This window comes from Ornithodoros turicata, chromosome 4 (genome assembly GCF_037126465.1).
Source record: "Ornithodoros turicata isolate Travis chromosome 4, ASM3712646v1, whole genome shotgun sequence".
Taxonomy (NCBI): domain Eukaryota; kingdom Metazoa; phylum Arthropoda; class Arachnida; order Ixodida; family Argasidae; genus Ornithodoros; species Ornithodoros turicata.
Window position 1 is genome coordinate 35,814,771 of NC_088204.1, and position 72,089 is coordinate 35,886,859.

General features: G+C 45.3%; 1 protein-coding gene and 1 long non-coding RNA gene across 4 annotated transcripts; both read left to right on the top strand.

Annotated features, from left to right (window-relative positions):
- The first annotated feature begins 15,629 nt into the window (after positions 1 to 15,629).
- LOC135391428 (uncharacterized) lies at positions 15,630 to 31,832 on the top strand. Of its 3 annotated transcripts, none has more exons than XM_064621682.1 (10): positions 15,631 to 16,023; positions 17,559 to 17,757; positions 17,858 to 17,998; positions 18,253 to 18,369; positions 18,469 to 18,537; positions 19,005 to 19,067; positions 19,886 to 19,951; positions 20,889 to 21,088; positions 29,715 to 29,886; positions 31,147 to 31,832. In XM_064621682.1, exons 2-9 carry the CDS (start codon positions 17,559 to 17,561, stop codon positions 29,826 to 29,828), a joined length of 969 nt encoding a protein of 322 aa, XP_064477752.1. In that variant the 5' UTR covers positions 15,631 to 16,023; the 3' UTR covers positions 29,829 to 29,886; positions 31,147 to 31,832. The 3 variants fall into 3 exon arrangements, with proteins under 3 accessions (XP_064477753.1, XP_064477752.1, XP_064477751.1); XM_064621681.1 differs by having other exon boundaries at positions 15,632 to 16,023; positions 18,253 to 18,381; XM_064621683.1 differs by lacking the exons at positions 29,715 to 29,886; positions 31,147 to 31,832 and adding an exon at positions 20,485 to 20,541 and having other exon boundaries at positions 15,630 to 16,023; positions 18,253 to 18,381; positions 20,889 to 20,961.
- LOC135391429 (uncharacterized) lies at positions 22,667 to 28,223 on the top strand. Its single transcript, XR_010421944.1, has 6 exons — positions 22,667 to 22,951; positions 23,811 to 23,909; positions 24,020 to 24,190; positions 24,357 to 24,486; positions 24,583 to 24,630; positions 28,017 to 28,223. It is a non-coding gene; the product is annotated as an uncharacterized LOC135391429 (long non-coding RNA).
- Positions 31,833 to 72,089: the final 40,257 nt, after the last annotated feature.

Below are 72,089 nucleotides of genomic sequence, written 5' to 3' on the forward strand. Positions count from 1 at the left end.
TCAATGTGTGCCTCAGCTGCAGTGAGCCGTGCAAGGTTACCACATCATATTGGTCCTAAATTTGCAGAGAGCCCCAATCTCGGACACAACCGTCATTTTTCTTTAATGCTCTCCCGATTCTACCTTGTCAGAGATTAATGTGGTTCTTCATGCATTGCATGGGCACTGCCTTTTTCTACTCATGCTTTCGGTTTCTTGTTCTGTTGAATAAACCTTCACTTGAGAGTTTGCAGCCATCATGCAGTCTACTGTGTTTTCCCTCATCTATATTGATGTGCTATAATGGTATAGCACATCAACATGCCAACAACCTACCAACAACAACCAAACAACCTTGCCTAGTCCTACTTTTGGATGGAAACTACACGATATGATAACATCCACATAATTAAATTTTAGTCGACAGAGATTTTCTGTTTTTGTACAACCTTCATTGTACATTCCTTTTGTCTCACTTTGCACGCCTGAAGAAAAGTTCTCATCTCCATCAAGATGACAGGTCATTGTTGGATCTGCAGCATTATTGTTCCTGTAATCTTTTCCCCAACAGAGAATACAAAGTGCACAAGTGGTAAAATATAACTAGCTTGTTCAATTCAAAAGGGAAAGACGAAACTGTTAATACTTCTCTTGTATATTTTGTTGCAGGTTTTATAACTCTATCAAGTACGTCAAAACATTAGAGGGCAGGAAGTCGTACTCTGTTTCCTATATCGCTGGACAATAAAAAAGAAATATATAGTTTGAGTTGCGACAAAATGTTGCATCTGCTCTTATATTATATTTCAATTAAATGTTACGAAGCGTTTGTCGTGTACACTGAAGCAAACTTCAATTTACAGGGCTGTCAAAAGTACTCTGCAGAAGTACATCTCAATTACAGTAACAGAGAACGTATGCAATAAATTATTTAGCCATTTTGGAGTACTGTTGCCCAAACCAATGCTGCACGGTAAACTTTAAACCCAGATCAAGGGTTGCAAATACTTGAAGACAGCCCTTCAGCCCTTCTTTACAAATGTTAGTTGGTGGCATGATAATGAATCAGTTACAAGTACTCCTTTTAGCAAAACAGACTTAATTAAGTGTTAAATCTCAATCTTGGTTCAAATATTAATTGGCATTCGGAAACCTGGTCAATAAGAAGTACATTAAAAGGTTATGAACACAGTTCACCTGAATGACACTGATAAGAATTATCTTATTTACTCATACAGGGTGTCCCACCGAAAAAGGGCCAGGGGCTAAAGAAAAACGGAGTGCTCTACACAAATGGAACCAACTGTACGTGCTTGGCAGTTGTGTGGTCTATTCAATTTTTTTTTTCATCGCCCCTTGTCAATTAATTAGCGGTAATTAATTTTCTAACTTTTTAATTATCGGTTTTAGCTCTCAGATGTCAATGAGGAAGTTGTAGTGCATGTCGAAAAAGACACAACTGAAGTGGTTCGAGGTCGCTATGGCTTGTGGTTTCGTTTTTTCCCGGGTTTAAAAGTTGGTTTCAGATGCCGGCTGACCGCAGATCACTGCCCACAATCCGGCACCTGCGCGCGACGCTTCCAGCGCCCTCCGGCGTACATTGACCTTGAGATTAGCGCTTGGAGACCATCCTTGGGCCACGTCACACAAGAGGAAGATATTTCACCCGTTTCACGGCACACCTATCAGAGTGCACTGCAATCGTCGCGCGCGGGTGCCGGATTATGGGCAGCGATTTGCGGTCCGCCCGGCATCTGAAACCAACTTTTAGACCCGGGAAAAAACGAAACCACAAGCCATAGCGACCTCGAACCACTTCAGTTGTGTCTTTTTCGACATGTACTACAACTTCCTCATTGACATCTGAGAGCTAAACGACGAAAGCAGAGACGAAAGCAGGTTCCCGGAGCTTCCTACGATCAACCAGTCCACAGATGGAGAGGGGGTAAGGTGGCGCCGTCTTCGCGACATAATTTTTTCTCGCGACTTCGCAGCCTTACTGATGCAGTTCCATTGGCATCACGGCCCTCATAGCTAGCACACATAAATTCTGAGCACTGTACTACACCTATACGGAGTGAAAATGGTGTCACTTTAAAGGGACGCTGAAAAAAAAAAGCCAAAGTCAGCAGATATGACAAAAAATGTACATTTTTAGCGCTCATAGCTCGCCGACGGCAGGTCAGATATCCGTAAATAAAGTATGCGCTTTTAACGCGCAATCTTTCCTCTATCGTTCAATATATAGAAAGCCATCATAACCTGTTCGTTGCCGGAAGAGATGTCAGTAAAGTTAGGTAAGAGCAAAAAATTGCCTATGTTTAGTATGGCATACCTCAGCCACTGCAATACATATTATAATAAATTTGTTGTTACTGAAAGGCCAACGTATCCCCTAAATCCAGTTGCAAAAATATGTTGCACTATTTCAGTAGGGTGAACGCAGCGAATTTTTCTCTGTGCCCAGGTTTCGCCGTTGCGGCCTCGCACTCCGACTCCACTTTCGAGCGGCACGCCGTAGCGCGTTTCAAATTGCACTTGCCTTCGGTCTTCCTGGTGTTGCATTGATTCCCGCTGCTGGCACTTGTTTGTGGACATGTCCACGTCGGCATTCTTAATTACGAGCAACCCTTTTATATGCCGTTGCGAGACCAACATCAATGGCGTCTCTCTATTATGCCGCAGCGACTGAGAGTGCAGTACTGACTGGAGTAGCTGAGTATAGCAACAACTCTTCTCAATACCGCACAAGGTGTTAATTTTTTAAAATAAATTCTGTACTGGGAAGCGCTACCAGTGGCTGATAGCTGGAGGTGGCGTCTTTATTAGAGCCGCACAAAGAAGTAACAAAAACTGTCAGCCTACATTGCATAGGTACCATGCCGTTCTGCGATGGAAATTATCGTGTCATCTGTTTGTGACATATATTAATAAAAAATAATGAGGGGCGCATTCTACCGACAAAGGTTCGCCTGGTCTGGCGTGGTGCAACCTTCCTCTTATTGACCGAATTCTGTGTAATTGACCAAACAATGTCGGGGCTCAGGGGATGCATATGCTACCTATGTAATGTAAGTTAATGCTTAACGTAAGTTAATATAATGTAAGTTAAGCTAATGACAGTTTTTTTGTTACTTCTTCTTCCGGCTGTAATAAAGACGGCACCCCCAGCAATGAGCCACGTAGTAGTGCTTCCCAGTACATATTTTTTTACGCACACGCTGTGCAGTATCGACAAAACTGTTTCAAAAGTTGTTGCTATCAGTCGCTGCGGCATTATAGACAGACGTCATCTGTTGGTCTCGCAACGGCATATGAAAGTTTTGCACATAAATAAGAATGCATTTGTCATATCTGCTGATTTTGGCATTTTTTCTTCAGCGTCCCTTTAAAGTGACACCGTTTTCACTCCGTACAGGCATCCTAGAGTGCCAGTACTTTACGTGTGCTAGCGATGAGGGCTGTGAATCGAATGAAATAGCATCAGTAAGGCTGCAAAGTCGCGAGAAAAAGTCACGTCGCGAAGACGGCGCCATCTTACTCCCTCTCCATCTGTGCACTGGTTGATCCTAGGGAGCTCCGGGAGCCTGCTTTCGTCTTCACTTGTGGTCGTTTCCAACATATATTTTTTTCACTGAAATCAAAAAATGTAATTGGCGGACCTTGGTCGATATAAAATGGAATTACCCCACAGGAAGTGCCCGCATCGTGGCGCCATAGTCGCTGCAAAATGGCGCTGCAGTGTGCACGGCAAAAATTCTGGTCTATAGTTGTCATGATGGTTCGATGGTGGCACAATTGATACACAGAGTTTAAGATCTACTACAGTTTGCGAATCAAACGTGGAAATACAAACTTCTTAATAATTGTGCATTCATTCTGTGAGTAAAATGTTCCAAACGCTCTCTGTAATAAGTGTGTTAACCATTGTCGATCCAAATTAATTACACATTCATTTTCACATTTATTAATTACATTTTAGGCACGTACTATTATTGTTGTCGGAAACAACTGCTAACGAATTTTTTGTGATTCTTCATAGAATAGTTACTAATCAGCTGCCAAATGGGGCATATCTCGTGGTACTTTTCCACCAATCCGGAGCGACCTCTCTATATCGGTCTCCAGGAATGGCATATGACCCACATGCGATGGATCCTAACCTTCGGTCCTGACATTGGTATGGAAGACTGTGTTTGAAATCCACGAGAGCACTTTGACATGGGCTTCCCAAGAGAGTGCCGCTGGCGCTTGGGCTAAAGTTTTAATCCAAACCTAAGGCGGTTTTATAAAAGGTCTTTAGTGATACTAAGATCGTTAAAACACCTAGTACAAGGGAAAGACGAAAACGGGGGACAACGAGACGACACTAGCACTGACAAGGGGTGAATGATTTCTGGGAACATTAACAATTTACGAATGTTCTACCGACCTGCCCGGATTTTAACCTTATCTTATGATATCTTCGGCTGGCAGTACCCCATTCCTTTAAGGCAGAGCGCTCCGAGCTGGAGGAAGAAGGAAGATGGAAGAAAGAAACTAACTGCCGAAGCTGTTGTCAGAGCACTCCGTGCTGATCAGTTGAAGATAGAGCGCTCTACAGTGATTGGTTGTTGCCAGTTCAAGATGCAATTAGTGATGGCCAGGGAATCTTGATCTTTGCTGATATCAGTAATTCTTCGGAGAAGAATGATATGGACTCTAATGGGGGGTGGAGACTTCAGTGCCGATTACACAGAAATTCATACCAGAAGTGAAACCCCTGCGAACACTCCTACAAGCAGTTTACCTGATGTATGAATGTGTTGCTCGCTTTGAAGCTTGATTCTTCCCAGGCGTAACAAATATGACTCATGTAATGATGCGGCCCATTCGCAGAAATCGTGTCACAAGCCCAAAAGGCGTTACACAGTGGCTAATACTCCCAAAGTTACGTTACTTTTTGGCTTTGCTTCCTCGGGTTCGCTGGCATGTTGTGGTATGACTATCTTATTGCCAGAGCTTTATTCATAGTAGACACAGGATGTATGAGGCCGGTTGGGGAGGGGGGGGGCGACGTCGATGTGTGTGTTGTTCTTCACCTCCTGTCGCCTTGCTTTAAGATTTATTCCTAGTGGTCGTTTATACACCTAGCAGGAATAGAAAAAGCATACTTTAAGTGTTTCTTCTTTCTTTTTTCAGGCCTACCAGACATACCAGTGCCGTCACCTGTGTGGTGAAGGTGGATACACTGTGGAAGAGGACGGAACGGAATGCATGGTGCGTTGTTCGGAGCGAGTGCCAATAGTTTTGTCAGATTTAATCAATTTAAAACGCACATATATACAATATATACAGCGCATGATTAATAACACACACTATATCCGTTAAACACGGCCTAGCTCGCATTAACTTACCTATCGTTCTGTTGCAGGTTGGTCGCTTTCAGAACTACACATTAGATTTTGGAGAAGTGGCCGAGAAACAGGTTGGTATGAGTGAGTCATATGCAATAATAAAAATGTGGTTATAGGACTGCGCAGTTTTCATTCGTTTACTTTGCCCTAAGCTATGAAGTTAAATACTAATTTCTAGATAGACAGGAAGAAGCACGTTAGTGCTGGTGTCTTTTTCTTTTTTTAAACTTATTCTGTGAACTTTTTTCCTGAAAACAGGTAGACACAGTTAGTTCTAAATAACACGGGTGTGTATTAGCCCCCTCATTAAGGGCCACCGCTCTATAAGGCTTAAATTCCAAGATTAGGAAATAATTATATGTTAAGAGGGCATACCAGTCGAGGGGCAACTCGGATTCACGATTTTCCCGATTCCAGATGGAGCCACGCTCGCCGTCCTTATCACGCCGTTCGCCTCCGACTCCGAAATAATCTCCATTGTGCACGGTCGAGGTTGCGAGTTTAAGGCGGCACGCTCCCCTGGGCTGTTTGTCGAGAGGTAAAGTGTCGGACTTTGATACAAAAGGTTCGCAGTTCGATTCGAGACATTCACGTCTTTTTGCTTGTCTCCTATTGCTATCTACTACTTTGTTACTTTTATTTTGTTGTGTCTATTGTTTACGCAAGTTACTGGCGTCTGTAATGACAGATTATGGAAGTTTTTAGTTATTCTTCGTATTGTTCTGCTTGTGCATACTTGCTATATGCCGACGCACAAATGTGATCGGATAGTATGAATGGTAATACATACAGAGATGGTATTATAAACGAAGGCTGGCAGCACTGAGTCTGAGCGCTAGTCGACTGCCAATTAAAGAAATCAGAAGAGGACCACGGAAGAGTTACTTCATATGCTACCAAAGCTCTCCTGCGATGTCGGTATCTCGGAGGCTCTCAACTGGATGTACATCCATTTCAGAGCGGCGGTACATTAAGCTATAAACAGCGCCTGCACACCGCGCTTACAATGCCGATCTGGAAAATCTAGTGCTCGAAACAGTATTTTATTCCTGCACTCGCCTACACGCAATTTACCTTGATAATATCTCTATTATTCATGCACAAATGACATTTTGGGATATATATTTTTTGCATGTAGGTATTACCAGATATCTGAATTTATTTTCAAGGCGTTGGTGCAAAATACTTTACAAAATTTGTGTCCCAAAATACACCGCTTATTATTACCCGGAAACTGCAGTAATATATTTTCGGACTCCTTTCCCCCGTGTTTTCCCTTCTTTGTCTTTCACATTACACGAGCCCCGAATAATGACGTCAGAGGGGAAACCCCCGTGGAAAGGAACCTTCCTTTTTTGTTTTGACTGATCCTCCTATTTAGTGACTCTAATCGTCCCCGTTTACCAAGCCGTACAAATAAAGGCGGATTGGGGGGGGGGGGAGGATAAAGGCTTCGGATTGTCACACACAAAACTAGCCAGGGTCGAACGGCGGGGCCCCGCAGCGGGAGTCGCGACATTTCCAAGAGAGGCTGTTTCTTTTTTTCCCCTGGACATCAAGAGGAACGATGCAACAAATAATAAAAGGACATAGAGTAAAAAAAAGTAATAACGGTCGCTTGACAACATAACATGTTGTGTCAGTGTAGGAAACAATGCAGTTCGACCTCATGTGAAAAAATAAATTTGTGCTTTTTCTTTTTTTTTTTTTTGAGAACTCTGAAGCGTAAATTAAATAATACATTGTTAAAATTTGTCCACGTTCGACGCGAATAAATCATTCAAAAATAGCATTTATTTGTCAAAATTTTTTGATTATTTGACAACTGACATCAATTATTATTTGACAAAGTGTTGGGGGACTAGGGGTGAAAGGCATGTATGGGGGGGGCATGTTTAGTCACTATCTGTCATTGAGGAAAAACTTATCAAGTTGTCGGATCGCCTTCTGGATGCGAAAAAGTGGATTAGGATGAGGAATGTGTTTATGGGCAAGCGAATTACACAGAGTGAAATATTCCTTAGGATAACAGCATTTAGAACTGAAGCTTATTTTTGTGTTTTATTCTTCTTTTTTGTTTCATAAACGCTCCAAGCGAACCAACAAAAAAATCGATCGGACGACCGCTGCCGTTTGAATCAAACGGCTTTCGACCAAACGACGTCAAATGTCCTGGAACAAAAAAACAAAAAAGAAAGAAAGATAATGTATGTCTGTGTTTGTGTATGTATGGTTTATGTATAAATGAACAAGATAAAATGCATGAACTTGGCGCGAAGGTCTCGGAGCACAAATTCCGCCTCATAACGCGCTGATTATTGCCCAGAAACTTCAGTACTATACTTTTAGACAATCCCTGGTTTTCACAAGGTACTTCACATTACACCAAACTTTTCGTTCAGCGTTGTGTCATTAGTTCAGCGGAGAATCTCCAGTCACCCGGGGGTTTTCCTTATCTTTGTCAGTAGGAGGTTTTGGGTCATCCCACGCGCAACCAGCAAGCAGTGTCGAAAGATGGAAAATCCAGGGAACCGGCAACGAAAAATTGGGTGTACCTCAAAATAAAGTTATCGAAATCCCCGTTGAAAAATGAACTACCGTAAATAAACGTTATCTTTCTATAAAATGCACAGTTGCGTGCGGGAAACTGCCAAAGCGCACTTTGACTAACCTGAACATGAAAATGCAAACACCGAACTTGTACTAACCTAATGCTGTTCCGTCGTGTCCGCCCTGCTAAGCATAAGTCGCTAAAATGTGGCTTTCGTTCGCTAAAATGACTTAGACAGACATCGAAATTTTGTGAATTTGTGTGGTAAATAGTGGTGTCGGATTTTTAAAGGTACTGTAAAGCAGCACCGATCAAATGTCATTTAGTGTGTCTATTCGATAGCCACCAGGACAAAAACTGCGCGGGACGAGAATTGGTTGCCGCTTCACTCCCCCTCCCCCATGGAAAAGAAAAAAACGTCGGAAGCCTGGGCGATAAGAACGGCGTGGAATGGGGCTCCAAGATACCGTTTTGGGAGGAACGAGAGCAGGAGTAGTTGCCGTTGCGACGCCTTGCGGATGGGTGGGGGTGTCAGGGCCCAGGTCACCTGGCAGGGTGAAAGTGGCCAGTGACGACGCGTCGACGTGGGCCGGTTTGAGACGGTCGAGAGATACTGTGTCCGGGTGGCCCTGGATGGACAGCTGGTACCACTTAGGGTGCCGTTCCAGGAGGAGGTAGGGGCCGTCGTAGTGTGGTTGCAACGCGCGTCGGACGTAGTCGCGCCGAACGAAACCGTGCGTTGACGTCGCAAGGTCCGGGGCGACGAACGTATTGCTTCGAAGATGACAGCGGGTCGGGGAGGGCCTCGTAGCATCTAGCGTCTGTGAGTGGGCGTAACATGTGGGCACAGGAAGAGATAAATCGCCTGTAGAAATTTATCATTCCCAGAAACTGGCGCAGCTGGCGGAACGACGCCGGTGTTAGAAAAATACGCAAAATCAACTTTGCAGTCGAGAAGTCGAATGCCTTCACTGCTGATGAAATGACCTAGAAATTCCAACGAGGACTTGCCAAACTCGCATTTCGCTGCATTGACAACGATTCCATATTCGGCCAAGCGAGTGAAAACGGTACGAATATGGGTTTCGTGCTCTTCGGGTGACGAGCTGGCAACAAGGATGTCGCCAAGGTACGCAAGCGCAAAGGGCAGTCCTCTCAACACCTGGTCGGCGAAGCGCTGAAACGTCTGGGCACCATAACGGAGACCAAAGGGCATTCGAACGTATTCGAACATGCCAAACGGAGTGACAACTGCCGTTTTCGGAATGTGAGAAGGCTCCACAGGAATTTGGTGGTACGCCTTTATCAGGTGAACTTTCGAAAACATGTTTGCCCCGTGCTGGTTGGAGGCAAAGTCGTGAATATGCGGAATTGGGTACCGGTCTGGGATGGTCACCTTGTTTAGCGCCCGGTAATCTCCACAGGGCCTCCAGTCGCCAGTCTTTTTCGGCACCATATGCAAAGCCCACGACCAATCGCTAGAGGAAGGCCGAACTATACCCAGCTGGAGCATGTGCTCGAATTCCCGTTTAGCAATAGCCAGCGCTCTGGTGCGAGACGACGAGGTCGAGAGTGCACGGGAGGTCCAGTGGTCTCGATGAAATGAGTCACAGTGTGGTTAACCTTAGTTTCAGTGTTGTACGGTCGCAGGAGAGATGGGAACCTCTGGAGAATGCTGTCGTATCGGTTGGAAGGACTCTTGCGGAGAGATGCGTGTGGGCACAGCTTGATGGCACGGAAGTCCGTTGACGCGGAGCTTGGTCTCAGTGTCCCACAACACGCTTCTGCATGTTTACTAGGAGACCAAAGTGGCTCAAGAAGTCCGCTCCGAGTATGGGGTACTGGAGGTCGGCAACTAAGAACACCCAAGCAAAAGTCCGCCGAAGCCCAAGGTTCAAGGTAAGCGAATGCTCGCCGAACGTCGCAATAGGCGTTGTATTCAAGTAGTATAGATCTAGACGGCATAATAACGGTGCCTGTATAAGAACGAGACGGCATAAGAACCGAGCGCTATAACGACATCCTTTTTCTAATCCAAGATGGCCGATTCTAAGCCAACACAATCCAGTTCTAAGCAACACAATCCATTTGTAATCCATCACAAGCCAAACCCACAGCTATCTGATTGGTCGCCATTAGCTCCGCCCACTTCACGTTGATTGGCCCACGCTAAGCCTACTTGTAGAGGACGATGGTCTTCCTCTACATGAGTCCTGACCGGCGATGATGGAATGTCCCAGCGGGCAGGTGTGCGTGGCCTCACGCTAGGACGGTGCCGGTAGAACTGCAGTGCCAGCGCCGTAGCACGTGGTAGCAGAGGCACGTCGTCATCGTCGTCCACGGGCCGCCACATCACTCCCCCCTCAGACGCGGAGCGGTGCATGCGGTTGAGGTTCGCGTCGATACCACGAAGAGAATGATGACGGCTCGTAGATGGTGGACGGCTGGGCGTACGGCTTGTGCTTGTGGCTGTTGATGCAGCAGCAGCGGGATGGCGGGAACAAGAGTACTGCAATCCTGGCGGGTTCCAGTGATGAGATGTGAATGCCGATTGGTTGAGTAGTTGGGTGCTTGAGTGGTTGCTGATTGTCTGCTGAGTGCGTTGAGCCCTTGTGGACTGCGCTGAGTGCTTGCTGAGAGATTGCTGCCGAGCGTTGATTGTTGCTGAGTGATTGAGTTGTTGAGTGTGCGACAGTACCGCGACCGGTACGACAGCGTGAACGCCGGTTGACGCCAGAGAAGTGTCGGGGAGGACCATCATGAAGCAGGTGGAGGCCAGAAAGTCAGCTTACTGTGGTCTCCCTGCGGGTCCCCGGTGGAACAGTGGTCCCGGTGCGCCTTGCCTGCTAGAGGGTGGTTCGCTGCTGGTTTGCCGAAAAATTTAGGATGTTGCATGGCCGAATTACGCCGAACATGGTGTTCGTTGTTTGGGCCACCAAATGTAGAGGACGATGGTCTTCCTCTACATGAGTCCTGACCGGCGATGATGGAATGTCCCAGCGGGCAGGTGGGCGTGGCCTCACGCTAGGACGGTGCCGGTAGAACTGCAGTGCCAGCGCCGTAGCGCGTGGCAGCAGAGGCACGTCGTCATCGTCGTCCACGGGCCGCCACATACTGATCGTCGATTGGTTGACCGTAGTTCCGCTCCTTTATGCTAATTAGTCGGCTCAGCTCCGCCCACTTCACGCTGATTGGCTCATGCTAAGCCTACTGAGCATTGATTGGTTTACCGTAGCTCCACCCCTTTATGCTAATTACTTGGCTCCTCCCCCACTTCACGTTGATTGGTCCACGCTAAGCCTACTGATCGCGTTGATTGGTTCACCATAGCTCAGCCCCTTTTATGTTAATTACTTGACTCCGCCCTGCTTCACGCTGAATGGTGCACGCCCGCCGCGCTAATTAACCGGCTCCGCTGATTGGTCCATTCTAAGCCTACTGATCACTCTCCCAGCCCTCTGACTGGCCGCCGCCGCCACCAATTGGCCCGTTCCAGGCCCACTGATTGGGGCCTGCTGAACATAGCCTTCATTAGCGCCCGCGAGACGGCAGCGGCCCCGCTGCGGCTTTATCTCAGATGTTCAAACTTACCTATGCCGATTGGCCCGGGCTAGCGGGTGGCCTACTGAACATAGCCTTTACCGGCGCCCGCCAGATGGTGCGCGGATCGCTCGGAGGTGGCTTCAGATGGTTCTAACCCAATGTCTCTATCTCAGATAGCTCTATGAGATCGAACAGACAGGGAAAAAAATACCTTTCAACGTTTATTGAGTACATGTTTCAGGAAAAGCATGGCGGTCTTGGAGAGGTTGATTCCTTTGATGCTGGGCATGGTTCCACAGAAGTGATGGATCTGTAGACGTCTCCGGGACAGCGGCTGAGAAAAATTTCGTCCTCCGTCAGCTGGCACTTCCGCGTGCACTGGATATCTCGTAGCTGTCGCCCACGACCAGCGAGTGAAGGCACGTACGCAACGATCCAGTAGCGTTCCTGTCCAGGTTAATGCCGGACCGCATAGGTACCACGTGCCACTCTCTGATGGCCAAGATGTCGCCGGGGCATTCGTGCGCATACGTGTGCGTATCCTTCTCGAGCTTGATGCTCGCCGTACAGTTGCCCGCGTCCAGCGCCAGCGCGCACGAGACGAGCGAGAAGAGAACGAGGTGCCACATCCTTCCAGTGACGCAGGTCAAATGATGCTACTCCTACATCCACTGCATTATCTGTGCGGCGGCGGGGGAAAGAACGCCAGGTGAAATCTCGCTATCTACGTCATCTACTCGAGCTTACCATATTCGCAGCTTCCGTACGGGTAGGAGTCTACGTCATTGTAGAGGTATCGTTTGTCGTCGTACGCCATCAGACTTCTTTTCACATTTCTGATGGTGTACAAGCACTGTTGCTTTCCCACTATTGACACCTGTTCGTGCGATACGCTAGCGTGCTTGAATAGGGTATCGCGGTACGTATCATGCATGAGGTGTTTGCACACAATGTTCTTTTTGACCCCTTTAGCTCTTGCAATCTGTTTTCCCCCGGCTAATTTGATGGAATACATTTTGGCTTTCAAGCATATTACTTCCTCAATGGGTACGCTACCCGTTTCACTTTTGAACGCGCCAAGTCTACCGCGATTCCTCTCGCTTTACAGTGGATGATCACGATCGAAGGAAGACAAGTCTAAATGGTCATCGGCGATCGCACGTAACTGATCTTCGTAGTCCTTGCAGAATAGGTTAGAATGGTTAAGTTACGCAGTTCTAAAATCGTGAAGCCAATCTGCAGGGGGAAATCGCATCGCACTTTTCTCTTGCGCATTTCGTACATGACACAATCGGGGGACAAAATTTCCATTCGCACGCATTCCACCTGACTCCCGAGGCGACTCGCCGTCTCCTCATCGAAGGCTGCTCGAATGTCTCGCATATTAAATTTATTTAGCAACGTACGCCCGAAGACCGCATTATTTGAGATTTTATAGAAATTTTTCTCGAACGTCGTGCTCAAGGCGACGCGTCTGCCAACATTGTCCTCAATGTAGGGACGCAGGAATGGTGCCTGACCAAATTTTAGAATTCGGTGAATTTTTGTCACCCGCATGCCCAATCTACAATAGAGCGCGAGCAGCGCGTAATGAACAACGTACTCGACCTTGTCCTTGCACGTGAGCAGCAGCTTTTTGCTGTTCGCGGGCTGATACATTAACTCTTCGAGGAGCCCTCGCTGGAATGGTGAGAGCCATTCCTTCAGAACGACCGCCTTATCGGGAGCCAGGGGGAAGTACCGCGTCAGCGCGTGGATAGATTTTGGATACTCCAAATCGCACACGTACACGTATCCCACGTCCGAATCCGTGGGGTGACGCATAAAATCCACGGAGCTAAAATCCTCGACCCATTCGAAATCACCGACGGGGAGGTGCTTTATCATACTGAATCCGTAAAGATGTTACAATCTATATACGATATGTACACCTCCTCTTTATCGGGATCATAGACACTGCACAGCGGGTTGTTAGCCCGTAAATGACGCCTGCTCGCCTGACAGAGTCCGCCTCTAACACCTGATTCGATGGTCCGGTACATGTCCTCGTCGATGATCAGCTCCAATTTTGCCCGCGTGTAATTTAGAGGGCATTGCCACGAACAGGATGCCAACGAAACACAATGAAGCAATTCCAATCCGCGCGCGTCGTAGCACAGGCGCCGGAAGTGCTGCATTACGTCAGCATGTAACAGGGCATCCGTTTTCAGGTACAATGCATTATAATCCCTCAGATTCGAGCATCCAAAACGTTCAAATACGTGCAGCGCGTACTGATAGTCTTCGTCGCTTATATCCTCCCCTGTCAGATCGTTTCAGAAGGCGGATTTTGCCGGCAGAGCCAATTCGTCGTAGACCGCGAACGAGCTAACGTGGCTGTACGGGAATACACCTTTACGAAGAAAAATTTCGTAGTCGTCTCCAAATACCTGCTTCAGGCATTGGAACGCCTCTGCGCCCCCCATGGATTTGACGGTTTCCACGAGCGCTCGCAGCGACGATTTAGGTACTGCATGGTATCTCTGAATAGGAATGTGCCAATTTCGAACGATCGGATTTTTTCCATGGAACTGGCCACGATGAAGGGAGCTCGCTTCCACTCGAGAAGGTGAAATTCCCGCAACAGTCCGGCCAAATCGTAGGCCAGATTGTGCACCATGATGGGCAGTTTTTCCCGCGTCGTGCACGCCATGTTACAGGGGTTGCACAGCGTCGCGATGTAATTTGTCTCACCGGCAGTACAACGCTTGGAATGGTCGTGGTGCCGGACACGGGGTAGATCTTGCGCGAACTCCCACCCGCAGTACGCGCAGTGTGTGGCAGCTCTGTGCCGCGCTCGTTGCTCATCATTCAGCACCATTTCCGCGGGGCAGGCGTTCAGGGCGATCATCTCGTCCCGCATTTCCATCAAAGCTCTGACGCACTGCCTCGTGGAATCTTCACCGTCGTGCGTCCTGATGCGCATCACCTTCGAGTCGTGGGTGCGCACGAGTACGGCACAGAAGCGAGGTGACGTGACGCTCCGAATTTTTTAGTTTTCACCGCGGAAATACATATTTGAACGTTTTGGACGTCGGTGGACACGAACCCACTGCCTTCCCGCTGATAATTTTCGACGCGCCCCGTGGACTCCTGAATCACGTCCATCAGCGTATTCGCGACGGCTCCGTCGCTGCGGACTTCGCGAGCAAACGCCATAAAGTGGGCTATGTGCGCGGTTATCTCCCCCCGAGTCTCCTTTACCATTAAAACATCGGAACAAATGCAAAACCTAAAGGGTATTCTTTGCGCTCTCAATATAGCGAGCATATCGTGAAAGTGACTCATTAAATATTGTCGCAAATCCTCTACTCCCTGATCGTGAACAGATGCCAATAGCATGAATCTTTTGACGATACCTCTAAATGTGGCGTCAGTCTGGAAGGAGGGCAGGAAGGATGTATCCACGTCGGGGTGCGATCGCATCACGTGAGCAGACAGTGTAGGAGGTGCGCCGTCCCGAGAATCGTCGTCCGATTCATCCTCGATATCGTGAGGATCAAAAAAGCAGAACACACACCGAGGCACTGAAAATAAACGCGGATCCGTAAGAAACGTGCAACAAGTAAAGGGAATAACTTACTTGTGAAGCGAGTGAAAGCTGACTGTTCCCCCACTGAGGCGATCGCGCGGCTTATAAATCAGCATCCACGCTACATGCGCCAACACGTCGGGGCTCGCTTGTTTCCACACGGTCGTAAATCATGTGTCACCTCGAGGATGAGGCCACGTTGGGGCCATCTGTTTAATATCAGAACGCGCGCTGCCGCAATGAGAACTCTATGGTGAGCTTTCACCGTCGAAGAAAATGTTGCGTCAAGGTAATGTAAATACGTCTTCTCTGAGAAATTGGGTCACCTTGGGGATGAGTCGGCTGCATCCCAATAAACCATAAACGTCCCATGGACATCCAAAACTGGTCCAAATATCCTCGTCCATCTTGGATGTCTATGAGATGTCCATTTGTCATCGCAAAAATAACCTCCATGAGCTGACGTCTCTTAGACGTACGCATGTGGCCGGCAAAAAGACATCCCTTTGTTGACGTCGCTTAGACATCTCCTTAAGGTAAATTTGATTCACATATAGGTCAGTCGTAATCCATTTAAACATAATTTATTTCCCTTCTACGAGGCGCTTTCAACATACGAAAGCATAACATTTTCGTTATTCGAAAGCGAGTGTTAAATGAGTATTCGGAACATGTATGCATTGAATCGTAGAGGAATTGTATTCAGTTATTAACAAAGCTTTTATGCAGTCAAAACTCGTTTCCCCAAAGTTACCCATCTCGGAAGCCGATCTCTTTGCGATCCCCCTGGTTCCTCCGCACATCTCCAAGTTCCAGCGAAACTACTGCTTGTGCTATCAAGTTAGCGGCACCGCCATCGACACGACTGTCATCATCATCCCCACCATCATCATTCGGCGCCTCGTTGAATTTTGCACGTTTTGCAGCGTCTCTTCCAGTGTTCGTTGCTTTTGTACGACGTACGGTGGGGAGCACTGTAGAAGGTAATTGTCATACATTTCCATGTTTTCCTTTCTGTTTCCTTCGTGATATAGGATTTAACGAAGGATGATGTTCTGCTGAGTTCGCTTGTCGCGTCTCGGTGCTCCGCGTTTCGCTGCAGTGTCGGTGCTATCCTAAAGCTTTCGTAGTGTGTATTGGTGCCTTGGCGGTTGCAAGTGGGACTAAAATGCCGAAAGTGAAGGACAAACGTTACGCTTATAATGGAATTCTCCAGGAAACCGAGGACCCTAACTGAATTAGACAGATGGAAAGCAACAGAATTCCGCTTGATGCTTCTCTACACTGGTCCAGCCGTTTTAAAATATTGTTTGGGTGCGAACGAGTATGCACATTTTCTAGCTTTTCACTGTGCTATGTATCTTCTAGCGAGCGAAACTCTGTGTCGAGAATACGCAGACTACTGCGATGCACTTCTTCGGTACTTTGTCTCCACTTTTGCGAGGCTCTACGGCGACCATCACGTGTCATATAATGTGCACTGCCTCATACATTTGGCACAAGATGTGAAAAATAAAGGTCCGGTAGACATGTTCAGCGCGTTCCCTTTCGAGAACAACATGCAGTTCCTGAAGCGCCAACTGCGAAAAAAGCAATGTCCCCTTGAGCAGCTATTCAACCGCCTGTCAGAAAGGGAACGCACATTAACATCTGTGAAGCCAAAGGAACAGGAACAGGTTTTCTTACAATCTCACTCAGGAGGCCCACTTGTGCCGGAATGTAGTGGACCTCAGTACAGGATGATGAAGACGCCTGGATTTATCCTGACCACCGAGGATGGGGACAACTGTTGCGAGATCGCTGGTGAAATCGTTTTAATTTCAAATTTTGCCACGTTACGCGCAACAAAAGATGTCTGTATCATTGGAAGAACATACTGCATACTCGATGATTTCTACACTCAACCGTTTCCATCTTCTAAAGTGGGAACCTACGTCGTGTCTCAGCTATCTGGCTTGAAACATTGGTCAATTGTAGGTGTAAGAAAGATGGTAAAACTTCCAGTTCGGGACAAGCACATCGTCATTCCATTGCTGCACCACAACCGTAAACCATAGAATGGGAGACAAGTGGGAAGTTTTCCTGTGGACTACGAACATAAAATTTAAGTTGCAATCTCGGAAAGTCATGCATGTGCTACATCACAATATGGTACGACGTTTTTTGCTTATTTTGATTCCGTGTTACCACTGCGAAGCAAATGTGACCATCAATGGCGACAAGATGTGAAGAGAGGTGACAACAAGAAGTGGGGGACAGTGGTGTTAGTAGACATCCTGTGATTAGTGGAAACTGTGCCAACACTCATATGCAAGGTTTAGAGAAAACGAGGGGAAAACGTGAAACAGCACGGCCGGTACAGGGATTCGAACCTACATCACCTCCTTGTTTCATAGTGGAAAGCAGTTACATGGTGCAATGTATGCATCATTTTGCTTAGTAGCTATCATATGCACATGTATAGATATGACGGCCACATTGTTGAGCGTTAGATGAGTCACGATTTTTTACTTCACAGATGTTCCTGATAGTAGAATTTCTGGAGGAAGAGCGATGTGGGACACATTCAGTTGAAATAGTTCCTGCCTCATGGGTCAAAGGTAGCGTCTGTAAATGGCCCAAAGTGCCATCCGATAAGGCACGAAAGCTCATCATGAAGTGCGCCCCTCCTACAGCGTCGTGGGACAGCTTTCACGTTGCCATAAAAGGCTCTTTTTGTGAGTTCGCTTTCTTTCGGGAAAGAATGATGCACTTGTTTAGGTTGCTTTCAAATAGTGCACTATGCATATGCACCTTGTCAATATATCTATTTTTTAGCAACGTATCAAGATGCAAACAGTAAGCTGAATGCTGCCCAGTACACCTCAGACATCAACTCCGCTTCCGATACAGGGTGTCAAAAGAGGAAGCCTGTCCCACTGCGGCATTTTGATGATTATGCGGAAGTCCCAGCCTTAGGTGAGAGGTTCATTTCTCAATATGCACTTGAAACAAGGGAACGATAGTTGAAGCATAATCCTGTTGCAAATATTAACTATTCTGTGTCTAATCTTAGCGCCTTTATTCCCTGGGCTTATTATATTACTACCAGACTGGACTGTGTACTCTTTCCCTTATCGCCAAGTGTCTATTGTGCACTTCAGCGCAACAGCACACTTTGCCATGTCTCATAAAGACAGGGCGTAGTAAGTATTTACAGTGCTCTGCTTCAGGTTCACAGACTAGAAGAAAAAGAAAGCGGATTGAGTCATTTGACTCGGACACTGATGTGGACGACGTAGACACTCTGCCAAGTCCGCCACCTTTCCCAACGCCATTCCCTGAGAGGGGTAATAATAACTGTGAGTGTCACAATTACGTAGTCTGTCAAAGGCACATTTTGCTACTGCATCTATATGGCACCTGTTAATTTAAGTTACAACTTTCAGTTGCGAGTCACCATACTTCACCCACCGGAAGTATAGTCCAGAGCGGCAGCGTTAACAGTGACCTCAATCGTATGCGATGTTTCATATCTTCAACATAAGTTAGCCCTAAATGTATTAATGTATACATCAAGTCGAGTGACCGATGAAGATAAGTTGTACATGACCTTGACACTTAAAACATCTAAATTGGGTTGTTTGCAAATCACATGAAGTTAAGAGCACTAAAAATCGCGAAAAATTGCAGCAAAATCATATTAAAGACACACACACACGGATGCTGGCGTGTCTGTGTTTTTGTTCTGTTTCGTCCAAGTTTGAGCACTCATAACCTAAGTATGACCTCGATAGTTGATGTTCTGGTTGTTAGATATTTTGACTATCTGTTTTGACCACTTACAAACCACGTTTTACCGTAATGATGGAAGAATCCTAAATAGTTATGTGACACTTCAAATCATTAGTGAGCACTGCATGAAATGGCCTTTTGTGTGCCAGCATTCACCAACTGTTTATGTTACAATTCCTGTCTTTCATAGACTGTGGCCAAGATGAACCTGAGACTCATGACAACAGTGGTCAAGCCTTCCAGGATATAAGAGGTACGAGATGTCCACAGTGAGACCCACGGTTGGGCATTACAAATAGTGTCTTTTCTACCTCTGTTTGCGGCTCCCAAACAAAAACCATTTCCACACCAGTTGTAGTGCACGTCATATCAATGCATTATTTATAGCGTGTTAAGCCACAAATGGCATGAAAATAGCAAAGTGTTAGTGGTGGACAAGGTAACTGTCCACCTGTTCTGTTCACTGCCAGCAAGCATGGAACAATGTTTTCCCATATTTTTGCATAAACAAGCAGAACATTTAACCAGAAATTGCAAGCGAGAAAGCGAGAAATATGTGACTTGTTATTTTGCTATTTCTATCCATGTTTTCTGTAATAATTGTCAGGCGAAGCATGGAGCAGTGGGCTAGCCTTAAGCAAACGATAAACATGCATACCAATAAGCTGGGATATGGATCAGATGGAGACTGATGGAGGTTCAACTGACACGTGCCTCAGCGCAGGCCCTGCATGCAAGCTCGTGGCTATTCATTTTTTTGCCCAATGCTTCATCATTTCTGTGGCACCAGTGCACTTCGCTTATCTCGACTGAACTGCACATTTGTTCAGCCTGAGTTTCGTCGCTTCAGTGTTTCTGATAATGAAAACTAATTTGGCATCTGCTGTTAATGTCTGCAGCATCATTTCTGTTATTAATATTTTGTAACTTTGAATATTATGGCCTTAGTTGGAAATGTGCCAATAAAATCCGAATCATCGGAATCATCATTGTCGTGTTTTGAATAACCGACTTTAGTTTCTTGTATAGTTCTTACTGAAGTATGCCTCTTTTTTTTTTTTTTGTGCTCAGTCGACCTCCTAGCAGGAGAGGGCAGCCTGCCGCAATCACGGAAACAGAAGGTTGTGCCACACGAAGGTACTTATGCATGATACATATGCTAAAATTTGTTTCCTGTTTAGCTTAAGTGCAAAAATTGCCACACCAGCTTGTATATTGTATTGTGAGCATCTAATACTTCTATTAAAACCACGGTGTCGACCCGAAGAGAGAACCGAAAAAAAAAAACGCTATTTCCTAAACGAACCATATACATATTACCACTGCAGTGCTGGAACTGAACCACATAAGAACCAAAAACTGAGACATGGTTACCGGTTTAAATAGAGTTTTGTCAAACACGGAGATATGTACAACAGCTGCGCTCCAACATGGCTATATAATTATTTGTGTTGGTTTTCAATAAATTTGAATGTTCAGCAACATGTAGTGGATAACAGTCAAACACAAAAGTCTCACTCCTTTCTGCTCTCATTTAACACATAATCTCTCTCTCTCTCTCTCCATACACACGACAACATTAATGAATAAGCATGCACTACAGTTTCGGTTTCTCGGGAGAGATGTCATCAGTAACTACACTACGTGCTACTGTAAGTAATCTTTTGCAGACTATAGTCAGTCATGGTGGACTTATACTGGGCTTGCATTCATGTAAGGCATGCCAGGTAATTCTATACTCCGTGTTGGTGCAATTTTTCAGAGCTGTGTGACATACCAATCGTTGCCAAGTCCCTCCTATATTAGGCATAAACGCAACTACTTGATCTTTAGCTTAAAGCTTCGGTCATCCAGAGTATGTGCAATTCTCTTTGGAAACACTTTAAGAAATTGAATCATCGAGCCTTTATCTACAAACGTCTGCGAACCTTAACTGAAGCAATGCAAGTTTTGGTTCGACACTCTGGTTAAAACTACAAGAGTATGATTTAAAAACATCACGTCTTGGGGTGATCACAATGTTGCACTGCCTCACTTTGTTACAAATATAATGGTGCTCTGCCTTGTCATACAGAGTTTCAACGGCAGGCTATGAGGCTGCTGCATATGATGCGCCTAACCCAGCTGCAACATGGTGAAGTACTGGAGGAGCTGTGTTCTCGACACACTCGCGTTCTTGAGCATTGTCCGTCCATGATTCAAGCACCTTTCACCACCACTGAAGACCTGGAGGCATTTGACAGCACCCTGAACGAAAGCAAGACAGCTCAACTGGTGAGCAATCTTTCTGGCATTACTGAAGTATATGCATAGTCAAGGTTAATAAGCTACATGCCTTCATGTCAATATGGAATTTGAACGTAGAGGATGCATAGTAGAACTATGCATATTGTACAGAAAACTTAAGGAAACTAAACAATGCTAAAGTAGTGCATTCTTTAAGTATTAACATTATCCCAGTATGAAATGGATAAGCACATTTTTATGCAAGACTGTATCCCACAACAAGCCTTCCATTTGGTGTACCTATGCGGTTGATAAAGCTGGTGCACATTACACTATCATTGAGGTAGTTCATTGGTACTCGTCTAATATCTTTGTTGCTCTACCCAAATGTAGATAGACGAACTATGTCCCTGTTGAAAAAACCAGTAAGATTTAAACTGGAAATGTTACTGGTCAGACCGGAAATGCCACTGGTCACACTGGAAATGCCACTGGTCAGACTGGAAAAGACTGGATATCGGACTGGCAATACTGGAAACCAGTTGATACTGGTCACTGGATACACCGGATTTTCACTGGATACACTGGAAACCAGTGTACACTGGTCACTGGCAGTACTGGATTTTCACTGGATACACTGGAAACCAGTGTACACTGGTCACTGGCAGTACTGGATTTTCACTGGATACACTGGTCATTGGCAGTACTGGAGTTTCACTGGATACTGACTGTACTGGATTTTAACGGGGTACACTGGAAACCAGTCTACCGCACTGGAGTTTCACTGGGACAAGTGAAACTGGCGCTAGATATACTATAATCCAGTGTACACTGATTACAGATCATAGTCCCACTGGAGTAGAGTCCTATAGAGATCAGAGATGTGTTAGTTTTACTCATAACCTTCAAAAAGTAATTAGTCGCGTCACTTCTTTATAATGCATAACGCTAAATCGTTACTTTTGTACAGTATGCAGTTACTGGGTATTAGTCATTACTTTGTCTTCAAGTTGTTAACAGAGTTACATTAGCCGTCAAGAATATAATGGCATTATACATTACATGCTGTATGCACACTTGGGTCTCAAAAACATAATGAATTACGCGCTGCCTCATTTTTGCAACGCATTACCGGTAATGCGCTACTTCAAACATGATATTACATGGTTAATCAATTATGCGCTAATTGCAATCAATCCAAGTAAGTCGCCCTGATATGGAAGCTATGTGGATTTCTGAATCTTTGACGTCGAGACGTCAGCGTTGATAAACGAATCCGAGACGAATCCAGACGAATCCCAGATGAATCTGGGATTCGTCAGTTTATCAACGCCAGCTCATTTCTTCGCTCCGATTTTATGTCGGCACAGTTCACATAGAATGCGGCCCAGGATGCATATTCCCCACGGCGTCAGTCGTGACGTTGCCCACTTCTGTGAAGTCGACAACAGCGAGCTCTTTCACCATCATCACCACCGTCGCTCAATTAAAAAACAAAAAAACAAAACGAGAACACTTGCTGGATTATCGAAACTCAAGGCATTCGTGATATTTCGTTATTCAACGGAATTTGTCGGCTTAATAACATAAAAACCAGCAGTGTGGAAAATTCATTCAAAAGTCATTAAAGTCACCAAACCGTCGCTTGTTTCGGTTTCAAACCGCTGCGTCTAGCGTCTAGCAACCATGAAGAAAGAGCACAAAGCAGCGTTCAGCGGGCTTCCTCGTGGTTTCTTGTGTTCAACTCATGTGTATGTTATCGTTGAGTTTAATCGGCAAGATATACTGCATCTCGTGCGTGACGTTTGTTGATGTGTTCGCTATTCGTCTGACGACGCAAAAGCTGTTGTGCCAGTGCCGTGACTACATGCCGTACAACTTGCCGGACCAGCCCGGACCAGGACCATGCCGGTAATGTATTATTTATTCGTTTCGTGTTACTTATTCACGTTAAACTAACACTAAGGCGTTGTATTCTCGTCTTTTGTGTTTTGCGTGCTCTACCATATATATCTTCAATGCAGTGGGTGTATCTTCGCAGTATAGGTGCAGGATTCAGTTCCTCCAGCGCTTTGTCTGCATAAATGTGATAGATATTTGTGCAAAAGAATATTGTGTTTCTCGTTGTGTATGTATGAACAGGAATTCGAAAGTAATCTTTCCGCTTCATTACGTTTATGTCGATTACGGTTGTTGTGTCGTTTCACCGTCAGTGCACAAATGGTGTTGCATTGTAGGATCAACAGATCTGGATGTGTATCATGGGTGGGCAGTTGCAAGCAATCAAAAAACAAGAGCCTGGTAGTGTCCTGCTATGTTTTGAACTATCCATGTTCTAAAGCATTGAGGCTTTGTTGAGTGTGTCTTTGCAGTCTGTTCCAGTCTCAGAATAGTTATTTTCCACCGTATGTGTTGGTTTATCGACAATTTTTATCGCGCTGCCTTTGGCTGCTGAGAGCCATCAATCACTAAAATAATTTTGCTCATTTAGCAAGTGCTAAAGAAGGTCAGAATGAATGAATGACCTTTTTATGCTGGAAATTACATATGTTGACAAATTTAAGTCATCACTTGGACAGGTAACAGATGTTTGTTGATTGTTGCTGCACTGAGAACAGATAAAACTGTTCCGTTTTGAAATATAGATCATGCTATTACTGCGAACAACCCAGAATCATTTTTTAATGTTTTCTTAATTGATGAGTGCACAGAGTGATTTAGTAGCTAGCTCAACTTTTGAGAAACTCTCTCTGACCCTATTTCCTTTCAGAAATTGGTGTCTCATGTCAAGCACACACAAGAAAAGGCGACGCAGCATTTGCAGCACATCACTTCACGGTATATGTGAAAGCATACTTCGGCAAATAAGGTGAGCAACTATTCAATGTCTGTAACATTTTAATTATGAGTGTTAATATGAGTTCCCATTAAGAACAATATTTGCATATTACGTGATGAAATTGTCAAACACACGTCTAGGAATACACCAGAAGGACACCACAGGACGCTTCAGAGTCTGGATGTACCATATCTGATGAAAATCTTGCACCACAGAGGCTGCTCGATGGATGGATGGGTTACAACCCTGATGAAGCAGCGAAGTTCAAGGGAACAACAGGTGCACGACACTATCATTGCTGGACAAAATTGGTGAGTACAATATACATTCATTGCGGTAACATGTATCCCTTATGGTTACAGCAGTGCATTTATTGTTAGATAAAAGTCATTATTAGGGACTTAATGAGGCCGAGGGCAGCCACCTCATCTCTGTATTTTTCGTGCCCTTATTTACACTTGGATGTTTGCCTTGCAGAGGTTGAACAGAAAGATGCCGCACAGGGAACGAGCATGTCACTCAAACTGTTTGGCCGGAAATCCTGGAGCAAGAGGAAACTTCCGCACAAGACTACAAAAAAAAGTAGACTTAGAAGTCCATGTATACGGTGTGTTCTCTTTTTTGTTCTTTAGTGCGGCTTGATTATTAGTACTGTATGTTTGTTAGATAATCATTTCTTAAACAACATGTTTCTTCTTTGTAGGGAGAGCACCTTTGGTGGAAGAGGCTTGTCGGTCGACACTGTTATTTGGTACTTAAATATATTTTATCTATTTATATTACTACACAACAAAATCAGCCAATTTCAGGTATGCAAAGGAAGGACAAGTGCACACCACGCATTCCATCACTTATATTGTGCCCTGGTTCATTTCAAAACCTGCACCGGTTGTCATGCCTCCCTACATGCCATCACACACATTGCGTTCTGTTGTTGACAGTAAGGTTTTTTTGAATCTTGTTTGCTCATCATGTTGTAGAGGCAGTGAAACCTCCCTAGTACCGACGTTCGTGGGACCAACGCTTTAGTTCACAAGACAGAGGAGTCCGCATGTGAGAGATACAAGACATTAGGGCCGTTACTTTACGCCAGGAATTGTATCAATAATATCCTGAAGTGTTGAAAATATCTCGAAGAAGTTTTGAAGAAATCTCGTAAATAAACATGTGCTCTAAATTCATGCGAAATCGAGTGGAAAAACTTCCAATACGTTAAATGCTCAATTCGGGGAGAAATTGGTCTCAGCTACTCAAAAGCTAGCTCTACTGGTTCGGTACAAATGGTTATGTAATTGCTGCCAAACAAGTTAGTGTGCATTCCGACAGATATCTCAGTGAGGGCAATTTGACGGGTAAAAATCGGGTTTCACCGTAAAAAGGACACCTTGAATTGGCGGAAGAATCCGGTTAAACCCTGAAACTAATAATTATGCACTTTATGCAAAAAGTTCAAACTAGCCTTGTTAGAGAGAGGCGATAAAGTACCCAAGATGTGACTGCCTTCTCCATGAGGGATATACCATGGTCTGTCGATACCAAGTCACCATGTTAACCGTAATTGTTTTGCTGTAGCTGCTCCTGTGTGCCAAAATCACTTGCCATATGTATTTTTCTGTCATGTGCCATTTATAATTGCTGAACAAACTGGCATGTATGAGTCTCACTGATTGCATTTCGCATTGTACTGTGGATTCCAAAAATTAATTTTGAACCTGCGATATCATGAGTACCCGTGTAAGCTGCCTGTGCCTGCTTCCTGCCTTCACCAACAGAGGGGCACGGATCACTGCAACGTATCATGTCAATATTTCTCGGTCCGCTTCTATTTCTATGGCACACCTTCGTGCGTTTCCCATTTCACAGGGCCTTCGGTCTCTCTGATGTTGCATTGATTCCCGACGATGACACTTAGTTGTGGACACGTCCACGTCGGCATTCTTATTTACGTGCAACCCTGTTATATGCCGTTGCGAGACCAACTGATGGCGTCTGTCTATTATACCACAGTGACTGAGAGTGGACTACTGACTGACGTTATGTAGCTGAGTATAGCAACAACTTTTGAAACAGTTTTGTCAATGCTGCACAAGGTGTGAATTTTTTAATTAAATTTAAATTTGGGAAGCGCTGCGAGTGGCTGACTGCTGGAGGTGCCGTCTTTATTACAGCCGCAAAAAGAAGTAACACATTGCATAGGTATCATGCCTTTCTGCGATGGAAATTATCGTGACATCTATTTGTGACATATATTAATAAAAAAGAATGAACGACGCGTTCTCACGACAAGGGTTCGCCTTGTCTGGCGTGGCGCAACCTTCCTCTTTATTGACCAAATCCTGTCTAAGTGACCAAATAATGAAGGGGCTCAGGGGATGCATATGTTACCTATGCAATGTAGCCGGGCAGTTTTTTGTTACTTCTTATTGCGGCTGTAATAAAGACGGCACCTCCAGCAATGAGCCACTTGGTAGCACTTCCCAGTACAGAATTTTTTTAAGCACACACCCTGTGCAGTATTAACAAAACTGCTGCAAAAGTTGTTGTTATACTCGGCTACATATCGCGAGTCAGTATTCCGCCCTCAGTTGCTGCGGCATAATAGGCATACGCCATCTGTTGGTCTCGCAACGGCATATAAAAGGGATGCACTTAAATAAGAATGCCGACGTGGACATGTCCACAACTAAGTGTCATCGGCGGGAGATCGAAGGCCCTGTGAAATGGGAAACGCGCGATGGCGTGCCACTCGAAAGTGCAGTCGGAGTGAAGGCCGCAACAGCGAGACCTGGGCACAGAGAAAAATTCGCTGCGTTCACCCTACTAAAATAGTGCAACGTATTTTTGCAGGTGGATTTAGGGGAAACGTTGGCCTTTCAGTAACCGCAAAATTATTGGAATAAGTATTGCAGGGGCTGAGGTATGCCATACCAAGCATTGGCAATTTTCTGCTCTCACCTAACTTTACTGCCATCTCTTTCGGTAACACACGGTGTACACGAGCCAAGAGTTACGACTGCACTAAACAGAAACATAGAAAACGAAAACATTTGTTCTCTCAGCTCAGAAAGAATGTGTGCTGCATGTAGTTTCAGTTAACTGTTACGAGACCATACATTACAACGCAGGGATCAATAGAACAGCAGAGATAAGCAATAAGACTATGTTGTCATGTGTTGTGTCACACTATGACGGCTTTGTGGGCTGGTTGGTAGCCTTTGTGGTTGCGTTGATCTTTATTTCATCCTCATTTTCACATTAAACACAACACTATCATATTAGCAGAGGTGTATGAGGATGCATTACAAGACCATATGCATATTCAGCAAAATTCTCGCCTACGTTCCAAAACTAACTCCAGAGTAGAGCAGTCGCGTGACATGGTTGTACCACGTGAACATGGGGGTAGGGGAACCCTTGGGTAGGTGCTGGTATGGGCGTGAGTACGATTCTCAACATGACGACAGTGACGTTTCGGCCCCAGGACATCAGATCTGCTGGCCGCTGTTTCGCTTTCATGACTGTGTTGAATTCAGTATGGGGTCATCTGCGTGTGTTCGTAAAGCACTCACGCCATTAATTTGGGGTATTCATACCGCACAATTTGAGGAACGGTAGCACTGTTCTGGTCCGCAGTTAGCTCAAAAACGCGTAGAACCAGCTTTCCATCTTCACATACGGCGAGCTGATGTGTGTGGTACATATGGTTCCGTGCATGGTGCTCTGTAGAAAACATCAAGTCAGAAAATCCGCAATGGAATTTCAGGACGTCCTCCATGATGCAGCCGAGACAAGCTCCAGCAAAAGCAGACGACAGCTTTGACGTCACTAGTCCTACCTACCCCCGTCTGATAGGGAGTAAAGCCAGTTGACTCCGAGTAGCTACTCTCGAGGAGGCTACCCACTTTTGGAACAGGTCGTGACGTCATAGAGTAGGTTCTGGAACGCGGAGAATAGCTACTCTGGGGTCTGTTCTGGAACGTAGCCCTCATAAACACTCAGTGTCCGAAGAGATTTTCTTGACTTAAGGGGTAATTTGACTAAAGTAGGGTAAAGTAGGTTATGCTGGGTATCGTAGTAATTATGGATGAAATTATACTTAACCAGTGTTTGATTCAAGCAAACTTCACTGTATTTCAGGTTCACCTTGGCAATTACTATTTTATCCCCGTGGATAAATTCACGTACATTCAGCAGGGAACAACAGACATAAAGCTTGTCAAAGACCTGGCACGCCACCTCTGGACGCCAGAGGAAATGACTACAAGAAGCATGACTGGCAAACCATGTCGCAGGCCGGGAGTGACCGCTGGCTTGAAGTACCAGGCAACCCCTGAAAAGCTGGAGGCCGTAATAAAGCTATCTTTTGTATCACTTGAGATTAGGTCAGATGCAGAATGTAATGCCCTTCTAATGACCGCTTCCACAGAGGACACCTTTATGCATGAATACCTTGCTTTTTCTTTACCAGATGGCCGCTCAAAGTACATCGACAGCCACCCCACCGAGGTGCCGAAAGATGTGCGCATGAGAACTGTCCGAAAAACGCTAAGTGATTTTTTTGCTGATGTCGCCCGCTATGGAAAGCGGAGGAAAACAGTACCATAAATAAAGAAACTATGTAACATTACTAGGTTGTGAATGTCAAATTTATACAAAGGCGAACGTCAAAACATGCTGTTGAGCAGGGCCTACCAGTAAGCCCCAGTCTGCCAGTGATCTGACCAGTTTACCAGTGTGGAGACTGGTACCGGTAAAGCCAGTCTGCCAGTGAGCTGGCCAGTCTACCAGTATGGAGACTGGTACCAGTATAGCCAGTGACTATACTGGGTCAATAATCCGGTTTGGCACTGTAGACTGGTTTCCGGTCTGCCCAGTGATACTGGTTTTTTCAACAGGGGTCGCCTTGGTGGTAATGATGTTGGCCACGCAACACGGAACATCCTGTGCTACATATTGACAGACTCCTTGGCGGAACAGTACAGCTGGATTGGCCAGAAAGGGAAACGAAAATTCGCAGTGCTCAAATTCCCCAGCATCATTTTCAGTACGTATACCATGCCCAAATGCCATCTCTGTCACAGTGCAATGTCAGGGTCTTTACTGCATCAGTGAGAACCGTTAATCTTTAAACTAAAAAGAAGGGCATTTTTGCTAGAGGAACATCAAGTGCTGGTTGTACTGTATGTACTATAACTGCAAGTGTGCTTGTCGTCCTACATGTGCCTAGTGCACCATTTTCCTCAGAACGCACAGGACATGCGTGGCTGTCGTACTGGCTTAAAATAGGCGGAACATTCGTACCGGTACCATGCTGACGCTGCTGCCATTTTTTCCGTTCTTAGATTTTCCGTCCCCACCAATGAGTTAGACTATACTTCATATACTATACTGTACTATACTATACTATACTATACTATACCGGGTTTTGGCATAAAAAATGTACGGACATGACCCAGGAACAATAACAGCGAGCTTTAATGCAGCATGGCTGCACTAAGCTCAAGAAGCGCATAGTAGCTTAGAAGTAGCTCAAGAAGCGCAAAACACTAGTGAATGGCAAGGCCTGTTTCCTGGATCACATTGCACGCATCAAATGCACACACAAAAATTTGTGCAAACAGAAGCAGTAAAAATCATGCTTGAAACATAAGATGAATACCAAAAAGCAAGTAAATGCGGGACACTCATAGAAACACATGAAAACGGAAACCACGCCACCACATATTAAAAATTATGAATTCGTCTTAAGCATTTGTACTTAACTAGTTAGCTATAGCATAATTTGTTAGAATGCGCCACGTGCCAATTGGTGAATCAGGTTATCGTTCATTTCAGGGGCTGTACGAGCAAACACAAAAACGACCACAGCAAACAAGGTGGAAGTGGAGACGCACATCAAGGCATGGTTGCGACATGCTAAAGACCGAGAAAAAAAGCTGGCGAGAGTAACTGTAGAATGAGCACAACGTTTACACAGGGAGCTTTTTGGTTTTAAACAGTTGTCTCAGTAAGTATAGTTCTCAGCACTACATGCGTCTGCCACAGCTTCGCTACTATGACCACTGATGGCTATTTAGATAAAATGTGTTAACTTTTTCATTGGGGCTTTCAAAGAAAGGTGTAATAACTGTATGATAACTGTATTGGAGGCAGTTCATTTGAAATGCGAAATTTGCAAAGAAATGTGGAATGTGAAGAATATTAATGAGGCAAATATTAAAATTGTGATTAAAAGTGTACAATAGTAAGAAGACTTGTATAGAATAAAATGTCAGAATGAAATTGGGTGAAGGATAATTCAAATTATACCGTGTGTCTCACCTAGATCCCCGGGCTAAATAATTCGCGAATGGGTGCACCAAACCAAGAACTTTCGTTTTTATTTTCTGTCCGATACCACCCACAAGCTGCACTCTGTGTGAATGAGTGGGAAGCGCTCATTCTTTAATTAAAAATTCAAAGTTTCGTTTAAAAACGTAACTTCTAAAGCTGCACGCTATGGGCACTAAAATGGGTACTACCCCTATTAGGACCTTCAGTGACCACCCTTTAGACAAAAATCTGTTAACGAAGCGGATCGTTTGTTGCAATAGGTAATTGATTTCGGCTTACATGTTTTTCGTCACAGCCAAGCGCAAAAGGGCGTAATTCATTGGTGTGTAAGGATGTAATTCATTGGAAGAAGACCATAGTGGGTTGTGTTTGGACACCTAAACAAAAATAAAGTTAAGTTAAATTCGTGTGTAAGTGAGTTTAAAAGCCCCCTTTTGCGCTTCAGTACGACCACCCACGACAAAATTGTGTAAACTGAAACCAATTAATTACTGCAACAAATGGCCGCTTCATCTGGAGATTTTCCTCTAAACGTTGTCCACTGAAGGTCCCAAAACCTGTAGTACCCATTTTAATAACGACAGCGCCCTGCCTTAGAAGTTGTTCTTTTTACGAAACTCATTTGAATATTTCTTTAGATAATGAGCAAGCAAAACACTCATTCACACGGTGCGCAGCTTGTTGGCGGTATCAAACAAGTACTTGTAAAAAAGAAAGTTATTCGATTGGTGCACCCGTTTGCAAATTATTTAGCCCGAGGATTTAACTGAAACACCCGGTATACTCCATTGGAGATTTCCTGTAGACACGCTTGCTTCCAACTTGTGCTGCCATGTTGGAAAATCACAGGTCCTCAGTAGGGTGGTAATTTCATCTAATTAGGGATCTGGTAGTTACGACGTACCATAAACAATGCAACTTTCTCACTGTATAGGAGTGCACACAAAGGAAAGACAGAGACAGTGTATGAAAATACTAAAACAGCCCCAGCAACAGCGACTGATTGAAAAAGACCAGGTAACATTTTAAAACACTGAACTATTAACGCGGTGTTTCTGCCTGTGCTGCTTCTGCGCGCCTATACCTCTGGTACTCAAGCTATCCTCGACACCTTGATAGCGTATTTCGTTCTGCAAAAAGTCTGTTTAAGGCAAAAAAACTCCCTGTATTTTTGGCACACATCATGTATGCCGAGGTTTTAAGGAACTGCTAGGGCGGCTTCCCTGTTGTACTGTTATTGCACACTTCAGTCCAAGGGGACTTTGAAATACTGTCATGCATATCGCGGTGTGCTAGTCTGAGCGAACTGTGAAAGGACTCACTTTTTATATATATATATACTGATAAATATATTCTAGTCTGGTGTGTCGGTCAAGGCGACCTATGTCACACTCCCATGCCTAACCTAACCTCGAGGAGCTTACAGGATATTTTTATATAGAGACATATGTAGACATATACAGGTGACCTCGTCTGAGGAATTGTGAAACTTACCGTAGTACTATTAATCCTAGTCTGCACCAATTTTCAAGGGGCGTTACTGTGATACCGACTGTCAAGAGCAGTCATTGTTACACTGTGATATGTATCCAAGCCTCAGGACCTGTTGTGATTGAGTTTTTGATACTTTAATATACTTTCCCGTCAGTACTCACTGTGCTACATAACCTTGTCAGACTGTACGTTTACATATATTGTGAAATGTATGCTGTTTATACCCATTAAATAATCTATAATAAAGCTACAATAAAGCTAAGGTACACTGTACTGTCATTACTGGCGCTGTAATACCTGTACATAAAATCTCCCAGAAAGGTCAAAAAAAAAAAAATCCATGTGGATGTCTCTCTGACAGGAAATGGATGCTTGTGTGAACGTCCACATGCAGTCCATCTTGACATCACCTGGATCATAATGGACATCCACAGGATGTCCTTAATGTCCCTCGAGTGTTATCTCAAAGTCATCCCCTGGATGTTTATGGTTTGCTGGGATGTTCCAACGCGTTGGGGCCGCCTATTTTATATCAAAATGCGCTTCATGGTCAAAATGAGTTTATACTATAGAACGGTGAGCTTTGTTTTATTCTCGGGGAAGAAAATGTTGCGTCAAGGTAATGTAACGAGAAATTGGGTCACCTTGAGACAAGCCCCAGCACGACGGCGCCATCTGTTTAATATCAAAAACGCACTTCCACCCAGCGTGGCGGGCCCTAGCGAAAAAAATGTTGCGTCAAGGTGATGTAAATAGGCTTTCTCCGAGAAACTGGGTCACCTCGTAAATCATGTTTTCCGAGGCCACGCGTATTAAAACCAAAAGTAAACTGTTGTGCTTGATGAGACAAGTCTATCTGAAGGAAAATATCCCTATGAGCCCGCGTCAGCACCTGCTCATTGCCGAAACAAGCTTTCTGTAACCAAACACAAAGGGTTCGCTTATGCAGTTTTGAAATGTCCTTCCCGCGCATCATATATCACATGCTGTTCCTGGGTGATTGTGTAAACAGAATCGCACCACCCTTGCGCTCCTCCAGGGGTGCTTTATATAAAAGTTGCGATATGTACAACTCATTTGAGGTCTGTGAAGCTACTTCCGTCGGCCGACTCCCGGTGAAGCGCACAACGAGAAAGGTATGTTTCACTATTGTCTCCAAGATGAGGAAAGCTAGGTAATAGTTGTCCTCATTTTCAGTTCATTTGGCGTGCGTAGAAACTTGCACTGAGAGATATGTCATCTATTTTCGAGAAGCTGGATAAACTAAAGAAACCCGGTGATGGGGACATTCAGAAAATGAGCATTGTTCCGAACAACGAAAAGCTCAACTCGACGTGTTGGACTTACGCAGTGGATACTATGTACGGGGAGTCCGTGTACGTGGAACTCCTGATGGACAATGATAAACGCGTAAAGGTGTACCTACCCAGTCGTTTTAAGCAACTCATAGTTGAAGATTTGCAAGAAATGCGAGAATTACCAGATCTGAAACTAGAGAAGAAGGAGAGATTCAGGGATGGTAAAAGAGGCGCATCGCCCGACATCATCTTTACTCACGCGAAGAAGAAGTGACCGCGAGACCAGCGAAAGTCCGCGTCACATATGTAATCAGCAGTAAAATAAAAATACATGTATTTCTGATTTTAAATGTTGCGTTGTTGTGATGGATTAGGAAGATAGGCTGATATGATGGGAAGCTCTATTGATAGAATGATATGATAGGGAGCTATAGTGCGTACTCACTGACTAAGCAAGTATAGTTTGTGGAGAGCTATAGAGAATAAAGGACACCAGGCGTTTTTAAGCGACAAACAACTTTTCTAGCAGCTTTATTGATTTTAGGTCATTAGCGGCGAGATTATCGGAAAACAAGGATACAATGCTCCTCAGTGATTTCCCTTTCGCCAACAATGTCGCTACGATACAACAGTACACACCACACATTGGAGAATACAGGCTTTGAATACAGACATCATTATATTCGTCGATGGTGAGGCGTTTCAACTCGGGTTCGATGGGTGGCAATCCGAAGGAATCAAAGTAGATGAGGTCATCCTTCATTTTCGTGTACAGAATCCAGTGCTCCCCACCCTGCTGTCGCCGATCGGTGTTCACCACGATTATACCAGGTCTATCCAGCCCGGGCAGACGGTCGTCTCGAGCGTATACACCGCGAAAGAGCGCCGAAGTGTAATCATTGTACTTCAGGAGTCCCTCGATATCTTGCTTGAACATCGCTAATCCAGTGTGACGCTCCTGTTCTTATCGATGGACATAATTCGCACACTCTCGGACAGTATCAATACGGTCGTGGGTTCGGCCAAGGCAAGTCGGAACTTGAGTTGCAGACGAACGTTTCCACGCCTGATCGGTGACAGGTGGACGGATGGATTGATCGGGATCCAGGTCGTAGTACAGTAGGAACTTGTTTCCAACGTAGTGGTCGTATTCGTAGGAGACGTGCTTCTCACACAGCTGCTCCAGGAGGTTGAAGTAGCTTCGGTGGTTCAGGTTATTGTTGAAGTCGAACGTGTCTATTCGCTGCGTCCCGTTCACGGTGAGCGTCGCCGACTCAATGTCGCAGTTCACAAATCGGTACGGGTCCCGATTGAATGCTCCCTGGTAGGCTAGGGTGGGCACGAATGCGACCACCACCTTAGACGGTATCTTCTCTGGTAATAAATCTTCCAGGCATGCATCCAGGTTGCTAACTGGTAGCGAACGAATACGCGATTCACTTCCGGCCAGTGTGTAGAGAGCCAGTGATGGCCAGTAGTTAACTATATGTAGTTAAACTACTATTTAAACTACCTGATTGTAGTTAAAAAGTAGTTATCAACTACTTGCAGAAATGTAGTGGCAACTACTAGTTAAACTACTATTTTAAGTAGTTAACTACAGTAGTTAGGTTACTGAAGGCGCCAACTACTTCCGATTTTGCCGCAAGCTTTACGGTAGGATTGTGCTTCCGACTTTTTCCTTGAGCTACTTGTTTGATGAGAACGGAGGTGCAGAGCAATTGTGTCGTGCATGTGTACTAAATCTTCACTTTTAATGCTTGTCTAGTGAAGGCTCATTTGCTGTGAAATAATTTTGCAACTTAGTTTATCGCGTAGGCACAGAAAGAATCCCGCCGCAAGCTTTGTATTTGACGATCGTAGCAATGGCTTGAGCCAAAGTTTATTATTGCTTGTGATTCATATTTAGCTGTCCAAGAACACTACAAGGGATTCGTGTTGGTGGACAACGTTAAGTAGTTATAGATGTAGTTAAACTACATTGCAGTAGTTAAAAAAGTAGTTTTAACTACTCCCCTGAAAAGTAGTTGAACTACTAGTTAAACTACTCAATCCCAAAGTAGTTAGTAGTTATAGTTAAACTACTGTAGAAGTAGTTAGTGGCCATCTCTGTAGAGAGCCTTGCGCTGCTGCAATTCCGTTTCGTGTCCGAGGAATAGGCTGGGAGACACGGTGATTTTCTTTATGCACAAGGTGGCACTCATGATTTCCACTTTATGCGTGTGCTGCTCCTGATCGGTCTTCATAATGCGGAACGCGTCGGAGCCTTGATAAAAAACAAGACTAATTTCCACTCCCGATATGAGTAGCTTAGGCTGCAGGAAAATGTCCGAGTTGATCTTGGAAACCAGGTCGATGGTCTTGCCGCCACGTGTGAGGTTGTATCGTTCGGTCGGTCCACGAGCGCGAATGTTGTTTTCCGATTGACGCGCTTCTTCTTGCGTGTACAGACCTGCTTTATGCACGGTATTTTGCTCCGTGGTGCTGGCGTGAAGCAAAATATCCAGGTAGCTTCTATAGCTATACAAATCATTATTCGTAATAATGGTCTGATTCAAGAAGACGGCTACGTTCTTGAAAAGCGAGCTGGCGAACGCGTTGACGGGGTAGACCTCGTCGTAGGTCGTCCGATCGCCAGCCTGTGTTTCCGGTAGCGAACCATGGTCACGTACGATGCGGACTTTCGTCACTGTACACGCGGAGTTCAAATCGAGATAGTGGTGCCCCAAATTCGAAAGCTGGAACTCTATGACGGAGGATATGTCAGCGACAGGGTAGAATACCTCATATTCCCCTTTCAGTATATGCCACTGCGTTCCCGGCACGGAAAATAACTGTGTTTCCGACTTATCCAACAGAGAAGTGTAGGAATGTACGACGTTAATCGTGTCCATCTCGCAACTAAATTGTGGCCGCGCAACCAGCGTGATTTATGCCGTCGAAGACGTCCGGTTTTCTCCTCTTTCTACGCCCGCCAGCCCCTCCGAGGTCGCGGAGAATTTCACGGCCCGTATCTTTCGCCGATCTTTTAAGCGCACTTCGGAAAGAGTATCCCTCCGACAGATTTTTGGCTACGCGCTTAGCGGCCGCAACAGCCGTCTTTTTTAAGCAGGGCGATACGCGTTTAAAGAGTGGAATAGCGAAACGCCCGAGCTGAGAAAAGAAATTGCCTCCCCTCTGGTACAGGTGCGACCTGTATACCGTCGGAACGCCAAATCCGTAGATTGGTACCGCTTTAGTGTACATGCTTAAAGTGCAGCGTCAGCGTCGATCTACCGCGATTTTGTAGCGGTAGCTTGCGACCCGTGTCGTCGCGTATAGAGACGGTGATTGAGGAAATTTCGCGCTGCACTAACTTAAAATACTGAACGGGTAGAAAGATGAAGCTCAGTTGTTCTTTCGTTCTATCGTATACGAATGGAATTAATTTCAGTATCGGATGCCGCCCCTTTCCAACTACGGAGGGCGTGACGAGATCCGTGTATATCATAGTACAGTTAATGGGAAGATCTATGGTCACTTCGTCGACGCCCGTATCGTTTTCGGTAAATACGGTTTTCGCGCCGAAACCCAGTAGGTACGCAAAGTAATCGGATAATGTAAGCGACACGTTTTCCCGCAAGCTCAACGAACACTTCCTCGCCCATGCATCGTACGTGAGGGAAGCCTCCGGCTGCAGACGCTCATGGATGGCGCTCACGACAGCTTCGGGTGTTTCGTAGTAATTCGGTGGAAGTGAAATGCGCCGACTTTCCATCTCTGGAGTGTTTATGTGGATGCGGTAGTCTTCACTATGAGATTACACGTGATGCGCTTTTGGGATCCTTCAACATGGATGTGCTTCACCTGAATAAGGTCCAGGAACTCGGTCGACAAGTTGAAATTCACCGGGAGAGAAAGCGAGTAAGTGTTGTCTTTGTATTCCACCCGTGATTCTGTATCGTTCGTCGCTCTGAAGAATTCGTTGAATATCTCGGTAATGAGCGATCGGGGTTCTAAAATTAGATCGTTATTGATCACTATCACCCGGCGAACTCGCATCATAACGGCTCTTTCCTCTGCGAGCGGTAACACGTTTGGGACGGCGCGTACTCCACCGCCCTCCGGGTGATCTCCATCGATGTCGACGATTCCAAAGGTGAGATGCAGCGGTCTGTCGATTAATTTCACCAAGCGCACGCGCGACGGTAGCTTGAACACGTAGTGATCTTCCTCGTAAGCCCACTTTATCCCATATTCGGGGAATATTTTATTCAATAGCGTGTCCGTGTCTTCGAACGTGAGCTGTTTTGTTTGCCACTTCTCCGTGGATAGCGTTATCAGGTTATCAGGCGCCCAAGCAGCAAAATGTACTGAAAGTCGAGTGCAATAGGGGTGGACGGGTAGGTGGAAGGCCTTGAACAGACTGATGAAACTAAAGAACATTGATAAGACACATACCGTCCACCCCTATTGCACCCGACTTTCAGTACATTGTGCTGCTTGGGCGCTTGGTTCACGTTCAGGAAGCTGTTGGGAATGGAAAATTCCTCTAGACCGACGACGCACGAATCATCCAGGTGTAGCGGCTTATCTAACGCGATCGTGAAGTCATTCAGCGTGTTGGACGGGTACAGGTCCATGCTGGCATTTTGGTCGTTTTCTGACATCGCTGGCGGGCAGCCAAGAATCGTGATCTTTGGCGTATCCGAACCAACGAACCAAGTAGTGCAATACCCCGTTAATTTTCTTCTTTCTAATCACCGCGGATATGAGTCGCTTATCGTACGAGGAAAGATGGTGGACGGGCTGCAGCTCCTTCTCCTAGAATGATCCCAGTATTTCTTTTCCCATCGAATCTTTCACGTACACTACGGGCGGATCGGTCTTTCTCGTTCGCGACACCTCGAACACTTCGGCCGTCCACCTTTGATCGTAGCCGCTTTCATTCTGCTTTGCATGCTATAGTGATTTAGTAGCGAGTGAAAGTTCTGACGAACGGGGGAACCCCAAAATTCGCTTCCGCGGTCCGTGAGCAAATTCTTCGGAATTCCGTGACGGAAAACTCGTTGGAAGGCTTTATTTACGTCTTGCGGGCGCTTTGTGCGAATGGGGACCATGTACAGGTACCTCGATAGCGTATCTATGACCGTCAGGATGTACCTGAAGCCCTTGTTAAATTTCTGATATTTGCGCATATCCATAATGTCTGCCTGATACAAATCCCGCACGTGAGTTGCGATGATGGAGCGCCGCTTAAATTTTTTTTTCACTGGCTTGTGAAGGGTGTAAGCATCTTTTTTCAGCTGTTCCACGGCTCCTGCGCGCGTGAGCTTGTGATAACGTCGGTACCGATCCACTCCACCTAACCCTTTCTCCTTGATCTTTCTATAGGGCCCCATATTTGCTCCAGCGAGCAATGCGGTGTATTTTCAGAGCGCTTATAATTTTCGATACTTTTTTGTACCAACTGGGTTTCTTCATGAGCGAGCTACGACGTGCTAAGTAGCTCACGAGAGCCACAATGTTTGAGCGATTAATTCGCTTCCCTCTATATACTAGCACATTATCCGCCTGCCAGGTGAAAGCTTTCTTCAATTCTTTTAGCACAGATTTCGCGCGTGCTTTATCAACACCGGAGGGAAGAAGATTAAAATCGAATTGATTGGGTTCCGGTTCGGGCTCCGAATGGACAGGTTCGAGAGGAGGAGGAGGAGGAGGGTGATAGTGAGCACGCTTCAGCAAGTAATAGAGGGCTTCCAGTATTTTGCCCACTTTTACATCGTCCGAATCGTTAGATTTCAGAACTTCACCTATTTCTATTCTATGAGCCATGACCGATGGCTTTGGATATCGCTCGCCCGGCGACTCCCGCCACGAGAGTTGATAGCACTGAGAGGAGCAGTGGAAGTATGGGAATGAGACCACCTCGTTGTCCCCTAATATATTTCTTCAACTGCCGGGGGCACTTATGAAGTGACTTGTAAGCGAGGAAGCGGAGGATTTTTTTGTGTTTCTTCAGGTTAGGAAGTTCCGTCGAAAGTGGGATATTTCCGCGTAGAATATTCAGACAGATTTCCGAAAGGATTCGAATGTCGTCGCAGCTGAGCTCTTTAAGTAACTCTGCGCGGTGCGTCGGTTTGCTGGCGGCCAATACTTTGAGGAGCGTGAGATGTCTTCTAAGATCGGCCGTCATTTCGCGGGCGTAAACAGGAACTGCCGGTCGTGCGGTAAAATACCCGTTCGCAGGCTACGAGAGGGAGGTGTTTGCGCGTGCAGATCCACAACTAAATAACCGTGCGCCTTCTCCGTCGCCTGGTTATATGCGTCGAGAAAATAGGAGAGCCCCTGTTTCCCGAATACCTGACGTCCGAAGGTTTCGATCTGTTGTACGGACCGCGCATTCCGGAACAATACGATATAACTGGCGTTCAGCGATATCGTTCGAAAAGCGGCGTTGTGATAGAACAAGGCTTGTGTGATCAGGATCACGGACGCGTTCTTATGGTGGCTACCACGTACAAACAACGACTCTACCTCCGATAGAACCCCCTTTTCCGTGATTTGGTCGTCAATAACTATGCGAGTGGGATATCGCTCATCCCAATCTGCGGGTATCCGGTCCATAAACTCCACACCGTTGAAATCCTTTTCCCAGCCGGCTGCATACTTTCGTACGTAGAGTATCTTCTGCGGTGGAATGCTAAATAATTCAGAGTGTCTCATTATATTCTGCGTGAGCACCGTCTTCCCACACATGGACGTGCCGGAGATGAGAATTCGAGCAGGGTGCTGGAACTGCATGCGCATCGTGGAATAACTTGAGCAGTCTGTGTAGCGAGGTGTGATGCATCTTTATTTTCATCTATAACTCCTATAGCGCGATTGATGATCGTCCCCAGGACTCTTATTTCTTCCTGACATAGTTCCTGAAGCTCGCGCAGTGATTGCTCCCTGTAAGCCGACAGGTACTCGTTCAAGATTTCGCGTATGATTTCCCGCAACTTGTTTGCGGTGATACGGGAGCGCAATATGTGGCAGCACATCTTAATGAAGTTCTCTCGCTCGTGTGACGCCTCAAAGCGGAATCGCGCGGAGTTGATGCACCTGAGTCGCGCCATCTGATGGCACGAGGTAAGCTTGGATGTATGAGATAGAGACATTGGGTTAGAACCATCTGAAGCCACCGCCGAGCGATTCGCGCACCATCTGGCGGGCGCCAGTGAAGGCTATGTTCAGTAGGCCACCCGCTAGCCCGGGCCAATCGGGATAGGTAAGTTTGAATATCTGAGATAAAGCCGCAGCAGGGCCGCTGCCGTCTAGCGGGCGCTAATGAAGGCTATGTTCAGCGGACCCCAATCAGTGGGCCTGGAACGGGCCAATTGGTGGCGGCGGCAGCCAATCAGAGGGCTGAGAGAGTGATCAGTAGGCTTAGAATGGACCAATCAGTGGAGCCGGTTAATTAGCGCGGCGGGCGTGCACCAATCAGCGTGAAGCAGGGCGGAGTCAAGTATTTAACATAAAAGGGGTGGAGCTATGGTGAACCAATCAACGCGATCAGTAGGTTTAGCGTGGACCAATCAACGTGAAGTGGGAGGAGCCAAGTAATTAGCATAAAGGGGTGGAGCTACGGTAAACCAATCAATGCTCAGTAGGCTTAGCATGAGCCAATCAGCGTGAAGTGGGCGGAGCTGAGCCGACTAATTAGCATAAAGGAGCGGAACTACGGTCAACCAATCGACGATCAGTAGGCTTAACGTGGGCCAATCAACGTGAAGTGGGCGAAGCTAATGGCGACCAATCAGATGGCTTTGGATTTGGCTTGTGATGGATTACAAATGGATTGTGTTGGCTTAGAATCAGCCATCTTGGATTAGAAAAAGGATGTCGTTATAGCGCTCGGTTCTTATGCCGTCTGGTTCTTATACAGGCACCGTTATTATGCCGTCTAGATCTATACTACTCATTCACGACTTGGAGGGAAGGCAACGAAGTTCGTTGTCGACGACGGTGGAAGAAAGAAGAAGGGATAACACTCACGTCTGCACCGGCGTCCACTAAAAATGCAAATGCAAATACACTCGCTCTTGCATGAACTAAGCCCAAGGCTAAATGTACACCATACGGAGTACAGGGTTGAAGGCGGCGAAGGTGAAACTGGTTTTCCTTGTCACCAGTTCCGGGTCACCAGTTGTTGTGACCGACACGACAAACAGGCCTGCAGAGGAAGTAGCATTTTAATGTGACGACTGGTCCTAAAGCCAGAGCCGAACTAACTGCTCTCGGGCCGGTGGCGCGTAGCTTCAACCAAGGCGCGGGACGAGAATTGGCAATGGTGCTGCCACACGTATAACACTGTTCCCGACATAACAATCCACCATAAAATCCGCCCCTGCAATCCACGCAACGATCCACATCTGAGGATAAACGGATAAGCGAAGTGAAATGAAATGCTGAGCCGTTGAAAAAAATGTGTCAGACGGTCAAGAAGCCAGACAGCGTCGGGACTTGTTTGTTCACAGAGGTTCAAAGAGAGAGTTTGTTCGTTCGAAAGATGCCGCGAACAGAAGGAGCAGCAGAGAAGTAGAGAGAGCCTCCACGGAACAGCGGCCAGCGCAGGGATACTTCGCAAAAAACACTGTTAACAGGGGCTTCAGAATGCATAGGTAAACAGGAAAACTAATAATATGGTTACTAAAATAACGAAGTTCCGATGTAATAGTGTGTAATACCAATTTTCAGTGTCGCCCGCTGTACAGGGAGGTGTTTGACACCAGGCGTCGCACCGCTCCACTACGTCGCATCTTTAATGGCAAATTAAAAATATTTATGGCGCGTTGTCGGTCGTATGGTTCCGCATATGGTATTTAGAAGCAACAAAGTCTCTAGTTACATCACCGGCATATCATGATTCGCAACTGGTTTATAGTGCCTTTAAACAGGACATATCATCGTACTAAGCAGTCGAGGTTGTTGGTTTTCCTTGTTTCTAAACGTTAATTTGAGTTCCGGGTAAGATGGTTCCTCATTGCGTGGGCGGAAATAATCGTGCAGCGGTCGCTTGAGCGTTTTTTCTTATTGATTCACTTGTTGGTTCACACACAAAAAAAGAAGATAAAAGTAAAAATAAATAAATAAATCAAAGAAAGAGAAGAACAAAGAAAGTTGAGTTGTAAATGCCCTCATCCTAAGTTCCCCAACCCTTTTTTGCATAATAATTGATGTCAAATAATAAACATTTTTAACAAATAAATCAATCAAATAAATAAATGACATCTTTGGATGATGCTCACTGGGTGGTGCTCCTATATCACATATCGTATTTCCTGTATCGTATTTTCTGATATTGTAGGTCAGGCATGGACTTTGCAGTTGTTCTCCCATACTTTGGATGTCGATGAGCGGTATCTTCAGCAGAAGCGGAGTTGTACGTGCCATGAGACAATGAATAAATGGGTGTACAGGTTTCATTGTACATAAACATTGACACAGAAATGATGCAGGGGACATCCGTAAAACCCGTGTCTGGCCAACTGTAGAATAATACTAGCATCCAGAGGACGATATCGAGGTCCTCCCGAAAAACTTCAGAAGTTTGGAACTGACTGAGGCGTGCACTCATTGAAAAGAAAAGGAAACGGTGAATTATTATTATGAGAGACGACGACAGAATTTCTAATATTTTTTCAGCATTACGAAGACTACAGTCCTGTTGAACGCTACTGTAACGAATGGCTGTAAATCGTGGCTTGCACTAACCGGACATACGAGATATTCTCGTTGGCCCCATGAGACAGTTCAGACAGTTGACCGAGTCCGCACAAACTCGAACCGGCCAAATGTGCATATTGGCTTTTCACGTGAAGCTATTAAACTCGTCTCACTCTTCTATACGCGCACCGTGTGCAGAGAGAGAGAGAAAAGGAGCGGGTTGTTGGTGTCGGTGTCATTTCAATTTACATTACACAAGCACGACTATCCATAATGTAAAACCCCGATACTAGGGAACACGAAAAGACCGACACAACACGAAGTCTCAAACACAGCCGAAAATTTTACTTCACATACAAGAAATATATACAAACAGAGGGAAGGGAACAACCAGATGAGGACAAAATAGGAGGTCAATTCGGGAGAACAAGAACCTTTCGTGTTCCCTAGTCTCAGGGTTTTACATTATGCATCATCACCAGCTCGCTTGCTTCCTAGCCATTGTTTCATTGTCACGACTATGCAGGCTTAGGGGATAATCCCTTTACGAGCAGCTAACAACCTTTTGTACTGGTCTCGAAGGTTATGCTCTAAATCATGAAAGTAACGAGAAGAGAGAGAGAGAAAGAGGATGCAGGAACCAGCATGCCCCATACGAGCTAGAACTGTGATGCGCATGCGCACTGCTCGCTCGGCGGATGGATACCGTCAGCGCGGTTTCTTCTTGGCGTCACCAGGTGGGGCCACACCTTCTCTGTCGGTCGTATGTGTACTCACGTTCCATGCTTTTTTATAAAAACCAAAAGTGGTAGACATATAAATTTGGTGTCTATCAATTCCTGAAATATTTCGAGAGAAAGTAGATACCTTTTTTTTTCCCAAGTGGCTATAGAAGTTCAATAAAAACCTGTTCAAAGAGGGAGGAGAAAAATTGACGTGGAGAATGGAATGGCGTGGAATGGAAATGACGTGGAGAATGGAGAAAAAAAAAACGTGACGTCGCTGTAAAATACATACGACATGTATCAGAAATGTAGTAAATTATCCCATTCATCTCGTCATCCTCTTTATAGTGAAACCACCCACGTTAAAATCTGCCCGGTGGTGACCGAGAAAGAGCATGAAATATTTTCCATAGGAAATACATTGGGACGGAGAGCTGGTATGCCCTTTTAGTGGGCTATAATAACTTTATGTTGTGGTTTCTTGGCACTGAAGTGCAAGTTTGCCTCGATTTAATGAATGCTTCACATGAACACTCAATTATCTTGCATTTCAGGGAGGTGGATATAGAGAGTACGGAAACGAGACAGTAGTGTATCTCTTCTTTAATGGGACATGTTCGAATGGCTCGTGTATTGAGAAACGGGAAGGAACCACCGAAGGCACTTTGTTGAACAAATTGTATTAAAAAAGAAAACAGGTGCTTCGTTGGAAAATGTGACGAGCATAAATGCATTTCAAGGTGTCTGTTTTGTGGTGTTCTTAATTTCATAATTCATCGTGGTTATTTGTATATTGTAATGGAAAGAATTCCATGCAAAGGCGCCTGGAGTACGTTTCAAGTTTTCGACAATGCAAACAGCACCGTCAGAGTAATGTAGGCTAACGTTGCACCAACGTTACATCTGACCAACATTACACCCTTTCCATTCGAAATTAGCAGGGCAAGGTGAGGTAAAACGATAGGCAATATGACCCTCAGCATCATAGATCTCCTGAACATGGGCGCTGATTAGCTCCGGCCTTGTCTAAGATATGCGTCTCTTGGCAATCCCTTCACCTGAAAGTCATTGACCAACGGTGTTGTTTTACCCATATAGAAGAGACTGGGATTACTTTATGAGCGGGGATCCTACAGTACCTTTGTTGGGGAAAGGGTAGGAATAATGCGGATTGTGACTTTGGGAGAACGGGAGAACACGGGTTGGTATTTCCCATCGGTATTTCGATTGAAAAAGAAACGGAAAAGACATGGTATTGCCTTCCTTCTTGCGGAAGAACATATGCATCTAGTAACTATGAATAGCAATGAATCTTAGACCATTCGTTCGTTACAGTTTCGAGCGCCAATCGTAATCTCACAAGAGAACAACAACTCTCTTTCCGAAGGTTACCGAACGCACTTACGAAATGTAACTTTCGATACCGATGCCTTCCACGAAAAGAGATAGCCCGTAGATTTTCGAGATCTACTCGTTGGACAAAGACTCTGTTCTCGAGTCGACTGACATAGAGCGGAAACTCGGCAAATTCGAAATTTTTGTTCTGCTTGGAAGGACAGCGTCTCAAGGAGGAAAATGTGGTCAGGTTGGTTGCAGCCAATAATAATTTACGAGTGGCATTACGCATGAGGCGAGCTATACCTCTACTTTAAGAATGCTACACTGTGGAAATATTACGTTTCAGTGCAAATGATGAGAACACAAACGGGTATATAAAACACTAAACAGATTGGAAGCAGATATCGGTGCAAGAAATGCCTGTGTAACGCTTAGATGTTACCATTTGCAAATATGTTTTATAGAATTCGGATGTTATTGCAAAGACAGTATCCCTGTTTATCGGTAAGGGGCCTTGTAAAGCCACGTTATGTATAAACGAGCCGCAAACTCCAAATAGAGACAAATTCTTAAGACTTACGCCTTTATGCCAAATAACTTTATTCGGCATAAGGCGCGACTAGGGCGTCAACGCTGAACAGAGTTCAATAGATGACGTCGCCCGGGGAGGAGTTTTGAACCTTGCCCAGTTCAAGGAAAACTCTATGTCTCGGCAACTGAAGTTGGGTCTACATCGGCGCGGATCAAAAGCAGTCTGTGAGCGACCCGTCCAAAGGCACGAACATGATAGAGTGAAGAACGAGAAAGGGTACCGCTTCTGTCCGCTCCGGTGAAGACTGAAATGTACGGCAAATGTGTCTCGAGTCCAACACGGAATTGTGTGTTCAAATTTTGAATCCAGTCGTTGTTTCTTCCAAACCCAATACGTACAGAAACAGCACGACTTGACGATTGATCCCATAGCGTCACAAAACAGTCTCGCTACTTGGTAATATTAGACAGGATACGGAAAACCGTGGTTTCGATTCGCGAAAATTGCCGGCCGGACAGTCCTCCGTCAAGTTATGCAAAAGAAAGAAAAAGAAACACCCAATGACACGCATTTCCTTGTTATCTCCTCACCGTTGCTTCAGATAGCTGTGTGGTTTTCATTCGGAATCCAACAGCGCCGCTGGAATTTATCTCTATTGTGGCAGTGCAAGTGCCGGAGGAAACAACAGTAAGAGAGCTAGCAATGAATATGAGGACGACGATCACATTGCGCGACGCATCGGAACCCAGTCTGAATCAGGAAGCGAGCCTGATGAATCTCTCAGCGAGGATGGCAGTTTAGACGAAGGTGATGATGAACATAGCGGAAGCGGTGAAACACCTCATGATGATGCACACCATGACAACAGAGCCGTGCCAGAATTTGATGAGACAGACTTATTTGCGAGGTGTACAGCCGAATTTGGCACGATAACTTTACCTGGGTGAAATACAACAGTCGTAGTAGGTATCGTACTGATAATGTCGTTCACCGTGGCCCACGGCCTTCCTTGGTCAGCAGTGAACGACCTTCTGAACCTGGTTGATGCATTGTTCGGCTTTAAGAACAGTGGGTTACTACGCACGAAGTACCTGTTATGAAAGCTATGGGCGCCGAAGTATGCCATCGTGGTGAATTATCACTACTACTGCGGCGTATGCGCTTCACTGCTAAAGACGACTGCGGACAAATTACAGTTGTTTTGTGATGCGTGCCCGACGACCTTCAAATGACAGTCCGGTTGAAAACACGGGTCTGGGAAACACCGTCCTATGATTTCTAGTACTCATTTCAACCACCGTCCAAAATATTTCAGAACATATCGTATTGTGTGACTTATGATCGATTTTTTTCTATGCCGCTGTTGTTGAGTAAAGGCTGCAGCGAGCTCTTGCGTGACGTGCCCAAGAGCAAAGCCGCACATGACTTGCGCATGCCTGTTTGCGCGATAGTTGGTTGTTGCGTGCTAGCATTTGCTCATTATGATCCTTTTGAGTAGCAATCGCAGGTTACGCAGAGTAGCGTCAATGTACACACAGGTATCATGACGCAGCCTCCGGTTCAGTTTAACTCACTGAAAAAACAAAAAACAAAAAAATAGAAGCACCTCTACTCGCTCCCAGCAACAGCACAGTTCTGCGCTCCACTGGGTCAATTGGGGACGTCATGCTCACGTGACGGATGACGTACATATAGGATCCATAGGCCTGTTGCGCTCAAGTTTGCCCGGCGACGCGAGCGCCAATCGGGACCCAAGCGGGAGCGGGAGCAGTGACTGGTCCGCACAGCCAGGCAGCCAAGCATGTATCGTGATTAAATATGCCGCCTTTCAGATTGCCAACGCACGGCAAGCCACAACACAAGTCGGGCACACAGTATTGTTGTGTCGTTGGCTACCATAACAGATTCCAAAACGTCAAAAAATAAGGTTTTGTCGCTTCCTCGGAAACCCTTGGGAGACAGAAAGGCGGAAAGCGTTAATTGCGTCTACCGTAAAAACGCCGCGAAGTTTCCGCTCTGCATTCCACCTGGAGATAATGTAGAGTTATACCCAAACAATTTGCGGTAGAAATTTACTTTGATATATTATTATTATTATATTACTGGATTGGATTATTATTATTATTATATCACAAATTTTGCCAAACAGTTAGTACTTTATATGCAGATTAGAGGGAAATATGAAAGGCTTACTGTGGGCATCGACTCCCGCCGGTTCTTCTTCTTACTGCTATGTTCGAGGGTCTTCGTGCAGTGTGATGTTTACTTAAATAAAAGCAATGACCTTACTTACTTACGTTCTTCAAGAGACCCGCTATGAAGCTACCCCTGGCATTTTTGTTGGAATGCTATAATGGAACACCGTGCGTGTCCCTCTCATGACCTTTAGGAGATCAAATAGATTCTCCGTTTGCTCTCCCGTTACTACATTGTCGAAAATGCCGTCCAGAACCTCTTTACAGTCCCACTGTAAGGCTCCCTTCTGTTCAGACTCAAGGACCTCAGCGAGTGGACAAACTATGTCTGGGTACGCGTGAATGATATCACCAGGCGGTCTTCTTTTTGCAGCGGGAGACATTGGGTTGATATACCTACATTACACAAACAAGGAGAAATATATCAGATGCAAGCTGTTTATTGCCAAGAGCAATAAAGCATTGTTTTGAGGCAACGTACTAGGTACACGGTACGATACTGGTTGATGAAACATATAAAATGCTGAAGAATAACAGAATAGCCAACGATCAACGATGCAGCAGGGTACAGCAGCAGCATTCAGTAGAGAAAGATCATTGGCAAATGATCAACGATGCAGCAGAGATGACTGTAGCCTCATCAGCTCTAAAAATACAATATGAAAGGTCTGCACCCGAGCTCCTGCCTAAAGGAAAGCACATTGTCCACATTATACATACGTACTCGGAAATAAGTCGGCGATACCCTTTGTCATGTCACGCCTGCGGCTTTGAGCTTGGCTTGCCCCTCTTTTGTTGTTGCCCGTACATGTGGCGTCTTCTTCCTTGTTCAGGTAGCAGCAGACTGCTGTCGCGTGCTTACATTTTCCCGCAATTCCCGCTTTACAGGTACACGACGCAACATAAACTGTCACGAGCACTTGGACACCTGTGATGGAGAGGTACCGAAATTGAGTTAAATAAGCTTTCAGTGCGGGTAAAATGTGCATTCAATGTTTTTCTGATCAGGTATATCATTTTAATGTACAGTTAACAAATATTACGTACGATCACGCCGACTCACCTCGAACCGGACGCTATAAACCACGCTGTCCTTCACTTCTTCCGAAATGCATTAACGACGATTTCGTTACCGTCCGTTGCTTCGTCGACGCCGAAAACATTGACTAGTAACTTGCCCAATCGTCAATGACCTCCAGCTTTTCAAACCCACGCAGGATGCGATACATTGCTTGCTTGCGCCAGAGCGAAACCCGCGAAACCGAAACACTCTTGTGCGGACCATTGTTTCGATTTGCTTCCACATGCGGCGCTGTCGTCCGCTGATCGCAACGCCGCCTGGCCGAGAGCTACAGGCCCATGGGGCAAGGAGTATGCGAGGGAGAAAAACGAAATCGGATGTCGCCAGGGGAGTAGTTTTTGTTCGGAGCCCCGGAAACCACGCCATTTTGTGAGCTGAAACTTTTCACACAGCATGTAAGCCTGCGTGGCAGTTGGGCAACATCAACTTCCGGTTTTCCCAGACTGTCCCTTTACGCATATTAAAGGTGAAGGCCACCGGATATTTTTTGGCAATATCTGACGAAACAATTCCCGAGCCTAATTGCCAAACGGAAAGGCGTTCTATACGAAAACCTTTGTGAACTCCAGTGTCAACGTGAACAACGGTGCACTGCTGTGCGACATATTACGACTGGCATGATTCACCAACGCCTTCACCGGGAATGATCACTGAACTGGATGGACCTTACCGTAATCTTAAACACAGATGGCAGCCCATTTTATAAGTCATCGAATTCCTCTGTTTGGCCAATTCAGCTCATATACTAAATGAGCTCCTTTTGTCACGTAGATATCAATACACAAATGTTGCAGGGCTGTGGTTTGGACGCAAGCATCACGATATGCTGCTGTTTCTTGGTTTCTTCTGCTGTTTCTGCCTCTGTCGATGCTCCTGCAAAAGCTTCTGTTGGCAATCACCTCCAGTTCAATGGATCTTTCGGATGCCCGAGGTGTCTTTCATGTGCAGCGAGTGAGTAAGGTAAGCATCTTTCTAAAGTCGTCAAGGTGAGAGTGAAGTGCCTGGGTTTTATTATTTCTAAATTTAAAGGAATAATCTGGAGCTCAACATCGAATAAAAGGGCGTCGTTGTATATGGCTGATGTCACTGATATTTTTTCATTCTAAAACCACAAAGCCTTCAGATTTCTCATTTTGTATACGATGTATACGTGGGGAAATTAAATGGAATGTAATTCGTAAAGGCTTGGCCACAGTGTTGCTTTAATGGCATGAAATGCATGCTACAGCGGACCTGGAATGTTATTTTCATATCTGTACAGAACGGCGAGTGTACCTGGAAACCGAGCCGAATGTTGAAAGAACCGCAGCAGGTGTTCTAAAAGATATGAGGCCGGCCTTGGAGCTCGATAGATGTGTGAATGGAAAACAGTGTAAGATAAAGATAAGACGTGATGACACCCACGCCAGCGGAGCATCCAGATAATGTTCGCTTTCCAGGCCCCTTCGCCTGATCCCCATCTCTCAGCGCGCAGTAGGACTGACAGGACCGCCAAAGGTTATACCCATGCCTTTCCCCGCGTTGCAAGCGAATGTCTTCTGCTTTTGGCCTCGGCAGCTATGTGCACCGTGCAGCTATGCATCTGTGCGCATGTGAGGCAGCTTGCGCACCGTCAGATGGCGATCAGGCGAGGGGGCCTGGAAAGCGAACATTATCTGGACGCCGCCTTCGCATGGCGAGACAAGAGAGTGTCATCACCTCTTATCTTTATCTTACACCGTGGAATGGACTTAAAGGATCATCACCGCTAGTGAAACTACCACATTTTGATCTCGTATGGTCATACTCTGTAGAGTGTATCCACTGTGTACTTCTCGGTGTGACGAGACAGTTCACTGAATATTGGTTGGGCTCTTCAAACAGCCAAGAAAAGTATTACATTGGTAGGTATCCGATACTGGCTGTTTCATGAAAGTGTATGCTCTTCACACCACAACTAGTGCATGAATAACTACTACGAAAACCCCTAAAATGTGCATGCAAACATAGAGAAAAAAAAGTCAGCGAACATAATATATGCAATATTTTGTTCTATCTGCCCAAATCTTCTATACATTGAAGAAACCGAGAGGAAACTACACGAAAGGGGATTCCGAGAACACCGCCGCTTAATACTTTTACAACAGTCTGATAACATCAGCAACCACCAAATGACTCTGATTTCCAAGCATTTTTATGGTTCGACCCATAGTGCTGATAACGCTCGAGTTATCGTTCTTCGATCCGGCTTCAGCAATTCCAAATCACGTAAACGTGAAGAAAGCCGCCTTATCTACCACGTCAACTCGACTCATCCCGGAGGCGTAAATGAAAGACTCCCCAAGCAGCACAATGTACTGAAAGTCGAGTGCAATAGGGGTGGACGGGTAGGTGGAAGACCTTGAACAGACTCTTGAAACTAAAGAACGTTGATAAGACACATACCGTCCACCCCTATTGCACTCGACTTTCAGTACATTGTGCTGCTTGGGTCATTTTAGGATTCTAGTTTGTCGGCACGTGTTGTAATATACCGCCCTGTGACACGGATCTCGTGTTAGCCCCTAGCGGGCTGGGCGATATGTACAACATGTTTCCGGACATCCCCCTAATTCCGTCCATCTAGTCTGAAGAAGAGCCTTCGCTCGAAACATCACCCCCCCCCCTTTCTTTGCTCCCTCCTCGGTACACCAGTTCCCCCTTTTTTCTCTCTGTCTACGTGTACCTGGCAGCCCTTTTGGATTTTCGTTCTCATGCAAACACATACTTCAGGGAGGCAACAATACCGGGTATTTCAGTTAAATCCTCAGGCTAAATAATTCGTGAACTGGTGCACTAAACTTTCTTTTTTACAAGTGTCTGTCCGATACCACCTACAAGCTGCGCGCCATGTGAATTAGTGGGAGGCACTCATTATTTAATTAAGAATTCAATTGAGTTTTGTAAAAAAAAAACAGAACTTCTTAAGCAGGGCACTGCGGGCATTAAAATGGGTAATACCCCTTTTGGGATATTTAGGACACCTTTTAGACAAAAATCTGCCACCGAAGCGGGCATTTGTTGCAGTAATTAAATAGTTTCGGCTTACATATTTTTGTCGCGGCTTGGCGCGGTGAGGCGTAAAAGGACATATTTAATTTGTGTGAGGACATAATTCATTTGTGGATGAGGGAGTGGAAGAGCGTCCTTCTGGGACAAGCCGCGACAAAAATATGTTAACCGAAACCAATTAATTACTGCAACAAATGACCCGCTTCGGTGGCAGATTTTTCTTGAAAAGGTGTTCACTGAAGGTTCAAAAGGGGTAGTACCCATTTTAACCCCAACTGCACCCTGCTTTAGAAGTTATGTTTCTTTACGAAACTCATTTGAATTTTTATGTAAATAATGAACGCCTCCCACACATTGACACGGTGCGCAGCTTGGAGATCCTATCGGACAGGCACTTGTAAAAAAGAAAGTTTAGTGCACCAGTTCACGAATTATTTAGCCCGGGAATTTAACGGAAACGCCCGGTATACCGTCTATTATATTCATGGAGGAACGAAACACAGGAGTTTTATTTCTGTGTGTTCGGAGGTTTACTTTTCTATTACAATACCAGTCGCGGTCTAGAGGACCAGAACACAGGACCACAAAAATCATGTGTGGCAGTGGTCACTGCATATGTGGTTGCGTTTGTTGCTCATGTGGTAAAGAAAACCATTATTCGAACTTGTGCAACAATGGAGGAAATCAAATGATTCTGCGGCACACCGCCAGATCGCAAACAAATGATGCAAGGTGACCCAGCACACAGGGGCCCGAAAAACAACATACATATACGAATACATACGAATACAAATACATATTTACAAATGAAACATTATTCCTGTGTAGTGACAGAGCTGCTTTCTTTTAGACGAGAACCGCAGCCGAGACAGGAACATGACACCATAATGTTTTATCCGCGATGACGCCCACATTTCACAGGCTTTGGAAAAGCATAAAAACACGGAAAGCAGCGCAAGCAACAAGAGTTGCAAACCCAAACTTTTAGCATTTAGCTTTTAACACTTGGTGCATGTACAGGAAGTAATGGCGGATTTGACCCGAGCGACCACCAGAGTGGTCACAGGCGAATTTTTTGCAACCCGGACGCTCCTATATTATGTTAATATACATGTATTGCTGTTAAATATGCCATAATGTTTACAACGTGCAGTTATGTGTAGCATAGAACTGTTCCACTTAGTTCCAGTCTATGAGGAAAATTATTAACTACGCGTGTTGAGGTCTAACCAAAATAATCAATAACAGTTGGCAGCCTGGTCAAATACATATTTTTTTAACTACCAGGCTGCAGAAGACGAAAAATCGGGTTCCTGACAAAGACAGCTGAAACGTTAAATGTTTTCCGTACCCCATACTATTTTGATATTAATTATAATTACTATAGTCTAGCTCCCGTCAACCGTAATGGCACTGGAAAAAAATCTGTCTCATTTCCGAGAACGATAACAGCCACCCTGAGGGCATTGGGAGAATTTTAAGTGAACAAAATCGTTACGCTAAACTGACAGAACAGTTGTGTTCAATTAAGATTTCCTCGTGGTCCCAAGGATTGCTGTAATCGCGCCCGGAAACGAGATCATATTTTTTTCCGGTGTTATTATTAACGTTATCGGGAGCTGTACTTAACCATCAATAAATAGCCTAGCTTTCCTGATACCAGTTGGCCATGTCCTCTTTCTATTTCTTTTGCTGAACTCCCTGCTGCTGTCACAGTTGATGTTAATTGGGGCACCTCCTTTCTCTTATTTTAGGACGTCCAAGTGTGGTGGAAGTGCTCAATAAGCGCCTCTTAAGCATAAGACCACCTCACCACATCACCACCGTTCGCTTTGTAAGAGATGCTACTGGAAGGCTCATGAATGGTAGAACTGGTTGGCATACCTTGCAGCCGACAGGTCCAGCCACAGAGGTACCTTCGGCACTTTGCCTTGCTGTCGGAAGCAATCTTTATCTTGCTGCGTGAGGAACTTTCACTGGGCCAGATTAATCATGCAGGGGAGAGAACTAGCAAGAGTTTCTTGGAGGTGTTTTTACGTCTACCCAACAACAACAACATTGGTTTGGCATTAGATGAAGGGACTCAAGTTCATATTATATGTCTGGATTTTCAGAAAGCGTTTCACACTATACTGCACATCAAACTAACTGACAAGCTCATCCGAACAGGCATAAACACAATCATTCTTCAGTGGATCCCATCGAACCTATCGAAGCGAACACAGTACGTACAGCTTAAGAATAGCAAGTCAGATACTGGTCATGTCACCTCCGGCGTTCCCCAGGGATCTGTTTTGGCACCTCTGTTATTTTTCATAGTTGTTAAACATATTGCTCACGAATATTGCATTCGAGGGCAAACGCCGAAGCGGGTTACCAGCTCTAAAGGACGAGAGAAGCGAAATTCTGACAAAGAACTAACTACTGCATTTTGCTGCGTGGACAAAATAAACACGATAACTACCTAGCATTCTCACGTAATCATTCTGGTTGTGATAAACGGCGCACAAAATAGTAATTGCAGACGATGTGACCGTCTGGTGAGCGTCGCCGCAAGTGCATGCTTTTACGGGAAAACGAGGCGGAACTGAGGCATGTTAGCTCCCTCGTGCTTGAGCAATTCTTTGTTTTGGGTTTTGGTGTGATCTCCGTTGACGTCGTTCGCTGCAATTTAGGCGGTTTGTGGTCGCTACTAACTGGCAAAATGCCAAGAGTGTGTGCTGCAGCTTGCTGTAGGCTACCTCTCGGCAGCGAGAGGTCGGGATATCTTTTCCCGAAGGACGAAAAACTTCGAAGGATTTGGAGTCTTGCTGCAAATCCATCCCGGCCTAGTTGGCGGCCGTCCAAGTATGAGAAGCTGTGCGCAGAACATTTCGTCGATGATGATTTCGAGACAAAGCCTACGGTACTGCAAAGTGTGGGATGATCCACGAAATACAACCGCTTGTAAGACGGAGCAATTCCTTCGGTGTTTACAAGGAAGCACGAAGCGGAGAGGCTCAGCGGGGCATACGAGAAGCGGGCGCGGAAAGAGGTATGTGAGATGTTATAATACAACAAAAAAACCTAGCTACATTGTTGACTTTTACCAAGGTCATAGACCTGCTGCTGGCTACAGAAGGATTAAGCAGTGGAGGAGCTTCAGTTTCTTCTGACAAGCACGGACCGGCAGAACATGCCGCGCTTGATGCAACATCTCGTGACAAAAGTGCGTCGGTGCGTGTTCACTTTTTATACCTACAAGCGGTCGTGTAGAAAGCGCTGTTTGATCTACATTGCGGAAGAGTATTTCCCGCTGATGTCTTTGCGGACTTGCGCTAGGCTCCCCTGTCACCATGGGACAGCTGTATTGTTCCACAACCTGCCACACCTGCTGATGAAAGGCTGGAAAACAGTTCCGTCGTCCAACGATCCGACGAGGTATAGTTGCCATGTAGCTCATAGAGTAGTGTGGGCCGCAGACGTACAAAAGTCAGACTAAGCTAATTCAAAAATAACTCATTTCATTGACTGATGGCCGGTTTCACGTCAGTTCGGGCAGGGAGGTCCCATCGACCTCATGGATTTTCATTAGTTTTTTATACGTAGAAGCTCATCGTGCATGATGACCAACAGCGGTAAAATAAATAATTTCTACGGAATAGTTTTCGCGCAAAAAAAAATCCAGAAAATCCGTCCCTGAATTCGAGTGTTTCAGTTTTGCCGTGTTTGCACGCGTATATCTCCCGAGTCTTAAAAGATACTGCAGTGAAAGTTTTTTTATGTTTTAGTATGCCTACAGGCCAGCAGTGCAAGCGTAAATTTTGGCGCGCAGGGGCAACGTCCTGTGATATAAAAAATGGCGAACATGCTCTCTCGTGCGGTTTTGTTCCAACTTGGACGCGTGATTTCTCTGACTGTAGATATTCCTCATTACCCTATTTGGTATCATTTCACTCAGCTTTTAATGCTCTTTCATCTGGTATATATAGCGTGCGTACACCTCCTACAAGTATCTTCTGAAACACGCAAACGTTAAGGTATATCTCGAAAAAACAAGGATTTTGAGCGCCCGATTCTCGAAAATGCCCCTTTTTATTAAATTTATATTTTACCAGGACGCGGCCCGATGTTAGACCTTTCATCTTACGTAAAAAATTCTGCTTTTAAAGACATACACTGGCGATTAGCCCGTTAAAACGCGGCCCTAGTCAGCGTGCGTACTTGTCGGAGCCCGGCTGCGGTACCGCGGGATGGCGGGCCTCCTGTCGATGTCCTACAAGAAAGCGACAACTTTGTGTTATTAAAAGTGGTAGTTTATGTCGATATATTTACAAGACTGCGAAAAAGCAGCATTTTGCTATGACAGCGACAAATGATTTCACACATTTTCTATGAAAATGTCACTCTTCTGCACTCACTGTCTACGGTACTAGCTATAAATGTTTCTCGGCCTAGACTTTCCGGTCTTTCTTTGCCACGCATGCGAACTCTGTATGCCACTTTGATGCGGTATAGGTTTACCCATTGCTTTTTCTTGTGCATTCTAAAGGAATCCACGTCCTCAGCCCGTACATGGAGTAAATGGACGCGCGTGAGGTGTTTTGGCAAGCACGTTATCATATCTTGTGACTGTAAGATGACGTCTTGCTCCACTGAACGCAAGTTAGGTCTCGTGGCATGGTGCTTGATTCCTGTCACACCGATCCTCTTTATCGATCCTGTCACACGCACTTTTGTCGTGGCCTGTTCCTGAACAGCCATGTCGCGCTCGCAGAAGTACATTTGGAGAGCTCATAAGCCATTTTTCATTTTTAAAATGGCTCGCCGCTCCATCTGACACGTAAATCATTAGCTGCAAGAAGAACACTCTTGTCAAGACATTCTTCAATAGCTATGGAAGCTAACAGTGACTGTGCTGAATCGTGACAGAAGTCTTCGCTTACCACACCAAAACTGTGCGTTTCCGTGCCAGCTGTTACCACACATGTGAATATGGAAATCTGTTTTACGCAGTGGCACGCTTGTATTGCGCTAGGCATGGCTACTGTCCAGTTTTGAGCGAAATCAAAGTGCATTAGGTGCGTCTCCCGTATGGCTCTGCTGTGAACGTATCTAATGTAACTATGACAAATGCAAGAACCCGCCCACTTCCTTAGCTCTGAGAAGAAATATACTGCTGCAAGTTCAGCACAGCACACGCATTTCGTGCTAAAAGCCATCTGCATAACTTAAAAATATCGTAAAATGAAGTAAAGCAAGCTTCGCAGGAACTTGCGCGAACCCTGCGAAAAAGCAATTCTTAACTCGATATTTATTTGTACAGTATCGGTATCACCGTGTACGAAGCTTGCAAGAGTGAGGTTTTACCTTCACTGACCATTAAGTTTGACCTAGTCTTTGAAATACGACTTTACGGCAACATATGATTTCATTCTGATGCTTTGTTGGAAATCACTAACTCCGAAAAGTGAATTGTTTCTTCGGCAGGACGTCAAAAGTTTGCCGACGAATAGCTCAGGTAAAGCTAATGCCAGACAACTTTGCTCAAACAAAGGGAGGATCGACACGAGGGCCGCCATCCCGCGGTACAGGCAGCCGGGCTCCGACACGTACGCACGCAGACTAGGGCCGCGTTTTAATGCGCTAATCACCAGTGTACGCATTTTGAAGCGTAATTTTTTTATGTAAGATGAAAGGTCTAACATCGGGCAATGTCCTGGCAAAATATCAAATAGATAAAAAGGGGCCTTTTCGAGAAACGGACGCTCAAAATCCTTGTTTTTTCGAAATATACCTTGACATTTCCCTGTTTTAGCAGATACCTGTAGGGGGTACACGAGCGATATATATACCAGATGAAAGAGCATTAAAAGCTGAGTGAAGTGATGCCAAATCATTTATTCCAACCTTATCCGTTTCCTCGAAGCTAACTCCTTCTTCTCTAACTTACAACATGGTTTCCGGCAAGGGCTATCATGTGAAACTCAGCTGGCATGTTTTACGAGCGATCTATTCTCCGCCATGCATTCTAAGTCACTTACTGATGCCATATTCATAGATTTTCGCAAAGCTTTTGAAACTGTTCCTCATCATCTCTTTCTTCTGAAGTCATCCCTGAAAATCGATCCTAAAATTGTAGCTTGGATCGCGGACTTCCTTCATAACAGAATTCAGTTTGTGTACGCCAACAATTCATTTTCTCCTTCTACGCTTGTCACTTAAGGAGTTCCCCAGGGTTCCGTCCTCGGGCCTCTCCTATTCCTAATATACATTAACGATTTACCTTCCTCTATATCATCACATATAAGACTCTTTGCTGACGATTGCGTAATATACCGTATTATTAACTCCTCCAGCGACGTATCTGCATTACAAAATGATCTTGACAGCTTATCTTCTTGGTGTGAAACTTGGCTCATGTCCTTGAACGTTAACAAATGCAAGCACGTGGCAATCAGTCACACTAAACACTTCGTTAATTCCTACCTCCTTGGCAACATTAAGCTGGATAGCGTATTTAGTTACAAATATTTAGGTGTTCACATTTCGAGTGATCTTAGATGGGACATCCACATTAATTCTGTGCTCTCCAAAGCCAGTCAAACACTTGGCTTCATTATACGCAATTATTCAAAGGCACCCTGCGACTTAAAACAGCAGCTTTATGTTACATTAGTCCGCCCAAAATTGGAATACGCATCACCTATTTGGGACCCGCACCAGGATTCTCTCATTAACAAATTAGAAGGCTTACAAAATCGAGCAGTTCGCTTTATATTTTCCGACTACTCCCGACACTCTAGCGTAACGCTACTCAAGAAACAAGCGTCCCTTCCCCTTCTTTCTGTTCGTCGCAAAATAGCTCGCCTCACATTGCTTCACAAGTTTTACTACCACAACATTCTGCCCAGGTACCTCCTGCTCTCACCACCCCATCCTATTTCCAACTACCTCGACCACTCAGAGAAACTACTTGTTCCATTTAGTCGCACAAATCACTTCGCCAATTCATTTGTTCCCAGAACAGCGAACGACTGGAACCATCTTCCCGCCTCCACCGTCATCGTCCGGGACCCTAACAGCTTCCGCAAGCTGCTGGACCAATTACTTTGTATGTAAATTCGTTGTATGTTCCTTTATTTTGCCACTCCCCTCTGTAATTCTCTGACCTGAGGGTAAATAAAGAAAGAAAGAAAGAAATAGGGTAGTGAGGGAATATCTACAGTCAGAGAAATCACGCGTCGAAGTTGGAACAAAACCGCACGAGGGAGCGTGTTCGCCATTTTTTATATCACAGGGCGTTGCTCCTGCGCGCCAAAGTTTGCGCTCGGACTGCTGACCTGTAGGCATGTTAAAGCATAAAAAAAATTCACTGCAATATCTTTTAAGACTCGGGAGATATACGCGTGCAAACATGGCAAAACTGAAACACTGGAATTCAGGGCAGGATTTCCTGGATTTTTTTGCGCGAAAACTATTGCGTAGAAATTATTCATTTTACCGCTGTTGGTCATCATGCACGATGAGCTTCTAAATATAAAAAATAATGAAAATCCAAGAGGTCGATGGGACCTCCGTGCCTGAACTGACGTGAAACCGGCCTGATAAGCTAATCAAACCAACGTGATTGTATTGTATTGTGTGTTGGAAAATTCACAGGACAGTGAATGTGGTACGAGTTCAGAGATTCCACTGCTTCTCACAAGTGACAATCAACCACAGGTAGATAAGAGATAAACTGATGTTCTGAGGCTGGAACAACATAGAGGGGACAGATACACACAAAGCCTCAAACCGGCAATCCAGAAGATGTGGGTTCGATCCCTACAGCTGGCTAACCTTTTCAGTGACTCTCATCTTTCATCAACCACAGGTATGTTATGTTTGCTTACGTGTTCCACAATATTTTGTTTACTGCGTCGTAGCTTTTGATCTATGCTAAACACAACCTTATCTCATCATCTGAAGTGTAGAAATACCGCTATCTAATTGTTCACCCGTCCTGACATAATTGGTACTATTTTCTTCAGATATCCTCTGTGCCATTGCAATCTGAAGATTTCTTTGAAGAGCGTGATGACTTATGAGGTAGCCGATACTGAAACCAGAAATAAGACTTGATTTTAGCTCTAGCTATGGAACTTCCATCCCCAACAATAGACCTCCCCCTTTTTGTAAACAAATGACATCATAGTGCTCGACAGTGCCACCAATTTGGTAGAGCTGAACTACTCTCAAAGCTAGAGGCGAACAAAGTCTTGCCCGAAAGCAACTTATTCAGGGGATTACGATGGTCCCAGAAAGGGATACAACCTTTGGTCCTACTTTTCCTTTAATAGGAGGCAGCGAATAGGAGGCCATTCATGGAACCCATCCCTCCTCTCCCGATTTTGTTAGTGTTTGAGAGGCACTCTGTCGAACACGCCGTGTAGGGTCTTGTTATATACTGACATTCGCATAATCTCTCTTTCTAGGTCAATACTGCAATAGCATAATGGCAGAAGCTGGTAAGCTGGAAGCATGGCAGTCAAGCTGCATCATGGCAGCTTTTTGTCTGGGACCACCGCCATCTCTTAATGGAAACGAAAAAAAAAACATAGAAGAGCTTTCATTTTGATTTCCACTGCCCTCTGCACAGAATATCTGAGCGGAAGTTCATCATTTTTGAAGCAGCGCTAGATGAACTTTTATCAAGATGCAAGACACGCAGTGAGCAATGTTCAATAGTTGAAAGGAAATGCGACGGCACACTTTTAAAGGTGGTAACTGCCTGCAGGGATCGGCATAAACACACTTGATACAGCCAGCCACGAGTGAACAGGAAGGCCTTAGGGAATATTTTGCTAAGTGCAGGCATCCTTCTCACTGGAGCAAACATTAAGAAGGCACTGAGGTTACTAACCTCAATTTGGATAGTATGTTTCAGCTATAGGACATTTTTCAATATTCAGAGTGCGTTCTTGCTGCCTGCAGTGGAAAAGGTAATGTCAGGGACTTGCAGTGTCATTGTATATTTCTGACAGTAGTTCTGTTTCTGTGTTTGCAGGTCTGGCCGCATCAGCATGCTATGATTGATGCAGCTCAAGGAAGAAAAGTCACAGTAGCTGGGGATGGAAGAGCAGACTCGCCTGGCCACTCTGCGAAGTACGGTACTTACACCATGCTTCCTGCATCCGAGATGAAGGTGTTACACATTGAGACTGTACGGGTAGGTATTACTATTTCCAGATCAACATTCACGCATAACATGTTGATTTCCTTAAGTACACACTTCTTCCGTACGTGTCGCAAACAGTCACGCAATAGAGTTAGAAACATCACTTCCGCGGCACATTTCAAATGTGCATGACCATGACGACCCGCTCTTCCCACAGTGTGCACGTGGTGATATGTCTACATTTACTCCTCTTTAGACCTCCATAGATTCCGTGGCACACAAAAAACTACGAGACATTGTGCAGGCAAAGAGCCTGCTAAGGGACATCCCTCAGCTCTCGAGCGTGGAACAGACATATGCTGTGAAATGTTTCCACAGTACACTAAACCACTTCGCGCCGATGTCAACGTATTTTGCTCACGCTTGTATGAAAGCAAGGTGTGTACAGTTATGAAGGCATAAGTGCTCATTGTTTTATGACAGAGGATATTTTTTGTAGAACCTACCTTGCCGCAATGGACTATAATGAGAATAGCAAGCGGCAACAAGCCACGACCTCTGAAGGAAAGCTTCGCTATGTCCTGACGTTTCCCCGTTCAAGAAAAGAACCTGCTGTTCTCCCAATCAAAGAGGAATGCAGTTTTGGTAAGGCGCACCACTCACAGTTGAATATAATAAGAATGTTTATTAATTGCTGATACATATGTCATTCTTTTTTGGCAGGGCATCTTCACACTCTCCTTAGAGAAGCTTTGGCCAATTTCCCTCTTTGGGTTGGTGCCAAGAAGCATGAGCCGGTCCGCTTCCACTGCTTCCTTGGCGCGGTAATCGACTCGGACATGCGTTGGGCTCGCCACATTAAACACCTTGAAACTAAAGTGCGGCGATGGCTCCCCGCAATTCAACATCTTTCTGGCTCAGGATGGGGCTGTGATCAGCGTTCCCTGCTCGCAGTTCACGCGGCGTTGGTGCGGGCGACTGTGCTTTACAGCCTTCCTATCCTGCACAGGATATCAACAACATCATTAAATACCCTTCGGTCCCTGTTTGCTCGAAGCCTTCGTCGCTCCCTCAGAGTTCCAAGAATGGCTGAAACACGGCAAGTCCTGGCTGAAGCTGGTGAACTACCAGTTGAGGTTCTACGTGAACGTGAAACGGCTCGGCACTTCCTACGTTTGCGAGCTCACATTCCCCGTCACCCGCTCCTCAGGAAAATTGGATACCTACCTGAAAGCGACTTCCATTAAGTAGCGCAGAGGACAGGCCAGACTCCCACTGGCTTCATAGCTAATGGCATTATACCGCCGCAAGCCCCCGGTCTCTGCCGCCGAATTTCGTAAGCCTTCCGAGCCTTCTGGAAAGCAGAGATCAGGTTCCCCCTCAGGTCCTTCGAGCCCATTTTCATGCTCTGGTAGACAAGAAGTTTTCTACGTTCACGGCAGCATATACAGATGGCGCATCCCGAAACAACAAGTCCGCCTCAGCATTCGTCATACCGTCCGAAGGCGAAGTGCAAGGAGGAGGAGGCCTTTGATATGCAACCTCCTCAACAGCTGCGGAACTCTTTCTTTTTCTTTCTACAACACAACGCTGACTTTACCCCGCGGGCATGGGCAGTTTTCACAGATTCCAAATCTGCACTTCACGCTATTGAAAATTCCGGCATAAGAGGCCCATCCGCACCCCTGGTCGCAGATGTGTTAATGGCTTACAAAACTGTCTACGCAGCAGCATAGGCTAGTTCTTCAGTGGCTTCCAGCCGATTGTGGTGTCGTGGGTAATGAGCAGGCCGACAGCGCCGCAGAAGCAGCACTCTCGTATCGGGAACGTACGAGTATTGTTCTGCTGGGAGGGGACCGTCGTTCCATTCTGCAACGCCTCGTGACACCCCTGGCTTCCCGCCAATGAACAACCAACATTCTCCCCCCATCTATGTTGAGCAGAGTTGATCCAACGCTCGCTTTCCGCATGCTACGAAACACCTCTCGTCAAGATGCTGCATTAATCCACCGAATGCGACTCGATGTGGCCTTTACAGCTCAGTGGCGTTACTGCTTGAGACAAGTTGACTCTCCCACCTGCTGCCACTGTTGTGCTCTACAGGATCTGGCGCACATTCTTCTCCATTGCCCTCACTACCAACCTACCCGGACCTCACTGTCCGAGTCTCTTCGTCAGCTGGACTCTCGCCCCTTCTTCCTCTCGAAATTGCTTGGTCCATGGCCCAGCAACGATCAGCGCTCAAAGCCCTTTTGACATTTCTGCACAACGTTATTGTGAGAGGGCTCTGTATTTTATACCCACATCCCCACCAGCAATGGGGTCGAGTATCGCCTCTGACGATGAACCTCCCCACTCTCCTCCTGAAAATAAACTTGTTTGTTTTCCTTAAAGACGTTCTTGAAAACGCATCCACCTTCAAGACATACACTGAAGCAAAAGCACCAAACAGCCGAAGTGCTACCCCCCCCCCCCCCCCTGTGACATGCCTATGACCACAATGTGAACATTGAAGCTCTGGTAGAAGCACATGTGGCACGTTTTAACACATGGTTACATACTCTGCGCATGGCATTGCTGAGTCTCTCCTCGCCTTGGAAAACATATGATACTATCAGGGATATACAGGGTGTCTACCAAACTGTACCCTTCAGATTCCATTGCTTTTCCAGGTTTTCACTGACTATTTCACGCGAATTCCCTGTCCAAAACAAATGGAAACTTGGTGCCTGCTGCAACGTTTTGATACAGATCCCAACGGATCATTAACTGAGAAATTAGTAAGACTGCCCTACTTTTCTGCCTCTAAACTCGTATTGGCATACAGCTACTTCCAGCAACGTTGCTGTGGTGTGGCCGCTCAACCACTCGCAAGTACTTGCGATTCACTGCGCATCGTGACAGTGTTCGTCTGCGTTTTTCCTTGACTTCATCTGCCTGTTTAGCAAATTCCCTGACAATACCCCAACTTTTCCAGTCTCATCAAAATTCCCTGGCAATTCTCTGTTTTCCAGGTTGGTAGACACCCTGATAAAGTAACATACTGTACAAGCTACTCCTTTTCCTTCTTGCATTACTGCGCATGCCTGAAGGCAGTGTACACACCACCCTCTGATGGGAATGCTTGCAGACGCTCTGCGATGCTCTGATGGGAATGCTCTGAATGAATGCAGACGCAGGATATTGCACATATATAACACCTGTCGACTTACGACAACAAAAGGCGAAAGTTACAGTATTCTAGTAATGTGAATTCACTATTCTTGATACAATAATAAAATAATATCCTTCGAAATAAATATTTATATGGATTACGCAGAGAGTTATAGGTGTCTGTATTCACGGGGCTTTATTGCAGTTATTACACACAAACATCGCCCCTGTATGTGATGTAAGAAATATATGCACAGGTCCCAATTCTTAGCGATCCCGCTATGGACCCAAGTATGAAGCGTCCATCCCCACATGGTATATTGGGTACTTAAACGTAAACGTAATGTGTCACAAATTTATAATATCCATATATTGAATTTCACGGGAGCCGCACATTTCAAAGCATTTAGATATGCAAACTTACCAGTCAAATTCCTCTACACGGCGCTCAGCGGGTGCATTGGCGTAGTCATGCTCGGCCGGAGATTCGTCGAACCGTCGTCCAGAGGCGGAGAGTTTTCATTTTCCCGGAGGGGGCAAGGGCGCACCGCGAAATACTCTGGCCGGGGGGGGGGGGGGAGGGGGACATGTTTATTAAGAAAGAAAGAAAGGTAAGCCAGATGGTTGTCGGCTTGTTATTTTTAAAAAAAGTGAAAGGGGGAAGTCAAAAGAGGCAAAGAAAATAAGAAAACAAACAGAAGGAAAGAAAAGGAAAAGAAAAATGAAGTACACAAAACTAAAGCTGAAGAATCACACACTCTGGCGGGATCCTATGATGTATGCAGAACTGGTATAGGAATAAGAGGAAGGAAGAACAGAAAAAACAAAAGAGAAAGAAATAACAGAGAGAACGTAAACAGTGAACATGTGCACAACTGAGGGCATTACGCCTTTGAAAACTGAGTGCAAAAAGAACAAAATGTATTGAATCCTCGGTGTTTGACCCGAAATGCGTGCAATATAATGAATATGGTCAACGAAATGGAGCAGCGGGAGTTGAACCTGCTCCCAACGGGTATGTGTTCCGAAGATCCTACCGTTACACCTCACTGGCCGCTGCTGGTACCTTTTCGACTGGTTCGTTTCATTGATCTTACTGCTTTGGGCGAAATTCAGGCTATGTGTTGTGTCAACCTCTGTGTTTCTTCGCCTCACCTTCTACTGTGATAATGAGTATGGTTCGCAGATACATATTTTACAAATCGCAAGATGCATTTTTGGGTTGGTGCCTCTTCGCTCTTTTGACCCGGGCGCACCGAGCCCCAAAGGTTTGTGTCAGCCTCGTAGCGGGACTTCCCGGGGGAGGCGCGCCCCCCCTAGTTCATGTTCCGGGGGGGCAAGAGCCCCCCCCCCCCCCCCACCGCAGTCGGCGCCTATGCCGTCGTCCCAAAAACGCACGGGCGAACGCCTGATCACCTGATAATTCGTATTTAGATTCCGCTGATGATGACGAACTGTCCGTGTCTGGCATTCCCAGCGCGATTTCCGACCGAACGACCAAAACAAACAGGATTCCCCACTCCTGACCACCAGCGTCGGAGACAGATTACGTTACGGATGGCTCAGCTGATCCCGAGATGCTTTGCGACTGCCCGCTCGCTGCGGGGGCGACCTTTCCGTGTGCGCTGATTGATGGGTTCGTAATCGCTAAAAATATACCAATCCGTACGGTGTACGAATAAAATAATTGTGGTTCTAGACTGAGGGTTAAGTTAGAGATATAATTGTAATGCCTTTCCTCAATTGGCATATTTAATTGCTATCGGCCTTTAAAGTACTTGGGCGCGATGATTTATTCTCATCTCAAACTTTGGATGATAAGTTAAAATTCGGTACAAGGGGAAACTGAACTAGCAGCACACTCACTCTGGTACAACCAATACTAGGATATGGCAGCATCCTTTGGGATGCGTATACCACAAAACTAAGGCATAAAATAGCACTAGTTCAAAGATTAGCTGCAGGGTTTATAACGTCAGACTACAAAAGGAATGATTCTGTCTGAATCATCTTGGACCAGCTGGAGCTAGAATCACTTGAAAAGCAAGACAAAATAGAAGAGTTCAGAAAATCCCAGTGCTGTTTGCGCACGGATTGCATCATGGGCGCTTACTGAGCGGGGCAACGAAGAATAATTCTTCAAATTTTGCTTTCGTTGACCTTGATACGTCGTGGACAATGGACAGGCAGGGAGAAAATCGGAACGGTTTAGAGGCCACCCGTTTCTTTCGTATTAGTAAACTCCCACAGTTCAAAGCGGCGCAAAGCACTCTGGGATTTTCTGAACCAGTCTATAAATAAATAAAGTTTCTCTTCCTCATTTATCATGGGCAACTAAAAATTGATGCTGCAAAATACAACACACAACGAGAGTATTTTAGTCATAGCACTAACCACCATAAGCACATTACACCACATACTGCGCATTTGGACGCGTTTAAATATACTCCTTTTTACAGGATACCATTGACCTAGGGAACGCCCTACCCCAGTTGATAATCATGGCAGGGATCTGTTATTATTATCAACTGCGTTAGGGCGTACCATGGACACAGTGGGGCGCAGGACCGCATCGTTGCTGGGAATGCCAGACGTGTTTTTTTTTTCTTTCTTTCGTTTTTTTCTATGAGTGTAGTGAACCGTATGCTGCGTCGCGATACCTGTGTTTACATTGACGCTACTCTGCATTTTACTCAGCCTAACGTGTAATTGCTACTCAAAAGCATCATAATGAGCAAATGCTAGCATGCAACAACCAATTATCGCGCAAACAGGCATGAGCAATTCACGTGTGGCTTTCCTCTATTGCACGTCACGCGAGAGCTCACTGCGGCCTTTACTCAGGGCCAACTGTGGCATAGAAAAAGATCTATTATAAAACGCGCGATGCGATTCCTTCTGAAATATTTTATACGGTGGTTGTGAGGAGTATTAGAAATAATATGAGGTGTTTCCCAGATACATGTTTTCGACCAGACTGTCACTTTGAATGCAGTTTGTAATTATATCGTTCAACCTTGTTAGGACGGGTAATGGAATTGAATAAAGACAAATAATAAAAATTCAAATATTCTCGAGTCTCATACTAACTAAACTGAAATAGTAAACATCTTTGTTGCAAGCTGGTACAGTATGGTTGTACGTACATTGCTTATATATGCATCATGCATCTTAGATATGTTAATCAGCGATGGCCACTAACTACTTCTACAGTAGTTTAACCATACCTACTATCTACTTCGCGATGCAGTAGTTTAACTAGTAGTTCAACTACTTTTCAGGGGAGGTAGTTAAAACTACTTGTTTAACTACTGCAAAGTATTTTAATTACATCTATAACTACTTAAAGGGATGGTCTCGTACCCCCTGGCCCTCTCATAAAGTGCACCATTGGATTGCCCTTTGTTGGAAATGGAATAGTGCGAATTTACCCGACAAAGCACGCCACGGTTATTAAATAAACGAATTAAATCGATAAGGATTGCACAGCATACCGCGATTTGTGTTGGCAACAACAACAACCGGTACGTCGGCGTGCGGGCACTACGAGAAACTCAGTGATTGGATGTAGAAATCATCTGCTTTCGCGCGCGCTAGCAGACGACTGTCTGGAGACCGTGGAACCCTCGTACATTTTCTTTCAGTTGCCAAGAGAAAGACGCACATTGTAAGAAGCGGCCTACTTGCTGGTTTAGAGAAACGGTGTCAATCCACCTTTGCGTCCTCATATCGAGAGCAAAGGGAAGCTGGGATGACTCGACCTAAATAAAATCACTTGGCGCCTTGAGCTTGCCTACTACACTATCGTTCTGTGTTTCGTGAATTTCTCATCGTTACACCTACGAAACATGCCGAATGGTGGACACTATTGTAGCGTGCCTGGGTGTAACAACAGGTCTGTTGTCAATGGCAATCTGAGTTTTTATACCCCGAAGGACGAAGCGACGAAGCGTAAATGGGAAGCAACCATCGAGAATCACACACTCGAAGCGTCTTCAACGAAAGTCCTGAATGTGAAACGAGTGTGTTCCGCACATTTCGCTGATGACGCATATATGGTCAGGGATCTTCTGCAAGCGCGGTTCGGGATGGCGCCAAAGAAGATGCGGCTCGATGTAGGAGCCGTCCCCACGATCTTCGGAGCAACTTCTGGAGACAACGGTCTTAACATCAGTAACGAATCTGATGTGCATAATTCTGAGGTCAGTATATTTTCTATGAGCCCGCGAAACCCCGAACTGTGCCGCGGGCGTACCGCGAATGAGTACTGAAGCAACCGCATGTCGTAATTGTTGCGTACATCGCCTTTCCAGGCCTGCCAGGTGCTGTCCCAAACGGAATCGTGTATCGCCGAACCAGCCGAACATCGTGAGTTCCATGTTATGTCTTGACGTCGCACATGCGAAAAATAACCAACGTTTGACTGCTGTTGATCCAGGATATTTTTTCTGAGGGGGGGCTGCCCTGGACAGCATGCTATTCCACTACCAGGGTCAACTGAAACTCTGTGTAACGACTGAAATTGAGTGTGTGTGGAGGGTCACGGCATCCGGATCCCCTCCCCCAGACTCCGTCCCTGGTTGAATAGTATGCTGGTGGGATGGCAACAACAGCTGTTTCACTTGGCACAACGCGCAAGATCGAGACGTTACGGTTCACACGCTAATATACATATCCTTGCATTTTGGCTGCATTCTATTGTCACAAAACGAGGACTGGATTTTATTATTTTGCATTTTACTTATTGCACATATCTTGCAACAGCTGTATCTTTCATCTCACTTGATCGTTTTTTACCCTTTTAGTGACAGACAATTCAGAGGGAGCAAGATGCGAGAGCAGAGGAACTTTCCTTCCTGTGCCACAGTCAATATCTGATGACGGTATGTCACCAGCAGACATGTATAGCAACTCAGTCACATATCTGCTTACCTTTTCCCCCTCATTGATGCGAACATATATGTAGAATATTATATCTAGTTCATTAACATGCCGTGACGAAGGCAGCTTCAACTGCAACAATGATTAAACTCACTTTGAGAAATCAGTTTAACACTACCATAAATACCACATTTTATTTTTTTTCCTTTTTATGTTGTCTGATTTATTTTCTACTTTATCACTTTGTGACTTCTCCCAACATGTCAATACATCACTGCTATGAACACATTGCACATCAAATATAGAAAATACCGGGTGTAATTATGTGATGGCTAACTATAGGATGCTAACATCTGCTCGAAAACGAAGCCTTCAATGGTGTTTTGAAATGCGGACGCGTCTGTACCCTTCTTTTATCCCAAAGACGCTTCGTCATTCTCGTTCTCACATTTTTCTTTTACGAAATCTATGGTTGTCGCATCGAAAAATAGCACAGGTCATCATCTTTCAACGCCGCTAGCACGAAAAGTGACCATCAGTGGGAGGAGCTTACGAGAATGTCACGTCACTGCCACGTCACATAGTGACGTAGGTGAAAGCTCCCTATAGCATAGCTCTTGATTTCCACGTCTTTTACAGTCAACGTGCTGGTGCTTGACGGGTTGCCCTTACAACCCCTGATACCCTACCAAACTGTAAGCCAATACGGGTTCAAGTATACACTTGTGCCATACAACCCAGACAAAGGCGCAGGAGCTACCGACAAGGCCACGCAGACAGCTGTTCCAACTTGCACTCTTGGTATGCACATCTATGTTCCTAAATTCTGTATTATGTGGTTTCTTCATCTAGTTTTGTTTGTGGATATTACAAACTGCGCATGCCTTTTAGGAACACAGACTCATCTGCACCGTCCTAGAGTGTCTCACAGGCTTCTGTAAATCCTGCCAGTAAGGTGTCATTGGTTTCAGCAAGCAGCAGCAGTTGCATGCCCGAGTGTGGCGACAGCGGCATGGGCAGCCACTTTGAGATGACACCACCAAACATGTCAAGCTCACAGGTTCCTGCCTTGCCTCTCGACACCAGCCAACCGTTGCTAAGGAGCTCCACCCCGATACCAAAGGAGCTCAACATAACTGTTAAGTCTGAATAGTACGTAGCTTAGTACAGACAAACAGTATGCACTCTAAACGGGGGAAAAAAATGGACAGAAAACTGCGCATGGATATTATTTACGTCAAAATACGTATTAACCGAAGGGACCACATATAACATACTGGGCAAAGTAATCTTTGAACAATCCTGTTGCTTTGCTTATTGAACGCAGTTTCCATGAAATGTTTCTTTTTTTTTTCTTTCTGCAGCCCACGTGATCCGCATGACACAACATTTCAGCTCTCCAGTGTCTCAGAAAGCACAGACTCTGATGAGTAAGCTTACGTAACTAAAATTAGTGCACTTTATTTGTCGATTTGCTCGCAAATTATGAATGCAAATAATCTACTGATGCTTTCAGGTTTGAGAACGAGGAGCCGTTCAGGTTGCAGCATGAATCCCATACTCGTAAAACGTAAGTGTGAGACGTTTCATTGTGTTGATTGTATCTCAGCAGAGGTCAATAATGGATCCAGGACATTTGCTCACCGGACAATTGTCCACCGACTGAAAGATAAACGCGAACAAATACTCACCACGGTTTCTGACGTGCTTGTTGTTTTTGCAAGTTATGTATGTCGTGTTTGGTGGTTCGTGCAAGTGGAATAGAAAAAGTATATTTCACAAGTATACTTCGTTATGCATCGGGGTGGGGTGGGAGATGACTGCTGGGAAACATCAAATTTGTGGGTCATGTTTGCAACCGCACCCATGACAACAGCCTCTTATTAGTATAAATACTTCATACATGCACACAAACACAGAAGCATCGTAGGACTCACATGGCAGTAGGGTATGTTGATAAAGTCGGAGCATGGGTGTACCATTATTAAGGGCACATATCTGTTGTTCATTTACTTTCAAAACATACCTTTAATAGCTACGAAGCGGACCGATATAACTTGCAAAAATGCTGCGTGCCTGGCAAGTCTAAAAGCGTATAAAAATAATGTGTACCGATCAATGCCGCCTTTACATAATACTGTGAGGGTTATACTGGGATTAGTGCTACATAAACTAATCCGATCACAAATTTTAACCCTGACCTCGCAGAATGCAGTGCGTACGCATACAAATACGCTCTGTTATTGTGTCGTGAAAAGTCGAAGCTACAAAATTAGCTGTTTTCTTTTCATGCTTCGACGAGTAGCTTTTACGACGACGAGTATAGATTAACCTCAGAAAGGTCTTTTTGTACTTCATATCTCACAGGGCAGTCCAGCTTTGTGTATGTGAGGTTGTGTTCCTTCGTCAAATATTCCCTGTACAGACAACGAGCACTGGAAGACTTTTTACCACACCCCTTATTCCCTTGTTTCTTGTAAAATAATTACCACACAGATGCCGACACGGTTTCTAAGAGGTTCGAAAAATAGAATTGTGATTTGAAAAATACAACGCTGATTATCATTCACTGTGTCACACAGTGTAAAAGGTGAAAAATAGAACGAGTGAGCAAATGTCCGGTCTCAGCATGGATTGGTGAGCAATTGCCCACTCTGTCAATAATACAGTGTATTGTGCCACAATGAAGCATTTTGAATTTTGAAAATCATGTTTTATATGTCTTTTAGGTGTGCTGCAGATGAGAGGCTATTTATCGTAGCGGAATCTTGTTTAAGAGAGCTGCTATCAGTGTGTCCTTCATGCCAGCGAGATGATGTTGAAGCTGATATAACTCTCAAGGGCACCTGTGTAAGAGCAAAGATGACTTGCGGTTGCCAAAAAGAAAGGCTGTGGTACAGCCAGCCATGTGTGGGCAATAGGCCACTGGGGAATGTTTTGCTGTGCTGCGGGATACTTTTCTCTGGTACAAACATTACCAAAGCCCTCCGAATGCTGAAAATTATGGGAGTCCCAGCACTCAGGAGGTCCCAGTTCTACAAAACGCAGCAATGTTATTTGTTTCCTGCAGTAAACCTTGTGAGTATCTCTGATATTTAGGATAAGCTGACTGTGTGACTTATAAATGACATCAGTCAGTCCTCTCATGCAATATGTCTTACTACAAGTGCAAACTCACAGAGTGCAAAATCATATGCAGTGCATACAGCATACATTAATATAAGCGCTGTTCATTTACAGGTATACGAGACGAAGCAGCAACAACTGCTGGAGGAGCTGCGCCCAGTGCATTTAACACTTGCTGGTGATGGGAAGTGTGAT

Bases quoted from the DNA above. Each gene is read 5' to 3' on its own strand.
- LOC135391428 (XM_064621681.1), top strand. From the start codon at position 17,559: ATGTTCCTGATAGTAGAATTTCTGGAGGAAGAGCGATGTGGGACACAT. The intron at 18,382-18,468 runs GTGAGTGTCACA...TACAACTTTCAG, and splicing joins TGAGAGGGGTAATAATAACT to TTGCGAGTCACCATACTTCA. The intron at 19,952-20,888 runs GTACTTATGCAT...CTTGTCATACAG, and splicing joins GAAGGTTGTGCCACACGAAG to AGTTTCAACGGCAGGCTATG.